The following is a 72089-nucleotide window of genomic DNA, read 5'->3' as shown; positions in this document are numbered from 1 at the left end:
TCTTTGCGGAAATGGAATCTAAGTCATGGCTAGAATCGGCTCTAGCTGCTTTAGATGATCTAATGATATCTTTTTCTTGGTGCCACTCATGTGAGTGGGAAGCAGTATTATCAATAATTTTGTAAGCATCAGTTTCGGTTTTCTTCATAATAGAACCACCAGCTGCTATATCTATGTCTTTCCTTGTAGTGATGTCGCATCCTTGGTAGAATATTTGTACTATTTGACAGGTGTCTAAACCATGTTGCGGACATCCTCTTAACAACTTTCCATATCTTGTCCACGCCTCATATAGAGTTTCATTTGGCTTCTGTGTGAACGTAACAATTTCTGCTTGAAGTCTTACGGCTTTAGATGCAGGAAAGAATTGTTTAAGAAATTTGTCAACTAAAACGTCCCATGTATCAATCGCCCCTTCAGGTAACAATTCCAACCAATCTTTGGCTTCTCCCTTTAAAGTCCAGGGAAATAACATGAGATATATCTGTTCATCCTCCACTTCTCGGATTTTAAATAGTGTGCAGATCCTATTAAAGGTACGTAGATGTTCATTTGGATCTTCCTTCGGCGCACCACTAAATTGGCATTGATTAGTCACCATGTGTAGAATTTGTCCTTTGATTTCATAATCTGGCGCATTAATGTCTGGATGAGTAATTGCGTGACCTTGGCCAGTGCGTTTAGCTCTCATTCGGTCTTCCATACTTAAAGGTTCCAGATTCTCCATAATTGAATTTGTTGAATCGGTATCACTAGATGATTCTGATTTAATGGTTCGTTCCTCAACAATCTCTGTTTGAATGATTGGTGGCTCCGGAGAAAAGTTTAGTGGTTCAGGATCTACGAACCGTTCCTGAATATTTTTCGGATTCTCAATTGTGATGTCGGGTTCAAAAAATGGATTATCGGAAATTTGAACTGAAGTACTTGGTCTACTGGATGACGATTCTAAAGAAAAATCAACGGCGGTTATATTTGCTAAATGTCTTGATCTAGTTACAGGTGGTGAACGTACAAAAGGTGGTGAACGTCTTGCTCGGTGCATTCACTGAATATCCTATTAGTTTTAAAAAGGAAAGAAAAATTATAATAAGTTATCCAATTAATAGACTTTTCTGATTTTGCCCACGTTTCGAATAGCCAAAAGATGCAGCAGAGGGGCAGGATTCGTTTGGTCTCAATATAATTGAGGACTGTTTGGCTCCAATAACCCGGTCCACGTACAAATCCAACTATTACTACGAACCAGAAAATTTTGATGTCTATTAATTTAACCACTTAAAATAAATTTTCGAAATTTTAAGAAATTTAGATAAGAAGTAGAATAAAAAAAATCTAAGTCCTAAAACTAGAATAGCGAGAAATAAGAAAGAAAAAGAGTTCGTCGAAAAAGGTCGAAAAAGAAAAAATGGTTGAAAAATAAAAGGTGACGGAAAAATAAAAGAAACTTATAAAAACTTAAAAATACTTGACTAACCTAACCTTATTACTACAACTAACTTAAAATTATAATCGCAAATTGAAATTACTAATTGGAATGATAATTGATACATAGTAAAAGGTCGTCTAAAAATATTAAAGCTTACAGGAAAAACTAAATCCCAAATGGAAATAACTTAAAAAGAAACTAAAACTTAAAAAGGCGTCGCAAAATTCTAAAGCACCTAAATCTTAGTCTAAAGAAAAAGCACTTAAGGAATTCTACGGCAAAGCCTAAAAATCTAGGAGTAAAAATAACTATAGCAAAAACTAAGTTTAAAATTAAATATGAGCTAAAAATACAAAAGTTATGCTACAACGATTAAAAAGGGACAAAATATAAAAATATATAAAAAGTTGTAAAAAGTACAATTTTTATAAAAATATTATTTTTATATTATTTATTTAATAAAACTACTAATTTTACAATTTAATAAAACTAATTAATACTAAATAAAACAAATTAAATAAAAAGTAAATCTTAAAATAAAACTAATAATAATAATAATAATAATTAGGGTTAAATAATAATAATAATTAATTAATACCCGTAATTAATGCTGGTTTAGGGTTTTTTGTCGCCTGTCAGAAAGTCTCCGCGAGTTGCGGTATTTATTGCATCAAACCCCGCGAGTCGCGGGGTTCCAGAATTCAGCTGACAGGTTTAAATATTCGACGCGTTTTTTCTTTATATTTTTTTTTTATTTTTTTGTTTTCTGTTTTTAAATAAATAAAAGATATTAAAATAAAACTTATATTTTTATAAACTAAAATAAAAATAAAGAAACTTATAAAACTTAAATATTTAAAAAAATCTTAAAAATACTTATATTTTTGTTTTTCTTTTTATATTTTTGAATAATTAAAACGTATTTTTACAAAAACGAATTTTAATAAAAGTTAACTAAATTTTTTTTTTTTCTTTTTTTTTTATTAGCGTTGCGCTTCCGGCTTTTAAGATAGATCCCCGGCAGCGGCGCCAAAAATACTTGATGTTATGCGAGGTGTATATAAAATAGCTTATATTTTACTAGGAAAAACTATTAAATACGATACAATTTTACACAAGATATTTATTTATTTATAGAACGGATATACTTAAACCTTGCTACAACACTTATAGGCAGTGTACCTAATCGTACAGTAGTGTAGTTTTTAGTAAGTCCGGTTCGTTCCACAGGGAAATCTTTAAACAAAGCTCAACGCTATATTAGTTTACTTTTATAAAAATACAAATATATATATAAGTAATATTATTTATAAAGGGGGGTTTTTACCGTTTAATGACCGGTTTGTCGATTTTAAAACTTTAGTCGCAGTTAAAACCAAATGTAAAATATTAAAAATAAATACAAGACTTAAATTAAAGCGTAAAGTAATTAACGATAATGAAATTGCGAATAATAAAAGTGCGATAAAATAAACTTGCGATAATTAAAGAGTACGATAATTAAAAGTGCAATTAAATAAAATAACAATAAAAATGCGATAATTAGAAGTGCAATTAAATATAAAATAAAGGAAATTAAATATGAAATAAAAGAATTATGCTTATTTAAACTTCCGTAATCATGATGTTTCACGTGTTGATTTTAGTTTTATGCCCATGGGTTAATTGTCCTTTGTCCTGGATTATTTAATATGTCCGTCTGGTTTTTGTCCATAACAGTCCATCAGTCATAAATATAAAGTGCGAGTGTCCTCATCAAATTATTCTTATACCCGAAGTTAAATATTCCAACTAATTGGGGATTCGAATTGTAACAAGGTTTTAATACTTTGTTTAATGAATACACCAGGTTATCGACTGCGTGTAAACCAAGGTTTTACTACTTTGTTAACAATTACACCAATTACCCTTGAATGTAATTTCACCCCTGTTTTAATTATTCTAGTGGCTATTAATCCATTCCCGTGTCCGGTTAAATGAACGATTATTCGTACATATAAATACCCCACCCATCGTGTCCGATCGAGTGTATATGGTAATTTATAGGGACGCCCAATTATAAATCTTTATATTAACATTAACAAACTTTCATTTAGTTAAACAAATATAAAGTCCATTAATAGCCCATAGTCTAATTTCCACAAGTGTCGTTCTTTTGTCCAAACCCCAATTATGGTACAAAGCCCAATTACCCAATTTTAGTAATTAGCCCAACATCATGATTACTTCGTTTTAAATAAGCATAATAATAACTTAGCTACGAGACATTAATATAAAAAGGTTGAACATAACTTACAATGATTAAAAATAGCGTAGCGTTACACGGACAGATTTTCGACTTACACCCTTACAATATTCGCTAACATACCCTAATTATTAGAATTATAATTAAAATTAAAATATAAATTATATATATATATATATATCGTTTACGTATGATAAGAGAAGAAAAAGATTATCAATTGCGATCAGAATTCGGTTGCTTTTATAGGAAAAGTTGATTTTTGGGGCTCCGCGACTCGCGGTGATTTTGGCCTTCAAACTCCGCGAGTCGCGGAGAATGAATTTACAGCTCAGTCCTTGGAGTCTTTCTCTGCCAACGGTTTTATTTATAAATATAATATATATATAATTAATATAATTAATTATATATTATATTATATTTATATGCATAGTTAACTTGTAATTTTTAGTCCGTTGCGTCGAGCGTTAAGAGTTGACTCTGGTCCCGGTTCCGGATTTTCGAACGTCCTCGCGTACAATTTTATATTTTGTACTTTGCGTTTTGAATCTTGTACTCTTGTAATTTCGAGACGTTTCTTATCAATAATTGGAACCTCTTTGATTGTCTTTTGTTCTTTTGAGCTTTTTGGTCGTTTGCGTCTTCAATTCGTCGAATCTGTCTTTTGTCTTCACCTTTTATTATTTAAACGAATATCACTTGTAAATACAACAATTGAAACTAAAAGCTTGTCTTTCTTGAGGAATAATGCTATGAAATATATGTACGTTTTTAGCATTATCAGCTGCTGTCCAGAAATTTTGGGTACAAAAAAAAGGGGTTTCAAGCTAGATTAACAAGGGTGTTAAGGTTATAAAGTCTAGTAAACTTAAGGGTGGTGTTGGAGGATCAAAGGCTTGAAGTTCTACACATTTGTTCATCATCTTATAAGCATTTGGACAGCCCTTAAACTTGTTTTAAAGAGGTATATATAACTCTCCCTTTCTTGTTAATTTGTAAGCTTGATTTCATAACTTGATCCTATTGGGATTTAACTTTAAATTGATTTAAAGATTAACAAGTTTAATTTGTAATTACACGCTTCCGTTTTGATTTTAATCTTAAATGGTTTTAAGAGTTTCAAACTTGTTAAATCCCAACAATTCTGTTAGTTTATTTAACGGCGATTATTTAAATTTTATGTGTTTACGTGTATTAAATACATACTTGATCTTCAGAGGGTTTCAATAATTAATATGGGTTGATATTAATTCAAATAAATATTTCGAATATTAATGAAATACGATAAAAACGATACGATTTTGATAATAGCTTTTTGAGCAGCGAAACGCTCGGGTTTATTTTAATAATTAATTTTATTAATTATTAGCTTTTTAAAATATTTAATTTATTGGGTTTTTAATAAATTAAATAATTGGTTGCGTTTAACGATCGGGTTAGCGTTCCGGGCCTTCGGTACGACTAAACGGCACTTAAAACGGACCACGATTACACGGAATTGCAAAACGAGAGCCCGTGAACCCATCCCAAGTGGGCCACGGCCGAACACCCCCTCCCCACCCCTTTTATGTCTACTTTTTGCAACTAGAGGGACCGAAGTGTTAATTTATTGAATTAGGGCTAGATATAAATTGTTGTGTTTAACCTAAATTAGTAAAACCCTCACAAACACATACACCAGCCGACTTTTTTTTGGCTCCTCCCTCCCTTCTTGGTCGTCGACCTCCAACACCACTACCACCATCAATTCTCAATTTTTAGAGCAAACCTTGAACACGAAAGTTGCAATTCTCGATCTCCTCTACGCGTTGGTGTATTTAATTTAGAGATCTAAGGTATAATTAAATAAACCCTAATTCTTAAAATCTGATTTTCATGAGAGTTTCATAGTTATGTTGTCAATTGCTCAAGTCTATACGCGTACGTGTTAATCGTTATCGTTATTTTGATTATTTGATGCGCTAGGGTTTAAAAACGAATTTGTATTTGCTTGATCAGAAAAAATAAATTTTTAAAATGTTAATTATTATGTTATATTCATATTCCTTGCAAAAAACTATTGAGTTTAGGCTTTGGATTCGCTTGATTTCGTTTCCGTATGATTAAGTTATGTCAATTAGAATTATCGTTGTGTTTTTGTTGCTTGATCAGAAATCTGGTATTGATATACAACGAATTGGTATGTGAGACTTATACCACTGGAAAGATAATTTAAAAACACTCAATTTAGACTAGGATATCTTGTTTTTTGCTCATGTATAGCCCGAGATATGCTTGAATTAGTGTAAAAGTAGTTTTATACAGCACTTGCATGAAAATAACTTTGTATGATAAAATGTGTTAACTTTTGTGATTAAAGCTTTGCATATTTGAAAATTAGACAAAAATTACTTCATCTTTCATGTGGATATCATAGGCTAATTGTATCTAGATCTTCGGATAATCGCGTACGAATGTGACTAATTAAATGAGAATCGAATATGTAAATTGCTCACGGATTTGTACTCTGTGGATTGTGTTTATTGATTGAGAATGTATACTTCTGGAAAATGAAACTTAACATTATATGTGACTTATTTTTAGTTTATGTCAATCTCTAAATCCTTATGCATTGGGCACAATAGGGCCATACTTTGTGTGAATTCTGATTTGAGCTGAAAACTGAATGTTCAACTTGCACGAATAAACTGTACAAATTGGCTAAACAAAAGTTGCTAGATTTTTTATATGTGTTACTTTGATTTGTCTTTGAACTATGGCCACTGGTATTGTATCAATTGAATGTACCTAGCTCCGGTTATAGCCAAAATGAAATCAGTGCGCGGTCAGAAACTGACTTGGCAAACCTCAAATGTATCCCTTCTGATTCCTGATTTTAATTGTTGTATGAGTCCCTGACTGGACTTTTTGGAATTGATTTTAAGTATATTTATGATCTGGAGTTTTTCATATTTACTTGAATTTTTTACCATGAGATAATGTGCTAAGTATGCTACGTATTCATGAACTTTGTGCATAACGATAAACTGAAATTGTGAAAATGATCATTCATGACCTAAAACGTATTGTTTAACTTAGGTTTGACCTGTTGACCAATATTTGAATGAACCTACTGATGTTGACTTTAGTTGACCACATTGACCAAGTTTGACTTTCGGTTTGACTTCGGTTGACTTTGTTTGACTTGCATGATATAGTTGACTTTTACTTTGAAACGCGTCGAGTCGAGCAATAAGACAACGTACACTATGAAACCATACTTATTTAAGATACATATATTGACCAACCTACATACGTATACTTAGGTTGCATTACTCGGCTATAAACCGTACAAGTTAATTGTTCACTTTTCAATCCGAGCTTTATTCAAAGGTGATTCTACAGTCCCGCTTTTTACATGTTTTCAGGGATGAGAATACACGCTGTTATATTTACATTTTCAAATGCTTTTGTATTGACATGAGTACTATATATGCATATTGAGTTTATTCAAAAAGCTTCTAGATTGAATACTTTTAATACCATCGGTGTAAGCACAATTTAGATGGACGGATCCGTTAGGTTGACAACCTCACCCGCTATAAAAACTGTGGTGCATTTACTTTGAACATTAAGTACATTTGAACAAGTGTATAACATTTTACGAGGTAAGGCGGGTATAGTGGCTTCTATACTCGTGTCATTGATAGTATTCAGGTGCTTAGATTATGCAGACATCTCGTGGTCAAGGAAACTAAACTATTTTTCTGATAACTATTTTTCAGATACTGTTACGTTACTTTAAACCTGTAGATTCACCAACATTATTTGTTGACCTGTTTTTGCATGTTGTTATTCTTAGGTCCTTAAGAGGTATGCTTCTGCTGTGTTTGCTGCATGACTGGCCGTGGAGTCAACATTTGATTTTAAAGAACATTATTTACTTTCACATTTAAAACTTTTATAACTGTTTAAATACTGTTGGCTTGTGGTTACGATCACAACAGTGTTTCTATTTTGGTATTATTGACTTATGTTTTTGAAAGTTAATTTTTTTTAAATAAAATTAAATGCGATTACTTTAAACGTCTCATATAGAGGGCGTAACTGTTAACTGTGGGACCTGAATTAACACGCCGTCAGATGGTAATTTGGCGGGGTGTTAAAGTTGGTATCAGAGCTAACGGTTCGTAGGGAAACTAGGACTTGCATTAGAGTGTCTGATTTAGTCATTAGGACACCTTGATGAGTCTAGACTACGACCAGGACTTAGTCATTACATGAGTACTTTGTGACTAACGTTATTTACTTGACTAATCTATTTCGTATCTGCTCTTGTACTATGAGTTAGATGTCACAGGACTCAGGAAACCGTGACAGCGACTCCAGTGTGGCTGAGATGAATGCTCCTGCCCCAGCACCAGCACCTGCTCCGCATCAGATACCTAATGAAAGGACCTGTCCTAATCCATCCGAACAAAGTCCGTATCGATTATAAACGATTCACAACAGTTGATTTCATCGCGAGGTACTTGACCTCTATATGATACATTTTACAAACATTGCATTCGTTTTGAAAAGACAATCTTTCATTACATCTAAAGTTGACAGACATGTATACCATTTCATAATATATCCAACTATAATTGACTTAATAATGATCTTGACAAACTCAATGACTCGAATGCAACGTCTTTTGAAATATGTCATGAATGACTTCAAGTAATATCTTTAAAATGATCAAATGCACAGCGGAAGATTTCTTTCATACCTGAGAATAAACATGATTTCAAGTGTCAACCAAAAGGTTGGTGAGTTCATTAGTTTAACATAAATAATCATTTCATAATTTTAATAGACCACAAGATTTCCATTTCTCATAAATATACGTCCCATGCATAGATACAAAAATATCATTCATATGGATTGAACACCTGGTAACCGACATTCACAATATACATATAAGAATATCCCCATCATTCCGGGATCCTCCTTCGGACATGATATAAATTTCGAAGTGATAAAGCATCCGGTACTTTGGATGGGGCTTGTTGGGCCCGATAGATCTATCTTTAGGATTCGCGTCAATTAGGGTGTCTGTTCCCTAATTCTTAGATTACCAGACTAAAAGGGGGCATATTCAGTTTCGATCATTCAACCATAGAACGTAATTTCAATTACTTGTGTCTATTTCGTAAAACAGTTATAAAAATAGTGTATGTATTCTCAGTCCCAAAAATGTAATAAGAAAAAGGAAATAAATAAACTCACCTAATGTATTTTGTAGTAAAAATACATATGACGATATTGAACAATGCAAGGTTGGTCTCGGATTCACGAACCTATATCATTTATATATATTAACACATATAATTGACATGTAATAATAATCAAACTAGTTTATACGTATTACTTATTTAATTTAGTAATATATTGGTTATATGTAAATGTCTATGTAAGTAAAATTATTATGTTGATAGTACTAATAATACTGTAATGCTAATAATATTAATGATAATAATAATGATAATATAAATAATAATATAAATCTTAATAACAATAATAGTTTTAAATGATACTTTTTCTATTACTAATAATTATAATGAAAATGAAAATTTTAATAAAAAAAAATAAATTTTAAAAAAAAAGGTTCTTTTAATAACAACAATAATAATAATAATATTAATAATAATAGTAATGATAGTCTTAAAATCATGTTAATAATAGTAATACTAATACTAGTAATAATAATAATACTATAATAATCATAATAATAATACTTAATAATAATACTAGTAATAACAATAATGATAATAATATTAATTAGATGACATTAATAATTATACTTCTAAAGGTTAGAAAATAATAACAATTTTCATAATAATAACAATAATTAGTAATAATAATAATTAAAATACCTTAATGCTTTAAAAAAAATGCTTATGCTCAAGCTCGAACCCACGACCTCGCGCTCACCCGCTATCACCCCAAACTGTACTTCTGTTTCCGTTTTTCTGACTCCCTAATTTATTAAACCCATGTTTTAGTGCTTCCTTAGAACCCATTTAACAAAACAGTCCATGGATAACTCGGCCCAACAAAGAGCTCTCGGCCCAAACTACTTCTCAAGTCCACTTAGAAATTGTAGTATTATTAATGGCCCGATACTAACAATTCTTGTGGGTTTAGGTTTGAAAATTAAATAAAAAGGGAAAGGGAATAATTAGTTCTGTTGTCTGTTTCAAACAGATCGAGAAAGGCAGCAGCAGATTGCAGAATAAATCCATAAGGCCTTCGATTCTTTAATCGATCGATCGATTACACAACAACTCGGGTATAACCGGTCATCAATTTATCATCATCATCATCGTTCAACGTCATCATCTGTCTTCATCATCAAAGTTAATCATCATCTTTCATCAATCGATTCATCAATTAATCAAGTGAGTAATTGTTTCATTGATACCTTTAATTTAGTTATATATTCTGTAAATGGATCGAATACATGTAGTAAATAATGGTATTTGACAGTAGAAAGACAGAAAGGATTGATCAGTACATAAGTAAGTTTGTTCGAGTGATGTTGTGATGTTTGATTATGTTGTTTCAATAATTATGTTGATCAGAATAGTAAACAGGAAAGTAAAAAAAATAATTTTGGTCATGGTGGTGATGATTTCGATTATTTATAGTGGAAGGATTATGGCAGCAACAACAATAAATAGCAGTAGCAGGGACGTGGCTGTTTTTTGGTGTCCTGTACGAGCAGCAACAAAACAGATTGCAGGTGGGTGGTTTACCGTATATGGTGTACTAATGTGATGGACGATTGCAGTAACAGGTTGGTAAACAATAGCAGAGATGCAGTGGGTAACGAAGGAGTTGTGGTGTGGTTCTTGGGTGGTATTGGTTTGATGATTTAGTTCAAATACAATACAGAAAACCTGCCTGAGGTTTTAACTGAAAACAAAACAATTATATTTGATGATGTTGATTTATCTTGGTAGTGATCTTGGTGTATATTGGTGGTGATCATCATGATGTGGTGGTTTTAGTGTATCAAAATTGGCGAAGGATGGTAATTAAATCTCTATAAAAATGACTGGTTGGTTTGAAAATGATGTTGTGATGGGTTGAACTAGTGGTGATGGCAAATGGCTTATGATGGTAGCGGTGTGGAGATGGTTGTGATGGTATGCATATATATATGTACCTATTTATTATCTAAAGAGAGGATATAGATTAGATAAAATATGGGTTGTTCTATTAAGAGAATAAGAAACCGAGCAAAGGATAGAAGATAGAGTGATTGATAAATGGGTTATGCAAGTGTTTTTAATATATGTAGAGTATAGGTAATTGTATATAAAGTTAAATAGATAGTGGGTTAGTTAAAACAAATCAAAAGAATACAAATTAGAAAAGTAGTATTGGATTCCATTTGGTTATGATTTGGTCGATGATTTCATTTGTGTAGGTGGGTTCTGTTTTCATCCACAAACCATAAGTATATGTATATTCATATTCATATATAGATAAAGAAAATAATTGATAGATGGTTAAGCAACAAACCCATCACATCTACATTAATCCTGTTCACTCACGGATGTAAAGAGAATTAGACAGGAAATGTAATTAGATAATGATGTATAACAACCTACAGCTCGTCATTTGCTTGTACATATATTATATTTAATAATTCTACACTTTTCAATTACGTAGTCTTTAGATGATTGTTTGATTGTGAAAAACAACATATAACCGAAAGCAGAAAAGAATCTCTAACAAGAAGAAAGAAAATAATAATAATAATAATACGGATAGTGATGGCTACAGACTCTTTATGACCTTATATTTGATTAATAAATATAAACATGTTATTTCCAAAAATAATAGTTTTAATATTATTAAGAATAATAAAAATACTAGTAATAATAATAGAATTAATAATAACATTAATAATTCTTATATCAAAATAATGTTAATAATAATAAGAATAGTGATAAAAGTAATGTTAATAATAATTTTAAATAAAATGTAAATTTTTTAATAATCATGTTAATAATGATATTGATAATAACAATAACATTAGTAATAATGATATTTATGTTTTAACTTGAAATTTATTATTTCAAATTAATATAAATACACTTATATTTATATTTATATATATTTATATATGTATATATTCATATTTATTTACACACAATTGTTCGTGAATTGTTAGGAGCAGTCGAAGGTCAATTGAATATATGAAATAGTTCAAAATTTTTGAGACTCAACTTAACAGGCTTTGCTTATCGTATCGAAATCAAATAAAATTTAGGTTTAAATTTGGTCGGAAATTCCAGGGTCATCACAGTACCTACCCGTTAAAGAAATTTCGTCCCGAAATTTGAGTGAGGTGGTCATGGCTAACAATAAAAATGTTTTCATGACAAATATGAGTTTATGAATGGACTAATATAGATAAAATGATTCGATTAGGTGAAGCGTATGAATGAAGCTGTCACAATAGATTTAGATAGAGATTTAAATTTTGACGTAGTCACGGTGGAATTTAGAAAATAAGGTGCGTCTTAGCTTTTGACGTTGTCTTGGTTGAATTCCGGAATTCAAGGGATTTATAGAAAATCTTCGAAATCAAAAAGATTTGATTCTTATAAGGAAATTAAGATCTCTCGAATTAAATGCGGTGATCTGCTTCGATTACTCTGTCTGATATTTCCATTATAAATTAAACTCTTCCGTTCCATTATTCTCACCATTCCTATACTTTCCTTCTTGTTTCATACAACCAAAAGATTCTGAAAATGCTTAATCCAGTTCTGATCCTTGTCCTCATCCTTATTATCGCAACAATCATTCTCCTTTTCCAACTTCCACCAGAGGAATCTGCTTTCTTCTACTTCGCCCTCGGGATTATAATGTTTTTAATTCTCCCGTGTCTTTATGTTGCGATAAACATTGATATACACGGTTTGTAATTTATGTGTTGTTATCGGGCTTTATATTTTCTCTTAAATTTCAGTGTCCCTGCTTCTGTCCCCTATAATCATTGTCATCTACAGTTAATGCTCTCTCTTATTTGCTGCGATTTATACCCCCTTTCAATTTCGGAGCTTCATGCTTTTGTTTTCTTTTCGCAAGTATTGGTCCAGAATTTGTAGGTATGGAGTTCCGAATGAACTTAATGTTCTAAGCAAGAAAGAACGTAATAGTACGATTTGATTTGTCAAATTACCAGAATCACTGAGAATAGAACTATCAAGAATATATTTTCTTGATATGTTCAGAAGTTAATTTGAATGAAAGAGTTATGTAACATGACACGTGATGATGATATGATCTTTGAATCATCACGTTCCATTAGAAACTCAGCATAACTTATTGTAATATAATCACGTTGATCAAATGTCATTATATTATACTAACCCATGCATCAGTTCCCAACATTACTTCAATAACATTCATATTTTAAGCTCGAAAGTTTACAGAATATAGAAACTAACAGTTTCTATATGATGTAACACTGATAACACGAAAAGATGAATGATTTCAGATAAGAATAGTTATGAAAATATCTTCAGAATATGGAGGATATTTGTAATGAAATATACGATAATATCTTTGAATATCTAAGATCAGAGGATGATGAAAACTATTATCCGCAAGGGTTTAGAGTAAGGAGCAAGATATTCGCAAAAGAATTCAGCAGGCATTGAATCATTTGGATTCTTTGAAGTCAAACTTATTCTTTGTCATTTGTCCACAGCTTCCTTCATAGTTTCGCATAATCCGCTTTTCGGTACTAAATTTTCTATTGAGTGTTTCCAATACTCCATTCTTTATCATCAAACTTTCGATGGTTAAGGTCATTTACGGTTGTCTACGGTTTCTGCTGCTTCATTCAGCTTCCTCAAAATTTGGAGTATTGATTCGTAGACTGGGTGCTTTTCAGAATTTCATAATGAAAGATCATAATTCTAAGAGATGAATGTTATACATATAACTGTTGATGTAGATATGCTGTGAGTTTTCAAAGTACTGATTGCTGATTCCCGGTAATTGGTATGTCAGTTCTCGTTACCAGATGCGGATGAGTATATGATAAGGTTTCAATGAATATAATCACTTTTCATAAAGTCAAAGATCAATGATGTTGCTGATAAGTTTACTGCTGATGTAGTGAGATATAAACGGTTTTCCAGTATCGATGACGAAAAGCAATTTATATACCAGGGTTATAATAAGCTAATCCGAGTGAAAAGTCGAAGTTGACTTGTTGGAGCTGTGACAAAATTGGCTAATTTGAAAAAGAACTGCAAAGTTATTTTGGATAATAATAACACTAAAGGAATTAGCACAGCTACATGTTAAACGTTTACTCAGGTTCCGAGTGTTTTCAGGTGCATATCTATATGCATAAATCTTTTCTTTCGTAGATGAAGCGCGGTTGGTTTATCCTCTTGATTGAGGTGTTTTCAAGAATTATGATAGGTTTGAACGCAGATTGTAATCGTCAAAATACAAATGAGGTTTAAGATGATATCAAGTGGCAAACTTGAAGAATTATTTAGTTTCATATATTATAATCAATATTTTAATTCATTTTAATTGTCCAATATCATTAGTCCACAGTCGATAATCCACAGTTAGCAATTCAATAATTCATATATAGTTAAATCTATAATATTCGAATTAATCAATATGTATCGTGACCCGTGTACATGTCTCAGACTCGATCACAACTCAAAGTATATATATTATTGTAGAATCAACCTCAACCCTGTATAGAGAACTCGATCATTACTACATATAGAGTGTCTATGGTGATTCCAAATAATATATATAGATGCGTCGATATGATATGTCAACACCGTGTATACGTGTCCCGATATTTAAAGTGCGTAAAATAAATAACAGAAATTAAATAACGATAAATAAAGTGCGTAAAGTAAATAACAGAAATTAAATGACAATAAATATAAATTGCGATAAAATAAATTGCGATAATTAAATTGCGATAAATAAAATATAATACGGAATTAACAGTTAGCAAGGAACAGTTAGCTAGGATTTTATTAGCGTGGTTTCTTAATAAAATTTAATATTGTTAATTAGTCTGTTTCTAATCAATTTTTATTGTGTCCATTATTTCTTCATTATGCCACTTGTTGGATTCTGATAGGTCAAAATCCAAATATGAAATTGAATTTGAATGAAAATAGTTATTCTTTGGTGAACGGATACGTATCTCGGTGGTTGTAAATAGGATAGTGAATAATTATTAAATCAGATTCGAAGAATATACAGTGTAACTTATTAATGTGAAATTTAAATATTCCTCGGGTATTACCTACCCGTTAAAATATTTTCACCATTAACAGTTTGTACAAAAGAATTTTTAATTACAATCTTTTTGAAAACATATATACATATATATTTTCTTCATATGTAATCATGGATTTAATGAGTCAATATGATATTAAACTCATTTGATTTATCGTTAGAACAAGAATATATAATCTCTAACATATTAGAGATTACATAATCACCATGTCGAACGAAGATAAATGATGTAGAACAATAATTATATTCGAGGTACAGAATGAGATGTCGAGGCATGGATTGTTGATGGTACTGGTGTTGTTATTGATGGTTCTGTCGATGTCGGTGATGTTGCTGAAGCTGGTAAGTTTTGCACCATGTTCTCCAAATTGATTACTCGAGCGCGAAGCTCGTTGACTTCTTCGATTACCCCGGGATGATTGTCGGTCGGAACGAGCGGATGAATAAGGTTTAGAATCTGAGTTATGATATAGTCGTGGCGAGATATTTGGGAAATGAGGGTGAATTGGTGTTACGAACAGGTTCGCCGGTAAGTGCTTCAGGTTCTTCACCAAAAGGTGAATTCGGTTAGTGGATGGGATCGCCTTCTGCGCGTCTCCATTGATTAAGTCGACTATGAATCCATCAGATGAATTGGGGATGGATGATTGGTTGATTCATTCTGGTGTCGTTGCTTCCGGAGCTTAGATGACTATCCATTCTGAATAACTGTCGGGATAACTATCGAAATAGCTGTCGGAATCCGAGGGACTCGATCTAGTTGAGGGATTCATCTCGTACGATCAGATGAAGGATTTTCGATAAGAAATAAATTATAGGATGTAGATTAGTATCCTGCAATACATAATTTACATATACATATATAATACTAAAATCCCATAAGTTATGGAGGAGTCTACGGAAGCTGTCAGGCAAAGTCTACAGTAACAGATATGCTAAGATATGAATTAGCAGATACGCTAAGATACGAATTTTGTCTATACACTATTCATGCAATCATTGCAGTAAGATGTGTCTAGACTAGGAATGATAAGCAGGTAATATCCTAAGGATGATAAGCAGATGATTTCCGACAAAAATGGTAAGCAAAACTTTTGACATGCAAACACGGTCGAAGTCCAGACTTACTAATGCATCCTAACGACTATCAGTTAGACATACTAATGCAAGACCTGGTTCACTAAGACCATCGCTCTGATACCAACTGAAAGGACCCGTCCTAATCCATCTGGACGAAGTCCATATCGATTATAAACGATTCACAACAGTTGATTTCATCGCGAGGTACTTGACCTCTATATGATACATTTTACAAATATTGCATTCGTTTTGAAAAGACAATCTTTCATTACATCTAAAGTTGACAGACATGTATACCATTTCATAATATATCCAACTATAATTGACTTAATAATGATCTTGATAAACTCAACGACTCGAATGCAACGTCTTTTGAAATATGTCATGAATGACTTCAAGTAATATCTTTAAAATGATCAAATGCACAGCGGAAGATTTCTTTCGTACCTGAGAATAAACATGCTTTCAAGTGTCAACCAAAAGGTTGGTGAGTTCATTAGTTTAACATAAATAATCATTTCATAATTTTAATAGACCACAAGATTTCCATTTCTCATAAATATACGTCCCATGCATAGAGACAAAAATATCATTCATATGGATTGAACACCTTGTAACATCCCGCGTTTTTCCGTTAAATTTATTTTAACACCGTCTTTTTTTTAAATAATATCTTTCGTATTTAAATTCGTCGACTCCGTTGACGAACGTTCATAATATTCTCGTTATTTAATTATAACATCTCTCGTTAACTTGCGTTTTAAAAATATTCGATCGGTTAAATCCCGCACCCGCTTCTAAACTCGAGGGACTAAAATTGACACGGGGCAAACTAGTTGACTAGGTCAACTAGTCCACCCCAATCACCACCATTCAACCATCTCCCTCTCTCTCTCTTTCTCTCTAGCAAGAACACACACACAAACCCCAACTTCATAAATCATCATCTAAATTCGATCTAGGAGACTTACAACAAAACAAATTACATATTTGGAATCCTTGCATCTTCCTCTTCGATTTCATACCAACCTCATCTCGTTTGGGTAACTTTCTAAAATCACTAATTTTATGTGTTCTTGAGATTTTTGAGTTATAAAGTTGTTAATTAGTGTCTATGGCTCATTGTGATGTCGTGTATGTAATTTGTATGCTCGATTCGTTATTTTTGGTGTAACTAGTTCAATATGAAATTACTTGCTAAATCCTTGATTTTGGATGAACAAATGTTGTTAGATTGTTAAAGTGCATGTTTTAAAAGTGTTACTAGTATCATTAGCTTCATTTTGATGTATAGGTTGATTAAGGAAACTCCAAAAATATGATTATTGATTTTGAGATGTTTGACTAGGGTTTGATAGTTCTTGACATGAATTTTTGGATGCTTGAATGCCATGGAATGTTAATTATTAGTGTTTAGTTGTAATGTATGTTTCATTACCTTCAAAACGGCATATTATATGTGTGAATTGGTTTCCCGAAACTCAAATTGCATTTGAAGAACTTGAAACCTTAAAAATGAACGTTTAATGATCACTTGATGAGTTTTCGGCTATTATAAATGATGTTTTTGTTTGGTGAAACATGTTTAGTTGTGTTCCTTGTCAAAAGAGCTTTCCAACGGTATAAGATACGTCTTCTAGTTGTTTACGGTTTGAGTTTTGCGTTTGTTTGAAAATTGACCAAGTCTTGAACAAGTGAAACAGGCCTGGGACCAGGCCACGGCCATTGTCGCGGCGCGACAGGCCTGGCCGCGGCGCGGCATAAGCCGTGCCCAGCTTCTGTCTCCAACGTCCATTTCACGTGAAATGTTTGCCATGTTTTAGACTTCCAATTCGCATGCAACTTGTTCTAACATGCTTATATATGAATAACTAGCATAGAAAATTTGTCCGAGACCCGACCCGAACATGTTGACTTTTTCGTTGACTTTGACCAAGTTTGACTTTTTGTCAAACTTAACCAATTAATTATGCAATCTTTCTAACATGATTCTATACTTGTATCTTGCATGAAACTTGACAATTTGACTCACATGCTTCATAATCGAGTCGTAACGAGCCATAGGACTAATTGAACATCTTTGACCGTTTGTGTTACCGTTATTGATATAACCTATATGTTTAGGTCAAGACTAGCCTTGTCCTTGCACACGGTTACTTGTTGAAGTACTTTATTAACTCTTGTACTCAAGGTGAGATCATAGTCCCACTTTTTCAATCACTTTTATTCTTTACATCGTGGGCTGAGAAACACATACATTTCATACTTATTTACTTTTCATGCTTTTACATTGTGAACAAATACGAATACAAAGATGCATACGAGTTTGAACAAAAGTCCTCAATCCAATTATCATTAGTTCCACTTGCAGGGTGTAAGTGTAAGCGTGTAATTATGTTGTGTGGCCATACGGGTTTAACAAACCCTCATTCAGACGGTTCGCTACCGTTAGTGAATGAAATATAATTTCAACAATGTATAGTGTAAGTTCTAACACTAAATTCAAAATTCAGAGGGAAGATTCGGTTAAGCCTTGATAATTGGGTGCTCGTGATACAAATACTATTTTGGAATGTGAATGATTCTGGTTGAGAAATTCTTAAAGAACCTTGTGGTTCAATACAATTTACTTACTAAACCTATGATTTCACCAACGTTTTTCGTTGACAGATTTCTATGTTTTTCTCAGGTCTTGCACGATATGTGATACATGCTTCCGCTCATTATTTGATACTTGCTTTGGATGTCGAGTATACATGTTTTTCATGGAGCGTCTTTTGACTTTACTTTAAACCGTGTCGCCTAGATTTCAATCGTACTTATAACGTTGTAACTTAACTTTTGGTTGAACAATTCTTGTAAACTTTGAAACAATCTTTATTTTGAAATGAAGGCGACATATTTTGGTCAAACGTTATCTTAAAGACTTATAATCAGGTAATGGGACCCACGTAGCCGACGCCGTCACTTGACGATTTGTCGGGGTCGCTACAGGTGGTATCAGAGCCTTGGTTGTAGGGATTTAGAGTTCATTTGTGTCCACCCCGAGTCATAGGGTACATAGGTGAATCTAGACTACAACCGGCATATAGACTGAAGTAGGAATTACTTGACTATTTGTGCATTTATACTCGAACTCTTCTATCATATCTAACTCGTATTCGATCTTGATCTTACGTTGATAAATTTTGTTGACGCGCCACCTTGACTTTATGAAGTAATGTTAAATGCACATGAGAATCAGGGTAATATAATTTCCGGGATTATATTACGGTGATTCATATGGACATTCCGACATTATGACATAAAGAATTTAAGGCGAGTCAAGGAAAATTTTCTCTACATCATCATTCCATATCATGATTAGTATTATTGAGAATACTAATCAAAGATATTCTTGTGTCTTGAAGGAACAATGCCTCCCCGTCGCGGGCCACGTAATGAAACTTCCGAACAAGCTTTTCAACGCATGATAGCCGCCGCCATAGGTGCGGCTATGGCTAGTACCTCCTCCGACATCAATAACAACCACAACCACAACAACCATGGAGCCGGAAATTCAAACGAGGGTTGCTCCTACAAAACTTTCATGGGGTGCAAACCTCACACCTTCGATGGGACCGGAGGACCGGTTGTGCTCACCCGATGGTTTGAGCAAACAGAAGCCGTTTTTAGCATAAGCGGTTGTCGGGACCAAGACAAAGTCAAATATTCCACCCACACTTTTGCCGGTATCGCCCTCACATGGTGGAATACATATGTGCTGTCGGTGGGTATCGATGAAGCCCACACACTCTCATGGGCCGACTTAAAGAAAAAGATGATCACCGAATACTTCCCGCGCGAAGAGACCCGTAAGCTCGAACACGAACTAAGAACTTTAAAAGCGGTCGGGAATGACCTTAAGGCCTATAATCAACGATTCTCCGAACTTGCTTTGATGTGCCCAAATCTTGTGAACCCCGAATCTTTAAGGGTTGAACTTTACATGGATGGTCTCCCCAAGAGCATCAAACAAGGAGTAATGTCATCCAAACCCGCTAACCACCAAGAGGCTTTGAATATGGCCCGCCAATTGATTGAAACAGTGGACGAGATTGAAGTGCCGGCACGTAAAGCCGAGGATAAGTCGGGTGACAACAAAAGAAAATGGGAAGCCCCCCAATCAAGCAATTACAACAACCCCGCCAAGAAGCCCTTCATCCCCAACGGCAAGAAAGGTTATACCGGACACCTACCATATTGTAACGAGTGCTACAAACATCATTTAGGTGAATGTGGCAAACCATTTTGCTTGAAGTGTCAAAGAAGTGGCCATGTAGCCCACGATTGTAGGAATACCGCTCCCGTCGCCCAAAAGGAGCACAATGCACCCAAGACGGGTGTTTGTTTTGAATGTGGCCAACCGGGTCATTTTAGGAGTGCGTGCCCAAACAAGAAAATCAACCCCAACGCACGCCGTTGAACTTTCAACATCGACACCTAGGATGCCCGAGATGACGATGGACTAGTCACGGGTACGTTTCTTCACAACAAACAGTATATTTCATACTTATTCGATTCGATTACCGCTAGATGTTTATTAACCAAGTCTTTGACTCGTGCTCTTTACATTCCACTTTTTTTCCCCTAGATATTACTTAGACGATTTAAGTGACCAACGGAAAATATTGTGTGCCTATAAATTTTATTGGAGGATATACGTTAAGACTTTTCACTTGACACCTATAGAACTAGGGAGCTCGGAACCTATTCGTTAAAAAAAAAAAAAAAAAAAAAATGTTTCCCCATCATCTTGTATAGATTATCGTGAACTGAGTAATTTTCGGTTGGAAACCGATACCCTCTCCCTCGCATCCATGACCTCATGATTTCTTGCATGAATCCCGTGTGTATTCCAAAACGACCTCCGTTCCGGTTATCATCAATTGGGGGTTAAGGGAGACGATGTCTCCTGAGTCTTTTCCGAACTCGCAACGTTAGTTGTAAATCCCTCTTAGTACCATTCGATTTATCCAAGGCTCGTCCGTATTCATGAACCTCCTAAACCACGTATGCAACTTATCTAGACAAATCTGTTATCACATTTATAGATGACATCTTAACTTATTCAAGTAAAGAAGGCAAACGAACAACATCATCATCTTACGCTCGAACTTTGAGAAAAGAGCAACTCTATACCAAATTCTCCGAGTGAGAATTTCTGTTAAACGAAGTCAAATTTTCTAGACCATGATGTTAATGGTCAAGGCATTACAATCAATCTCGAAATCAAGCCACACGTGATCATGAAACTCTCTCAACTCAGACTTGTATTCGTAAAATCTTAGAACTCGCCTGTTATCACCGAAGATTCATTTCTGACTTTTCTCGTGTTACCCGACTTTTAAACTCGTTAACTCACTAAGGGAAAACTTTAAACCTCTCCGTGTTCGAACCTTGAGCGTGATTCTTCACACCAACATTTCTAGTTAAAATCGTATAGCAACAGATGGAACTCAAACATGGAAATATTTCTACATGAACGCCGAAAGGCATACTCTCTCGACTCAAAAATTAACGTAACTAAAATTCGTTAGTTTGCACGAAGAAGTCGAATACTAAATTGTGGATCCGATCAATTTTCTCGTCATCACGTACCACACTACACACCTCTGATATTTCACCGTTACCGTCTGATATTACTGAAATTTAAGATAGCACACAATCCAACGATACTTCACTCTTCTTTGACTTAACGCCCTTGCGTTGCTGATAATCGTCCAACCATTATTCAACCCCGAACTATACAATTACGTGTACTATCTCGTTTCTCTTTCAGGCTTCATTTTTTTTTTACAACTAGAGGCACGTTATGGCAACCTCGAGATGTAAGCTCATCCTATTCAAAGTCCTCATTTCACTCCTATCCTCATCGCTCGCATTTCCGTTAAGGAAACTCCTTGTGACATTTCTTCATGGATAGAGAAACTCCTCATATTACATTAGTATTCACCACGAGGGTGAATAGTCCTAACGAACATTTTTCGAACCCTAACTGACTTGTTCAAACATATCTTAAGAAATTCTATTCCAACACGGTGTATCTTCGTCATTTATCCTGTATTGAAATACTCGTTTCACCTCTAGCGTTGCAAGAGACCTTGGGAACCCGCTTAGACATATGTACCGCGTATCTTCCACAACCGACGAACCGAGCAAACGTACGATTCAATCTTGGAAAGACATGTTACAGACTGGTATTGTCACCTTTAGTAGTTCCCCTTACTGCGACAGCTATCACTCGTATATTAATGCAGCACTTCCGAAACCCTATATGACCGCAAATGTCATACCCCTGTTCATTTAACCAAAGCATGCGGCAAGCAAATCGCCAAATCTGAACTCCATCAAGAAACAACAATTGAGATAATCCAAGTCCGAGAAGGGCTCGAGACGACCCGTAGTCGCCCAAAAGAGTCATACCAAACTTAGATGAAAACCTCACAAATCCCAGTGTGTAACCGCGTAATATTGAGAAACCGCACCTTGGAAGGGTGTAATCCAATTTGAGAAATCGAGAAAGGCTATATCCGCAATATCGAACCTTTTGAAACCTTGGGGCGTATTGGAACCGCTTCCTATCGTTTAGAACTTCCGACTCAATTAAGTTTCCGTTTACCTTACATTACGAGTAACAAACTTAGAAACGTGTCCTGCGGAACAGGAGCGTGCAATCCTGCTAGATACATCAACTATCGATGACAACTTCTCTTCATAGGGAAAAACCAGTTGAAACCGGAGATCGTAAAACCAAACCCAAATACAACGTAAAACCCTGACTATCCAACTCATGAGAACACTCAAGGACGTACTTTCACTTATTCATTGCATGGACAACGTAAAGTCTCGAGTAAGAGATATCGACTACTACTTCCAACTAAATTTCGGGACGAAATTTCTTTTGAGTTGTGGATAATGTAACATCCCGCGTTTTTCCGTTAAATTTATTTTAACACCGTCTTTTTTTTAAATAATATCTTTCGTATTTAAATTCGTCGACTCCGTTGACGAACGTTCATAATATTCTCGTTATTTAATTATAACATCTCTCGTTAACTTGCGTTTTAAAAATATTCGATCGGTTAAATCCCGCACCCGCTTCTAAACTCGAGGGACTAAAATTGACACGGGGCAAACTAGTTGACTAGGTCAACTAGTCCACCCCAATCACCACCATTCAACCATCTCCCTCTCTCTCTCTTTCTCTCTAGCAAGAACACACACACAAACCCCAACTTCATAAATCATCATCTAAATTCGATCTAGGAGACTTACAACAAAACAAATTACATATTTGGAATCCTTGCATCTTCCTCTTCGATTTCATACCAACCTCATCTCGTTTGGGTAACTTTCTAAAATCACTAATTTTATGTGTTCTTGAGATTTTTGAGTTATAAAGTTGTTAATTAGTGTCTATGGCTCATTGTGATGTCGTGTATGTAATTTGTATGCTCGATTCGTTATTTTTGGTGTAACTAGTTCAATATGAAATTACTTGCTAAATCCTTGATTTTGGATGAACAAATGTTGTTAGATTGTTAAAGTGCATGTTTTAAAAGTGTTACTAGTATCATTAGCTTCATTTTGATGTATAGGTTGATTAAGGAAACTCCAAAAATATGATTATTGATTTTGAGATGTTTGACTAGGGTTTGATAGTTCTTGACATGAATTTTTGGATGCTTGAATGCCATGGAATGTTAATTATTAGTGTTTAGTTGTAATGTATGTTTCATTACCTTCAAAACGGCATATTATATGTGTGAATTGGTTTCCCGAAACTCAAATTGCATTTGAAGAACTTGAAACCTTAAAAATGAACGTTTAATGATCACTTGATGAGTTTTCGGCTATTATAAATGATGTTTTTGTTTGGTGAAACATGTTTAGTTGTGTTCCTTGTCAAAAGAGCTTTCCAACGGTATAAGATACGTCTTCTAGTTGTTTACGGTTTGAGTTTTGCGTTTGTTTGAAAATTGACCAAGTCTTGAACAAGTGAAACAGGCCTGGGACCAGGCCACGGCCATTGTCGCGGCGCGACAGGCCTGGCCGCGGCGCGGCATAAGCCGTGCCCAGCTTCTGTCTCCAACGTCCATTTCACGTGAAATGTTTGCCATGTTTTAGACTTCCAATTCGCATGCAACTTGTTCTAACATGCTTATATATGAATAACTAGCATAGAAAATTTGTCCGAGACCCGACCCGAACATGTTGACTTTTTCGTTGACTTTGACCAAGTTTGACTTTTTGTCAAACTTAACCAATTAATTATGCAATCTTTCTAACATGATTCTATACTTGTATCTTGCATGAAACTTGACAATTTGACTCACATGCTTCATAATCGAGTCGTAACGAGCCATAGGACTAATTGAACATCTTTGACCGTTTGTGTTACCGTTATTGATATAACCTATATGTTTAGGTCAAGACTAGCCTTGTCCTTGCACACGGTTACTTGTTGAAGTACTTTATTAACTCTTGTACTCAAGGTGAGATCATAGTCCCACTTTTTCAATCACTTTTATTCTTTACATCGTGGGCTGAGAAACACATACATTTCATACTTATTTACTTTTCATGCTTTTACATTGTGAACAAATACGAATACAAAGATGCATACGAGTTTGAACAAAAGTCCTCAATCCAATTATCATTAGTTCCACTTGCAGGGTGTAAGTGTAAGCGTGTAATTATGTTGTGTGGCCATACGGGTTTAACAAACCCTCATTCAGACGGTTCGCTACCGTTAGTGAATGAAATATAATTTCAACAATGTATAGTGTAAGTTCTAACACTAAATTCAAAATTCAGAGGGAAGATTCGGTTAAGCCTTGATAATTGGGTGCTCGTGATACAAATACTATTTTGGAATGTGAATGATTCTGGTTGAGAAATTCTTAAAGAACCTTGTGGTTCAATACAATTTACTTACTAAACCTATGATTTCACCAACGTTTTTCGTTGACAGATTTCTATGTTTTTCTCAGGTCTTGCACGATATGTGATACATGCTTCCGCTCATTATTTGATACTTGCTTTGGATGTCGAGTATACATGTTTTTCATGGAGCGTCTTTTGACTTTACTTTAAACCGTGTCGCCTAGATTTCAATCGTACTTATAACGTTGTAACTTAACTTTTGGTTGAACAATTCTTGTAAACTTTGAAACAATCTTTATTTTGAAATGAAGGCGACATATTTTGGTCAAACGTTATCTTAAAGACTTATAATCAGGTAATGGGACCCACGTAGCCGACGCCGTCACTTGACGATTTGTCGGGGTCGCTACACACCTGGTAACCGACATTCACAATATACATATAAGAATATCCCCATCATTCCAGGATCCTCCTTCGGACATGATATAAATTTCGAAGTACTAAAGCATTCGGTACTTTGGATGGGGCTTGTTGGGCCCGATAGATCTATCTTTAGGATTCGCGTCAATTAGGGTGTCTGTTCCCTAATTCTTAGATTACCAGACTAAAAGGGGGCATATTCAGTTTCGATCATTCAACCATAGAACGTAATTTCAATTACTTGTGTCTATTTCGTAAAACAGTTATAAAAACAGTGTATGTATTCTCAGTCCCAAAAATGTAATAAGAAAAAGGGAATAAATAAACTCACCTAATGTATTTTGTAGTAAAAATACATATGACGATATTGAACAATGCAAGGTTGGTCTCGAATTCACGAACCTATATCATTTATATATATTAACACATATAATTGACATGTAATAATAATCAAACTAGTTTATACGTATTACTTATTTAATTTAGTAATATATTGGTTATATGTAAATGTCTATGTAAGTAAAATTATTATGTTGATAGTAATAATAATACTGTAATGCTAATAATATGAATGATAATAATAATGATAATATAAATAATAATATAAATCTTAATAACAATAATAGGTTTAAATGATACTTTTGCTATTACTAATAATTATAATGAAAATGAAAATTTTAATAAAAAAATAAATTTTAAAAAAAGGTTCTTTTAATAACAACAATAATAATAATAATATTAATAATAATAGTAATGATAGTCTTAAAATCATGTTAATAATAGTAATACTAATACTAGTAATAATAATAATACTATAATAATCATAATAATAATACTTAATAATAATACTAGTAATAACAATAATGATAATAATATTAATTAGATGATATTAATAATTATACTTCTAAAGGTTAGAAAATAATAACAATTTTCATAATAATAACAATAATTAGTAATAATAATAATTAAAACTACCTTAATGCTTTCAAAAAAAAAAATGCTTCTGCTCAAGCTCGAACCCACGACCTCGCGCTCACCCGCTATCACCCCAAACCGTACTTCTGTTTCCGTTTTTCTGACTCCCTAATTTATTTAACCCATGTTTTAGGGCTTCCTTAGAACCCATTTAACAAAACAGTCCATGGATAACTCGGCCCAACAAAGAGCCCTCGGCCCAAACTACTTCTCAAGTCCACTTAGAAATTGTAGTATTATTAATGGCCCGATACTAACAATTCTTGTGGGTTTAGGTTTGCAAATTAAATAAAAAGGGAAAGGGAATAATTAGTTATGTTGTCTGTTTCAAACAGATCGAGAAAGGCAGCAGCAGATCGCAGAATAAATCCATAAGGCCTTCGATTCTTTAATCGATCGATCGATTACACAACAACTCGGGTATAACCGGTCATCAATTTATCATCATCATCATCGTTCAACGTCATCATCTGTCTTCATCATCAAAGTTAATCATCATCTTCCATCAATCGATTCATCAATTAATCAAGTGAGTAATTGTTTCATTGATACCTTTAATTTAGTTATATATTCTGTAAATGGATCGAATACGTGTAGTAAATAATGGTATTTGACAGTAGAAAGACAGAAAGGATTGATCAGTACATAAGTAAGTTTGTTCGAGTGATGTTGTGATGTTTGATTATGTTGTTTCGATAATTATGTTGATCTGAATAGTAAACAGGAAAGTAAAAAAAATAATTTTGGTCATGGTGGTGATGATTTCGATTATTTATAGTGGAAGGATTATGGCAGCAGCAACAATAAATAGCAGTAGCAGGGACGTGGCTGTTTTTGGGTGTCCTGTACGAGCAGCAACAAAACATATTGCAGGTGGGTGGTTTGCCGTATGTGGTGTACTAATGTGATGGACGATTGCAGTAACAGGTTGGTAAACAATAGCAGAGATGCAGTGGGTAACGAAGGAGTTGTGGTGTGGTTCTTGGGTGGTATTGGTTTGATGATTTAGTTCAAATACAATACAGAAAACCTGCCTGAGGTTTTAACAGAAAACAAAACAATTATATTTGATGATGTTGATTTATCTTGGTAGTGATCTTGGTGTAGATTGGTGGTGATCATCATGATGTGGTGGTTTTAGTGTATCAAAATTGGCGAAGGATGGTAATTAAATCTCTATAAAAATGATTGCTTGGTTTGAAAATGATGTTGTGATGGGTTGAACTAGTGGTGATGGCAAATGGCTTATGATGGTAGCGGTGTGGAGATGGTTGTGATGGTATGCATATATATATGTACCTATTTATTATCTAAAGAGAGGATATAGATTAGATAAAATATGGGTTGTTATTTTAAGAGAATAAGAAACCGAGCAAAGGATAGAAGATAGAGTGATTGATAGATGGGTTATGCAAGTGTGTTTTTAATATATGTAGAGTATAGGTAATTGTATATAAAGTTAAATAGATAGTGGGTTAGTTAAAACAATTCAAAAGAATACAAATTAGAAAAGTAGTATTGGATTCCATTTGGTTATGATTTGGTCGATGATTTCATTTGTGTAGGTGGGTTCTGTTTTCATCCACAAACCATAAGTATATGTATATTCATATTCATATATAGATAAAGAAAATAATTGATAGATGGTTAAGCAACAAACCCATCACATCTACATTAATCCTGTTCACTCACGGATGTAAAGAGAATTAGACAGGAAATGTAATTAGATAATGATGTATAACAACCTACAGCTCGTCATTTGCTTGTACATATATTATATTTAATAATTCTACACTTTTCAATTACGTAGTCTTTAGATGATTGTTTGATTGTGAAAAACGACATATAATCGAAAGCAAAAAAGAATCTCTAACAAGAAGAAAGAAAAAAATAATAATAATAATACGGATAGTGATGGCTACAGACTCTTTATGACCTTATATTTGATTAATAAATATAAACATGTTATTAACAAAAATAATAGTTTTAATATTATTAAGAATAATAAAAATACTAGTAATAATAATAGAATTAATAATAACATTAATAATTCTTATATCAAAATAATGTTAATAATAATAAGAATATTGATAAAAGTAATGATAATAATAATTTTAAATAAAATGTAATTTTTTTAATAATCATGTTAATAATGATATTGATAATAACAATAACATTAGTAATAATGATATTTATGTTTTAACTTGAAATTTATTATTTCAAATTAATATAAATACACTTATATTTATATTTATATATATTTATATATGTATATATTCATATTTATTTACACACAATTGTTCGTGAATTGTTAGGAGCAGTCGAAGGTCAATTGAATATATGAAATAGTTCAAAATTTTTGAGACTCAACTTAACAGGCTTTGCTTATCGTATCGAAATCAAATAAGATTTAGGTTTAAATTTGGTCGGAAATTCCCGGGTCATCACACCTAACCACCCCGTGAACCTTTATGCAATGGATTTGGTTCATACTAACCGTAACAGGGATGTTGTTAATCATGTTAACGCTTTGAGCGATATTGCTAGGACATATCCGCACCTCGATGATCTTGATAGGTTGGAGTAAAGGGTCACAGGTATAAATATTTATACGTATGAGGCTGAAGCGAGGTTCGTTGATATGGCGGGATTGATAGCAGCCTTGACTGCCAGGGTTGCTGCGTTGGAAGCAGAATGTAATAGGCCGAGGAATGATGGACCTGCCTCCCGTACCCGACAGAAGAGGAAGTGAAGGGGCGTTGACCATGAGCTTCTTTTCCTTTTTCATCCGCCATACTTTCTTTAATTGATTATATAAGACTTACCGGGTGTTATAAACCGAGCAACTAACACATTATGTTTATTGTTTGGATTACTACTTTGGAATTTGGTTTATCACTTTCAAATTTCATTTATATTAATGGTGGATTATGCTATTAGTAACTATTATCTTTTATTGCATGCTTTAATACTCTATATTTAGTAACTTTGTATGATCATAATACTTGTGTTATGTTATACTACTACTATTGCCATTAATGTTACTACTTAGTGCTACCGCTACTACTACCACTACTATCACTACATAACACTAGTACCACTACTACTACCACTAGTGTTACTACTATCACTACCATAACTACTTACACTACTTCTCACTACTAACGAATCTTTTCCTACTATTATTATTTACTAGTCTTCAACACTCATTGCTAGTATATTTTTAATAACTCTGTTTTTCATTGATCTTACTTCGATGTATCGTTTGTGTAGAAGGAGACCATGTTTACTTCAGAAATGCTCGAGGCTCAAGTTGAAGAACTCGTTAACCAACGTGTGACGGAAGCTCTTATAGCTACAGGTTTTGATTGCACGATTGAGAAATACTGTCCCAGACGAGAGCGGATAAGGTGGGAAAATGAACTTCTGAACTTAAGGGTCATTGGAACTGACATTGCTAGTTACACTAACCGATTTCGGGAGCTATCATTACTTTGCCCACATTTGGTCCCATCAGCAGAAAGAGCAATCGAGAGGTACATGTCGGGATTGCCGATGGAAGTGTTTGGTTTTGTCCTTTCCCACCAACCAAAGACAATACTCGGAGTCATCAACATGGCAATAAACAGGATGAAGCAAGTTAGCTGATCAGAAGGAAAAGAGATGCCTGTTACAGGAAATGAAGTTAATGGGAAAAGGAAATGAAGTGAGAATACTGTTGGAAGTCTCACACAGAACCGAGGTGAGAGGCAAGGGATGCCCCGTAACTTCGAGAAAGGATCTTCATCCAACACGAATTACAAGGGAAAACTACCATTGTGCGGAAAATGTGGAAGGCACCACCATAGGGGATGCAAAATGCTGGTTTGCATCAAGTGTCAAAAGAAGGGTCACCTGGCCCTAGATTGTAAGGTCAACATCAATAAAAATAGGTGCTTTACGTATGGCGAAGCAGGCCATTACGCGAAGGACTGCCCGAGGAAGAAGAAAGATGGACCCACTCAGGGAACTGCAACCACTCAATATCCCGGTGGGACATACAATGGCATTAACTCAGTTAAAGGTACATTTTTCGCCCAGCCATCATAATGTTTATGTTTTGTTTGATACTGGCACCGATAGAAGTTTTATATCAAAGGATATATGTCACCATGTTAAGAATCCTGTTTCTTCCTTAGATAACGTGTATTCCATAGAACTAAGAAATGGTAACTTGATGAGAGCTTATAAGATTTATCGTGATTGTACTTTGACATTAGAAAGTAAGCCTTTTAGCATTGATGTGATACCTATTAAAATGGGAAGTTTTGATCTTGTGGTTGGAATGAACTGGTTAGCTGATAACAAACCGAGGTGGTTTGTGACCTAAAGGCTATTCGTATTCCTATTGCTGACGGTGAACCTATGATGATTTATGGTGAAAAGAATGGTTCACAATTACATCTCATTAACTGCTTGAAAGTCCAGAGGTATGTGAGAAAGGGATGTATCGCGTTCTTAGCTCATGTAAGCCAAATTGTACCAGAAGAAAGGAGACCCGAAGATGTTTCTATAGTTAAGGAATTTCTTGAAGTTTTTCCAGAGGAATTACCTGGTCTCCCACCGCACTGAGAAATTGAGTTTCAGATAGACTTAGTGCCAGGAGCGGCACCGGTGGCTCGTGCACCATACAGACTCGCACCCCCAGAGCTTCAAGAGTTGTCTAGTCAATTGCAAGAGTTATTAGACAAGGGATTTATTCGACCGAGTTCTTCGCCTTGGGGAGCTCCAGTCTTGTTTGTTAAAAAGAAATATGGGCCGATGAGATTGTGTATCGACTATAGAGAATTGAACAAGTTGACAATCAAGAATCGGTACCCGTTACCGAGGATTGATGACTTATTTGATCAGCTGCAAGGATCCAGTTGTTATTCGAAGATTGATTTGAGATCTAGGTATCACCAATTGAGAGTCAAAGAAGCTGATGTCCCGAAGACAGCGTTTAGAACACCTTATGGACATTATGAGTTTACAGTGATGTCGTTTGGTTTGACGAACGCACCAGCAGTGTTCATGGACCTCATGAACCGTGTGTGTAAGCCTTACCTAGATAAATTCGTCATTGTGTTTATTGATGATATATTGGTGTACTCCAAGAACAGAGAAGAGCACGAGCACCATCTACGTTCGATATTGACTATGCTTAGAGAAGAGCAGTTGTATGCAAAGTTCTCTAAGTGTGACTTTTGGTTACCAGAAGTACAATTTCTTGGCCATGTTGTAGGGGCCAATGGAATACAGGTCGATCCAGCAAAGATTGAGTCGGTTAAGAATTAGGAAACTCCAAAGACGCCAACGCAGATTAGGCAATTTTTGGGTCTAGCTGGTTACTACAGGAGATTCATTGAAGGATTCTCTAAGATCGCCCGACCATTAACCGCATTGACTCATAAGGGCAAGAAGTTTGAGTGGTCAGAACCGCAAGAAACTGCATTTCAGTTGTTGAAAGAGAAGTTAACAACTGCACCAGTATTATCTCTACCCGAGGGAGGTGAAGATTTTGTTGTTTATTGTGATGCCTCACGTTAAGGAATGGGTTGCGTCCTTATGCAACAAAACAAGGTTATCGCTTATGGATCGCGTCAGTTAAAGATTCACGAGCAGAACTACACTACGCACGACCTTGAGTTAGGAGCTGTTGTCTTTGCACTTAAAATGTGGAGACACTACCTGTTTGGAACCAAGTTCACTATCTTCACTGACCATAAGAGTTTACAGCACATATTCGATCAGAAACAGCTCAACATGAGACAACGACGTTGGATGGAACTACTTAACGATTATAACTGTGAACTTCAATACCATCCGGGCAAGGCGAATGTTGTGGCGGATGCCTTAAGCAGAAAGGAGCGAGAGAAACCTCTTAGGGTTAAAGCTCTTAACATAGTTGTCCGTACGAATCTCACATCACAAATCCACGAAGCACAACAGGAAGTCATGAAACAAGAAAATGTCGATGTTGAATTTCTCAGAGGAATGGATAAGAAATTTGACATCAAAGAGGACGGAACACGGTACTTTGCTAACCGAATTTGGATACCAAAATTTGGTGGATTGAGAGAACTAGTGTTGGAGGAAGCACACAAGTCAAGGTACTCAATTCATCCAGGATTAGATAAAATGTACCAGGATTTGAAAGCATTTTATTGGTGGCCAAATTTGAAAGCTGACATTGCTACCTATGTCGGGAAGTGCTTGACTTGCGCTAAAGTCAAGGCTGAGCATCAGAAGCCATCAGGATTATTAACTCAACCAGAGATTCCCCAGTGGAAGTGGGAAGGTATTTCCATGGACTTCATTACGAAACTACCAAGAACGGCGGGAGGTCACGATACTATTTGGGTTATCGTGGATCATCTCACTAAGTCCGCTCACTTCTTACCGATAAGGGAGACTGATAAAATGGAGAAGTTGGCTCAGATCTACATTAAGGAAGTCGTCTCTAGGCATGGAGTGCCTATATCCATTATATCCGACCGCGGCAGCAGATTTACTTCCAGGTTTTGGCAATCATTACAGAAAGCAATGGGGACCCGTTTAGATATGAGTACCGCATATCACCCCCAGACGGATGGCCAGAGCGAACGAACTATTCAGACTTTTGAGGACATGTTGAGAGCGTGTGTCATTGATTTTAGAAACGGATGGGATAAGTATTTACCAGTAGCTGAGTTCTCATACAATAACAGCTACCATACGAGCATTAAAGCTGCACCTTTTGAAGCATTGTATGGAAGGAAGTGTAGATCTCCCGTTTGTTGGAGCGAATTGGGGGATAGTCAGTTGACAGGTCCTGAGATTATTCAGGAGACAACCGAGAAAGTTCTACAGATTCAGGAATGATTAAGAACAGCTCGAAGTCGTCAAAAGAGTTACGTCAATGTTAGACGGAAGGACATAGAGTTCCAAGTTGGTGACAAGGTTATGCTTAAGGTATCTCCTTGGAAGGGCGTTGTACGATTTAGGAAACGAGGTAAACTGAGTCCTAGATATGTTGGACCGTTTGAGATAACTGAAAGAGTTGGACCGATAGCTTACAGATTGGAACTGCCACAAGCACTCAACGGTATTCATGACGTTTTCCATGTATTCAATCTAAAGAAGTGCCTAGCCGATGATAATTTGATTATTCCTTTAGAGGAACTACGCATCGACGACAAACTTCATTTCATTGAGGAACCTTTTGAAATCTTGGGCCGTGAGGTCAAACAGTTGAAGCAAAGCAGAATCCCTATCGTAAAAGTTTGGTGGAACGCGAGAAGAGGACCAGAGTTCACGTGGGAGCGTGAAGACCAGATGAGGTTGAAGTATCCGCAATTGTTTCCCGAGGAAACTACTTCAGCAGACGATCACTAAAATTTCGGGACGAAATTTTCAATAACAGGTGGGTAATGTAACAACCCTGATTTTTCCGTTACTTCCGTTAACCTTCCGTTAGTTTATTTAACGGCGATTATTTAACTTTTATGCGTTTACGTGTATTAAATACATACTTGATCTTCGGAGGGTTTCAATAATTAATATGGGTTGATATTAATTCAAATAAATATTTCGGATAATGAAATACGATAAAAACGATACGATTTTGATAATAGCTTTTTGAGCAGCGAAACGCTCAGGTTTATTTTAATAATTAATTTTATTAATTATTACCTTTGTAAAATATTTAATTTATTGGGTTTTTAATAAATTAAACAATTGGTTGCGTTTAACGATCGGGTTAGCATTCCGGGCCTTCGGTACGACTAAACGGCACTTAAAATGGACCACGATTACACGAAATTGCAAAACGAGAGCCCGGGACCCATCCCAAGTGGGCCACGGCCGAACACCCCCTCCCCACCCCACCCCTTTTATGTCTATTTTTTGCAACTAGAGGGACCTAAGTGCTAATTTATTGAATTAGGACTAGATATAAATAGTTGTGTTTAACCTAAATTAGTAAAACCCTCACAAACACATACACCAGTCGACTTTTTTTTGGCTCCTCCCTCCCTTCTTGGCCGTCAACCTCCATCACCACTACTGTAGCGACCCGACCAAATCGTCATTGACGGCGCCGTCTACTTAGGTCCCGTTACGTGGTCATAAGCCTTTAAAACAACGTTTGACCAAAAGATATGTCGCATTCATTTCAAATGTAAAGGTTGTTCAAGTTTACAAGAATAGTTCCACCACAAGTTACGATACATAGTTTTAAGTACAAATGAAACTTATGCGACACAATTTAAAAGTATCCAAAAGACGCTCCATGTATGCATATATACTCGACATCCAATGCAAGTATCAAAATAATGAGCGGAAGCATGTATCATGTATCGTTCAAGGACCTGAGAAAAACATAGAAATCTGTCAACGAAAACGTTGGTGAAATCATAGGTTTAAGTAAGTAAGTACAAGTGAACCACAAGATTTGCATCAATGAAATAATAGTAATACATTCCAAAAGTTTGTTTCACGAGCACCCAATTATCAATGCTTAACATTTCCTTCCATTGAACCCCATCACTTAGTGCTAGAACATACACTGTTTCTCGAAAATATATTTCATTCGTAAACGGTAGCGAACCGTTTGAATGAGGGTTTGTCAAACCCATATGGATCCATACAACATAAGTTCTCGCTTACACCCGGCAAGTGTAACTAATGATAATCGAATTGAGGATTTTGTTCTAAACTCGTATGTAGAATGTTTGTTTTCCTGTACTTGTGTTCACTTAGTAAAAGAAATGTTTATGTTTTCTCATCCCAAATGTAAGTTCAAAAAGAGTAAAAGTGGGACTATGATCTCACCTTGAGTGCACGAGTAGTAAAGTACTTCAACAAGTAAACGTGTGCAAAGAACAATGCTAGTCTTGACCTAAACAATAGGTTTGTATCAATAACGGTAAACACGATAGGTCAAAGATGTTCAATTAGTCCTATGGCTCGTTAAGACTCGATCATAATAGCATGTGAATCAAATTGTCATGTTTCATGCAAGGTACAAGTATAAAAACATGTTAGAACGATTGCACAAATATTTGGTTAAGTTTGATTAAAAGTCAAACTTTGGTCGGTCAAAGTCAACGAAAGTCAACACGTTCGGGTCGGGTTCCGAACTATTTTTCTGAGGTTTTTAATCATATATGAACATGTTAGAACAAGTTTCATGTGAATCGGAGGTCCGTAGTATGCCAAACATTTTCCATAAAATGGACACCGGAGACAGAAGCTGGGCACGGCTTATGCCGCGCCGCGGCACCCTTCTGTCGTGCCGCGACAATAGGCGGGTGCTGGTGCCTGGTCTGTTTCACTTGTCCAACTTGATCCAAACTTCAAATAAGCATAAAACGCAAACCACAAACACTTAGGACTCGCACCTTATATCGTTGGAAAGCTCTTTTGACATAGAATGCAACTAAACACAATTTAACAATCAAAAACCTCATTTGTAACAACCGAGTTTTCCAACCAAGTGATCATTCAATGCCCACATTAATGCTTCAAACTCACCAATGCACATTTAATGATTTGGGCATTCAATGCATACATGTGACATGCCATTTTGTAGGTAATGGAGCATACAATACAACTAACAACTTACTAACAACAATTCATGGCAATCAACGCATCAAATAATCACTTCAAGTTCTTCAAACCCTAACTCAATTCCACCAAAAATCAATAATCAAGCTCATGAAGTTTTCTAAGGCAACCTACACATCAAATTGAAGCTAGTGATGCTAGTAACACAATTAAAACATCAACTTTCAACATCTAACAACATATGATCATCCAAAAATTCAAGAACAACACACCAAAATTCAAGTTCATGCTAGTTACACTAAAACAACGAGATCGAGCATATAAATCATATATTCATGTTAGACTTGAGCCATAGACACTAATTAACACTTTTATAAGTTAAAAACATCAAGAACACAAAATCTAGTGATTTTAGAAAGTTACCCAAATGAGATGAAGTTGGTACCAAAATGAAGAGGATGAAGAGAGGATCACGAATATGTAATTTATTTGGTTGCTAGCTCCCTAATCCGGATTTAGATGATGAATGTATGAGAAAGGAAATTGGGTGTGTTCTTGCTAGAGAGAAAGAGAGAGAGATAGGGAGATGGTAATGAATGGGTGAAAGGGGTTTGACCCTTTGACCTAGTCAAGGGTTTGATCCCTTGTCAAGTTTAGTCCCTCAACTTTCGTTCGGGTGCGGGAATTACCTAAACGAGATAATTTAAAACGCGTATCAACGGGAGATGTTATAAACATATAACGGAGTTTAAATTAGTATAACGGAAAAGTAAATGGAAAAAGGCGGGATGTTACAACTACCACCATCAATTTTCAATTTTTAGAGCAAACCTTGAACACGAAACTTGCAATTCTCGATCTCCTCTACGCGTTGGTGTATTTAATTTAGCGATCTAAGGTACAATTACATAAACCCTAATTCTTAAAATCTGATTTTAATGAGAGTTTCATAGTTATGTTGTGAATTGCTCAAGTCTATACGCGTACGTGTTAATCGTTATCGTTATTTTGATTGTTTGATGTGCTAGGGTTTAAAAACGAATTTGTTTTTGCTTGATAAGAAAAATTAAGTTTTTAAAATGTTAATTATTATGTTATATTCAGATTCCTTGCAAAAAACTATTGAGTTTAGGCTTTGGATTCGCTTGATTTCGTTTCCGTATGATTAAGTTATGTCAATTTGAATTATTGTTGTGTTTTTGTTACTTGATCAGAAATCTGATATTGATAGACAACGAATTGGCATGTGAGACTTATACCATTGGAAATATAATTTAAAAAAACTCAATTTAGACTAGGATATCATGTCGTTTGCTCATGTATAGCCCGAGATATGCTTGAATTAGTGTAAAAGTAGTTTTATACAGCACTTGAATGAAAATAACTTTGTATGATAAAATGTGTTAATTTATGTGATGAAAGCTTTGTATATTTTAAAATTAGACAAAAATTACTTCATCTTTCATGTGGATATCATAGGCTAATTGTATCTAGATCTTCGGATAATCGTGTGCGAATGTGACTAATTAAATGAGAATCGAATCTGTAAATTGCTCACGGATTTGTACTCTGTGGATTGTGTTTATTGATTGAGCATGTATGCTTCTGGAAAATGAAACTTAACATTATATGTGACTTATTGTTAGTTTATGTCAATCTCTGGAACCTTATGCATTGGGCACAATAGAGCCATACTTTATGTGAATTCTGATTTGAGCTAAAAACTGAATGTTCAACTTGCACGAATAAACTGTACAAATTGGCTAAACAAAAGTTGCTAGATTTTTGATATGTGTTACTTTGATTTGTCTTTGAACTATGGCCACTGGTATTGTATCAATTGCATGTTCCTAACTCTTGTTATAGCCAAAATGAAATCAGTGCGCGGTCAGAAACTGACTTGGCAAACCCCAAATGATACATGGAAGGTAGGATGAACGGAGTTCAATTGAGGCGGAAGATCTAAACGATAAGCAACGGTTCCAATACGCTCCAAGATTTCGAAAGGACCAATATACCGCGGATTTAGCCTCCCGCGTTTCCCAAAACGGATTACACCCTTCCAAGGTGCGACTTTTAACATTACTCGGTCACCGACTTGAAATTCAAGATCGTTGCGTCGTTTGTCGGTATAGCTCTTTTGACGACTTCGGGCCGTCCTAAGCCTATCTCGGATTTGAACGATTTTCTCGGTGGTTTCGTGAATGAGTTCGGGTCCGGTGATTTGCACGTCGCCTACCTCGGCCCAACAAAGAGGTGAACGACATTTGCGGCCATATAGCGCTTCAAAAGGTGCGGCTTTAATACTCGCGTGATAACTATTGTTGTAAGAGAACTCGGCGAGAGGTAAGTGCTTGTCCCAAGCTTTTCCGAAATCAACCACGCAAGCTCGTAACATGTCCTCTAAGGTTTGAATTGTACGTTCGGTTTGTCCATCGGTTTGAGGATGATATGCGGTGCTCATGTCTAAACGCGTTCCCAACGCTTCTTGCAATGTACGCCAAAATCTAGAAACGAAACGGCCATCTCGGTCGGAGATAATCGATAAAGGTACACCGTGTCGGGCTATGATCTCCTTAATGTAAAGTTGTGCAAGTTTCTCCATTTTGTCCGTTTCTTTCATGGCCAGGAAGTGTGCGGATTTGGTGAGACGGTCAACAATAACCCAAATGGTATCATAACCGCCCGTCGTTTTTGGTAGTTTGGTGATAAAATCCATCGTTATCCCTTCCCACTTCCATTGCGGGATCTCGGGTTGTCGAAGTAGTCCGGACGGTCTTTGGTGTTCGGCTTTGACTTTGGAACATGTCAAACACTTGGAAACATAAGTAGCTACGTCCCTTTTGATGTTCGGCCACCAATATAGCTGTTTAAGGTCGTGGTACATCTTATTGGCACCGGGGTGAATCGAGTATCGTGACTTATGGGCTTCATCTAAAATAAGGCTTCGTAGATCCCCATAACTAGGCACCCAAATTCTTCCGGCGAAATATCGGAGTCCGGTTTCTTTAACTTCGAATCGAGAGGTGAGGACGTTCAAGTGTTCGAGAGAGATGTTTTCATCCTTGAGAGCCTCATCTTGGGCTACCCGAATTTGGCTATTAAGGTTTGTGTGGATGGTGATGTTTAAGGCTCGGACACGAAGAGGCACCACCCTTTCTTTTCGACTTAAGGCATCGGCTACTACGTTTGCCTTCCCGGGATGGTAACGAAGCTCGCAATTGTAATCGTTTAAGGTTTCAATCCACCTTCGTTGTCTCATGTTTAGTTGCTTTTGATCGAAAATGTGTTGGAGACTTTTGTGGTCGGTAAAGATAGTACTCTTGGTTCCATAAAGATAGTGTCTCCACATTTTAAGTGCAAAGACAACGGCTCCGAGTTCGAGATCATGTGTCGTATAGTTTCGTTCATGAATTTTGAGTTGTCGAGAAGCATAAGCAATGACTTTCGTTCGTTGCATCAATACACACCCAAAACCATGTTTTGAGGCATCGCAATATACAACAAAGTCATCATTGCCTTCGGGAAGTGACAAGATAGGAGCGGTGGTTAGCTTCGTTTTCAAGATTTGGAATGCGGATTCATGTTCGGTCGCCCAAATGAATTTCTTTCCCTTGTGAGTCAATGCGGTTAGAGGACGTGCAACCAAAGAGAAATTTTCGATGAATCTACGATAGTACCCGGCGAGACCCAAAAATTGACGAATGTGAGTAGGAGTAGTAGGAGTCTCCCATTTGCTAATGGCTTCGATTTTCGTTGGATCGACTTTAATACCTTGGTCACTTACAACATGACCAAGAAATTGAACTTCCTTTAACCAAAATTCACACTTGGAGAATTTGGCATAGAGTTGTTCTTGTCTTAAAAGTTCAAGCACAAGTCGGAGGTGTCCCTCGTGTTCTTCTTCGCTTTTTGAATAGACTAAAATATCATCGATGAACATGATAACGAATTTGTCAAGATACGGTTTGCACACGCGGTTCATAAGATCCATGAACACCGCCGGTGCGTTAGTGAGACCAAATGGCATTACAAGAAATTCATAACTACCATAACGAGTTCGGAAAGCGGTTTTGGAGACATCTTCCCCCTTAACCCTTAATTGATGATAACCCGAGCGGAGATCGATTTTCGAATATACACAAGACCCTTGTAGTTGATCAAAGAGGTCATCGATGCGAGGAAGAGGATATCGGTTCTTAACCGTCAATTTATTTAGTTCACGATAATCAATGCACATTCGTAGGGATCCGTCTTTCTTTTTAACAAACAAAATCGGAGCGCCCCAAGGTGAATGGCTAGGTTGGATAAAACCACGGTCAAGTAGTTCTTGGATTTGACTTTGCAATTCTTGCATTTTAGATGGAGCGAGTCTATATGGTGCACGTGCTACGGGTGCGGCTCCCGGAATAAGATCGATTTGGAATTCAACCGGTCGATGAGGCGGAAGACCCGGCAATTCGTCGGGAAATACATCGGAATAGTCACTAACAATTGGCACATCATCGATGTGCTTCTCATCGGACTCGACTTTCTTAACGTGAGCAAGGATCGCAAAACAACCCTTACGGAGTAGTTTTCTAACTTTAACACACGAAACGAGGTTGAGTCCGGTGCAACTCTTATCGCCATAGACGATCAAAGGTTCACCATCCTCGATAGGAATTCGGATTGCGTTAAGATCGCAAAGAATGTGAGATTTCGTTTTGACTAACCAATTCATACCGATTATTACATCAAAGCTTCCTAGTTCCATGGGTATCAAATCAATTTCAAATTCCTTACCCAAAATGTTTATCGTACACCCCCGATAATATGTGTCGGCACTTAATAGTTTCCCGTTAGCCACTTCAATGGTATAAGTGGTATCTAATGGAAGAGGTGGAGTGCTAAAAGAATGAGTCAAAGTCTTGGATACGAAGCATTTATCGGCACCTGAATCGAATAAGCAAGAGACATAAGAATTGTTGAGAAGAAACATACCCGTGACTAGTTCAGTGTCATCCCGGGCTTCCTCGGTGTTTATGTTGAAAGCTCGGCCGCGCGTATTGGGGTTATCTTTCCTCTTCGGGCATGCATTTCTATAATGGCCCGTTTGGCCACATTCATAACAAGTGCCCGTCTTTGGTGCATTGGGCCACTTTCGAGCGACGGGAGTGGCACTTTTACAATCGTTGGCCTTATGACCAACTCCTTGGCACCGGTGGCAAATTAACTTACTACATTCGCCAAAGTGATGTTTGTTGCATTTGTTGCAAAGAGGTAGGTTCCCGGCATAACCTTTCTTGCCGTCGGAGGTGTAAGGCTTCTTAGCAAAGTTGTTGTTGCTTGATTGGGAGGGTTCCCACTTTCTTTTGTTGCCGCCCGATTTATCCTCGGCCTTAGGTGCCGGAACTACGATTTCGTCAACCGTTTCAATTAGTTGGCGAGCCATGTTCATAGCGGCTTGATGAGTAGTGGGTTTGGATGACATCACCCCTTGTTTGATGCTTTTTGGGAGACCGAGCATGTAGAGCTCAATCCTTTGAGATTCGGGGTTAACAAGATTAGGACACATCAAGGATAGTTCGGCGAAGCGTTGATTATAAGCTTTAAGATCGTTTCCGACCGCTTTCAAAGCTCTTAGTTCTTCCTCAAGCTTTCGGGTTTCTTCGCGCGGAAAATATTCAACAATCATCTTTTCCTTTAGATCGGCCCAAGAGAGGGCATGAGCTTCATCGGTACCCACCGATTGAACATAGGTGTTCCACCATGTTAGAGCAATTCCGGAGAAAGTGTGAGTGGAGTATTTGACCTTGTCTTGGTCCCGACAACCGCTTATGCTAAAGACGGCTTCCGTTTGCTCAAACCATCTGGTGAGCACGACCGGTCCCCCGGTTCCATCAAAAGTGTGAGGTTTGCACCCCATGAAAGCTTTATAGGAGCATCCCTCGTTTGAGTTTCCGGCTCCATTGTTGTTGTTGTTGTTGTTGTTGTTGTTGTGGTTGTTATTATTATTGTTGTTGGATGAGTGACCGGCCATGGCCGCATCTACGGCGGTAGCTATCATCCGTTCGAGAGCTTGTTCGGGAGTTTCATTGCGGCGTACACGACGAGGAGCCATTGTTCCTTCAAGACACAAGAATATCATTGATTAGTATTCTCAATAATACTAACCGTGATATAGAATAAAGATAAAGAGAAGTTTTTCCTCGACTCGCCTTAAATTCTTTATGCCATAATGTCGGAATGTTCATATGAGTCACCGTAATATAATCCCGGAAATTATATTACCCTGATTCATATGTGCATTCGACATTATTCTATAAAGTCAAGGTGGCGTGTCAATCAAATTAAACAACGTGAGATTAAGATGAACTAAGAGTAGATATGAGTAGAAACGTTCGAGTATAAATGCACAAGTAGTCAAGTAATTCCTACTTCAAGTCTATATGCCGGTTGTAGTCTAGACTCATCAATGTACCCTATGACTCGGGGTTGACACTAATGAACTCTAAATCCCTACAACCAACGCTCTGATACCATCTGTAGCGACCCGACCAAATCGTCATTGACGGCGCCGTCTACTTAGGTCCCGTTACGTGGTCATAAGCCTTTAAAACAACGTTTGACCAAAAGATATGTCGCATTCATTTCAAATGTAAAGGTTGTTCAAGTTTACAAGAATAGTTCCACCACAAGTTACGATACATAGTTTTAAGTACAAATGAAACTTATGCGACACAATTTAAAAGTATCCAAAAGACGCTCCATGTATGCATATATACTCGACATCCAATGCAAGTATCAAAATAATGAGCGGAAGCATGTATCATGTATCGTTCAAGGACCTGAGAAAAACATAGAAATCTGTCAACGAAAACGTTGGTGAAATCATAGGTTTAAGTAAGTAAGTACAAGTGAACCACAAGATTTGCATCAATGAAATAATAGTAATACATTCCAAAAGTTTGTTTCACGAGCACCCAATTATCAATGCTTAACATTTCCTTCCATTGAACCCCATCACTTAGTGCTAGAACATACACTGTTTCTCGAAAATATATTTCATTCGTAAACGGTAGCGAACCGTTTGAATGAGGGTTTGTCAAACCCATATGGATCCATACAACATAAGTTCTCGCTTACACCCGGCAAGTGTAACTAATGATAATCGAATTGAGGATTTTGTTCTAAACTCGTATGTAGAATGTTTGTTTTCCTGTACTTGTGTTCACTTAGTAAAAGAAATGTTTATGTTTTCTCATCCCAAATGTAAGTTCAAAAAGAGTAAAAGTGGGACTATGATCTCACCTTGAGTGCACGAGTAGTAAAGTACTTCAACAAGTAAACGTGTGCAAAGAACAATGCTAGTCTTGACCTAAACAATAGGTTTGTATCAATAACGGTAAACACGATAGGTCAAAGATGTTCAATTAGTCCTATGGCTCGTTAAGACTCGATCATAATAGCATGTGAATCAAATTGTCATGTTTCATGCAAGGTACAAGTATAAAAACATGTTAGAACGATTGCACAAATATTTGGTTAAGTTTGATTAAAAGTCAAACTTTGGTCGGTCAAAGTCAACGAAAGTCAACACGTTCGGGTCGGGTTCCGAACTATTTTTCTGAGGTTTTTAATCATATATGAACATGTTAGAACAAGTTTCATGTGAATCGGAGGTCCGTAGTATGCCAAACATTTTCCATAAAATGGACACCGGAGACAGAAGCTGGGCACGGCTTATGCCGCGCCGCGGCACCCTTCTGTCGCGCCGCGACAATAGGCGGGTGCTGGTGCCTGGTCTGTTTCACTTGTCCAACTTGATCCAAACTTCAAATAAGCATAAAACGCAAACCACAAACACTTAGGACTCGCACCTTATATCGTTGGAAAGCTCTTTTGACATAGAATGCAACTAAACACAATTTAACAATCAAAAACCTCATTTGTAACAACCGAGTTTTCCAACCAAGTGATCATTCAATGCCCACATTAATGCTTCAAACTCACCAATGCACATTTAATGATTTGGGCATTCAATGCATACATGTGACATGCCATTTTGTAGGTAATGGAGCATACAATACAACTAACAACTTACTAACAACAATTCATGGCAATCAACGCATCAAATAATCACTTCAAGTTCTTCAAACCCTAACTCAATTCCACCAAAAATCAATAATCAAGCTCATGAAGTTTTCTAAGGCAACCTACACATCAAATTGAAGCTAGTGATGCTAGTAACACAATTAAAACATCAACTTTCAACATCTAACAACATATGATCATCCAAAAATTCAAGAACAACACACCAAAATTCAAGTTCATGCTAGTTACACTAAAACAACGAGATCGAGCATATAAATCATATATTCATGTTAGACTTGAGCCATAGACACTAATTAACACTTTTATAAGTTAAAAACATCAAGAACACAAAATCTAGTGATTTTAGAAAGTTACCCAAATGAGATGAAGTTGGTACCAAAATGAAGAGGATGAAGAGAGGATCACGAATATGTAATTTATTTGGTTGCTAGCTCCCTAATCCGGATTTAGATGATGAATGTATGAGAAAGGAAATTGGGTGTGTTCTTGCTAGAGAGAAAGAGAGAGAGATAGGGAGATGGTAATGAATGGGTGAAAGGGGTTTGACCCTTTGACCTAGTCAAGGGTTTGATCCCTTGTCAAGTTTAGTCCCTCAACTTTCGTTCGGGTGCGGGAATTACCTAAACGAGATAATTTAAAACGCGTATCAACGGGAGATGTTATAAACATATAACGGAGTTTAAATTAGTATAACGGAAAAGTAAATGGAAAAAGGCGGGATGTTACAACTACCACCATCAATTTTCAATTTTTAGAGCAAACCTTGAACACGAAACTTGCAATTCTCGATCTCCTCTACGCGTTGGTGTATTTAATTTAGCGATCTAAGGTACAATTACATAAACCCTAATTCTTAAAATCTGATTTTAATGAGAGTTTCATAGTTATGTTGTGAATTGCTCAAGTCTATACGCGTACGTGTTAATCGTTATCGTTATTTTGATTGTTTGATGTGCTAGGGTTTAAAAACGAATTTGTTTTTGCTTGATAAGAAAAATTAAGTTTTTAAAATGTTAATTATTATGTTATATTCAGATTCCTTGCAAAAAACTATTGAGTTTAGGCTTTGGATTCGCTTGATTTCGTTTCCGTATGATTAAGTTATGTCAATTTGAATTATTGTTGTGTTTTTGTTGCTTGATCAGAAATCTGATATTGATAGACAACGAATTGGCATGTGAGACTTATACCATTGGAAATATAATTTAAAAAAACTCAATTTAGACTAGGATATCATGTCGTTTGCTCATGTATAGCCCGAGATATGCTTGAATTAGTGTAAAAGTAGTTTTATACAGCACTTGAATGAAAATAACTTTGTATGATAAAATGTGTTAATTTATGTGATGAAAGCTTTGTATATTTTAAAATTAGACAAAAATTACTTCATCTTTCATGTGGATATCATAGGCTAATTGTATCTAGATCTTCGGATAATCGTGTGCGAATGTGACTAATTAAATGAGAATCGAATCTGTAAATTGCTCACGGATTTGTACTCTGTGGATTGTGTTTATTGATTGAGCATGTATGCTTCTGGAAAATGAAACTTAACATTATATGTGACTTATTGTTAGTTTATGTCAATCTCTGAAACCTTATGCATTGGGCACAATAGAGCCATACTTTATGTGAATTCTGATTTGAGCTAAAAACTGAATGTTCAACTTGCACGAATAAACTGTACAAATTGGCTAAACAAAAGTTGCTAGATTTTTGATATGTGTTACTTTGATTTGTCTTTGAACTATGGCCACTGGTATTGTATCAATTGCATGTTCCTAACTCTTGTTATAGCCAAAATGAAATCAGTGCGCGGTCAGAAACTGACTTGGCAAACCCCAAATGTATCCCTTCTAATTCCTGACTTTTAATTGTCATATGAGTCCCTGGCCGGACTTTTTGGAATCAATTTTAAGTATATTTATGATCTGTAGTTTGTCATATTTACTTGAATTTTGTACCATGAGATAATGTGCTAAGTATGCTACGTGTTCATGAACTTTGTGCATAACGATAAACTGAAATTGTGAAAATGATCATTCATGACCTAAAACGTATTGTTTAACTTAGGTTTGACATGTTGACCAATATTTGACATGAACCTACTGATGTTGACTTTAGTTGACCACATTGACCAATTTTGACTTTCGGTTTGACTTCGGTTGACTTTGTTTGACTTGCATTATATAGTTGACTTTTACTTTGAAACGCATTGAGTCGAGCAATAAGACAACGTACACTATGAAACCATACTTATTTAAGATACATATATTAACCAACCTATATACGTATACTTAGGTTGCATTACTCGGCTATAAACCGTACAAGTTAATTGTTCACTTTTCAATCCGAGCTTTATTCAAAGGTGAGTCTACAGTCCCGCTTTTTACATGTTTTCAGGGATGAGAATACACGTTGTTATATTTACATTTTCAAATGCTTTTGTATTGACATGAGTACTATATATGCATATTGAGTTTGTTCAAAAAGCCTCTAGCTTGAATACTTTTAATACCATCGGTGTAAGCACAATTTAGATGGACGAATCCGTTAGGTTGACAACCTCACCCGCTATAAAAACTGTGGTGCATTTACTTTGAACATTAAGTACATTTGAACAAGTGTATAACATTTTACGAGGTAAGGCGGGTATAATGGCTTCTATATTCGGTTCATTGCTAGTATTCAAGTGCTCAGATTATGCAGACATCTCGTGGTCAAAGAAACTAAACTATTTTTCTGATAACTGTTTTTCAGATACTGTTACGTTACTTTAAACCTGTAGATTCACCAATATTATTTGTTGACCTGTTTTTACGTGTTGTTATTCTCAGGTCCTTAAGAGGTATGCTTCCGCTGTGTTTGCTGCATGACTGGCCGTGGAGTCAGCATTTGATTTTAAAGAACATTATTTACTTTCGCAGTTAAAACTTTTATAACTGTTTAAATACTCTTGGCTTGTGGTTACGATCACAACAGTGTTTCTATTTTGGTATTATTGACTTATGTTTTTGAAAGTTAATTTTTTTTAAATAAAATTTAATGCGATTGCTTTAAACGTCTCATATAGAGGGCGTAACTGTTAATTGTGGGACCTGCATTAACGCGCCGTCATATGGTAATTTGGTGGGGTGTTAAATGTCACTACTTTTCTATTTTGTTGTTGGTCTGGTGAGTTCCCGCAGCGGGTTCCGGTGAGATCTTGTGTCTCCGGCGAACTCCGGTGGGTCTCGCTGTGAGAGACCGATGGATGGTTTGTGGATCTCTTTACTTCTCTTTTTTCCTCGATTCTGCTACTGTTCTTTATCTGCGGTGGTGTGTTGGTGGTGGTTGTACTCTTGGCCAGGTTTGTCTTTTTTGTACCGGTGGCGTGTTGGCCAGAATTCGCCTGGAGTGGGCTGCCGTTGCGGGCTGTCGCAGTTTGCTCGTTCCTTTTGCTTTGTTTATTTTTCGTGGCTCTGCTCGTTCCATCTTCTCGTCGTTGGGTTCGGTGCGGACCAACCTTGTGTTGTTGCTGCCTTAGCGGCTTCTGTAGTTAAGCGCCAAAAAATTGGGGTGCTGGGGTATCTCTCGGTTGTTTGTTCAATGTTCGTAGGTTGGGTTTCAACTGACTCGGGTTTCTAGGTAGTTCATTTTGGGTCTACTTGGAGGTGCTGGCTAACGAGGGTTACTTTCGGTTTTCTGGTTGCGGTCTCGAGGCGGGTGTTCTTGGGTTGCCCGGCGGACAGTTCTATGTTTGGTTTGCGAAGTAGAGGGGGTGCGTTTTGCAGAGGGGTGTGTAGGTTGAGGTTTTTTAGATTTGTTGTTTGGATGAGTGTTTGCAGGTTGTATGCTGTCATTTGTAACTTTTGTAATCATGTTGTTGTTGGACTCGATTTGTGTTGACCGAGTCGTTAGAGGTTTTCATTAGGGGACATGTGTTTGTTTTATGTCCTTTGTCATTGGTGACGATCATTAGATTATCGTACTGGTTAAATCAGTCCGCATGGACTGCACACTTTGTACCTCATCCGATCACCAGATCGTTATATATATATATATATATATATATATATATATATATATATATATATATATATATATATATATATATATATATATATATATACACATACGTACATATACTATATTATACATATAAGGCACTTTGACTTACATTTAGCATGCAATAAGATTTCTCGTCCTTTAAAGTTTAGCATTCATTCCTATGCTAAGCTTATTCACTAAGTGTCTTTTATGATCATTTTGAGAATGTGCAACTTTTAAGGTTGATTATCTAAAGGGACACATTCACTAGTGTACTCAAGCACCATTGAGTTTTAGATATGCTATTCAATCTCCTTCTTGTTTAATCATACCTTTTAAGAAAATCTTTTATTAGTTTAGAAAAGTTTTGACAAGATTATCATTACGTGCATTATGATCATTGATTCTCATTTATCCTTAAATTACCCAACCCTCGATTTATCCCTTTCATTGAATTATTATTTCTAGATTGATTTAACTTTCCCAAGTCTTCGATTTTCCTAATGATTGACATTGAGCTTAGAGTACTTGTTTTGTAGGTACTAGAGTCATGACATGATTCCAAATCAATTTTTTTCTTGATGATTTAGAATTTTTTTGACCTTTAAAGACCTTTTTAGATCATTGTTTTCATCAATTAAAACTTTGTTAAGTTGATTGACTTTTTGTAATTCATTTTCTAATAATTTTACTTTGTCACGACTTCTAGTATATACAAATTTTATTATTTCGTACTCATCTAGCAATTCATCATATTTAGTAGGATAGATTACATGTACCTCATTGCATTAAAATATTGGGTTCTCCCCTTCTTCTTGGAAGCAAGATTCAACTTCATCTTCACTATGATCATCTTGAATAGGAGAGTTCCTTGAAGCCGTGAGACAAAGATCTTGTACCCCCTGTAGACAACACATCTAATCTTTATATCCCTTCAAAAGATTACTTATAACTTAGATCTACTTGTCTTCACCTTGTACAAGTATTAATTTCCAATGAAATTAATAAACCTCATAGTTCCCTTTAAGGAAGATGATCCCTAAGCTACCTTTTGCTTCTATTACAAAGTATAAGATTCACTCTTCTAGTGATGATATTCCTAAGACAATTAAAAGAATAATATATCACTATGTAAACTCACAAATATAGTAATTTGAAAGTAAGTTTATGTCAATTCTACAATCTATGAGATTATAGAATATCTCACTTGTTAATCACAAACATATATGAATGAAGGTCTTGTGATTCTATGATGTATTTAGAGTTAAATCATGCAAGAGAGTCCCCATTTGAATCTCTCCAAGTCTTGCTATCTATAATGAGAGACAAAAAAAACTAGCCGTTGCCACGGCTCAGGCCATGATCGATCGTGGGTTGACCGCACACTGTCAGGTCATTTTCACCTATCAGTTGTATAGTTGTTTGAATATATTCAAACCTGATTCTTTTGGCCTATTTGCTTCATTTAATGCATGCAAAAGATACCCAACATCCTATACAAGTACTATATGCATTAGGTGCTTGATTCCTCTTGGATGTATTACCTTGATAGTGACTTGCCATACCCAAAAAGGCAAGTCTACATTTCTTGGATACATTTCTTGATAATCATTTGAGGTAATCTCATATTTATCATAGTCATTTGTTTGTATTTAACACACATGTTTATTGGTTAGTCATTTGTTTGTATTCAACACACATGCTTAAGTGCTATTGGCTAGTCAACATGTCATTAATAATATTCTTCTAATTAATCACTAAGCATGTTATAATTCATCTTTAAGCTCGCACATAGATTAATTAGGTGTGTTTGTTATATCTTACTAAGTGAAACATGTAAGTTCAATTAAGCTCAATATAAGCAAGACATCATATTAATCAAGACTAACTCACACTTAGACATATTGCTAGACTTAAGCATGTTTCTTGTGATATTTCAATGTGTGTGTTAATAATATTTTAAGCATACAAGACCATTTGATTGTGAACCTTCAATTGTTATCAACCAAGTTACACTAATGCATTGAAGTAGGCTAAGCATACATTTGTGATTTTCTAACTTATAACATATAATAAGACAAAGATCATATTATCATTCATACATGTTAAATGAGTATAAGCAAGTAGACATGTAGCACACAGTGAAGTAATACTCATGTAATTATAGCAAGATTTCACTAGTGATCTATCTAGAATCAAATACATAGTGATGACACACCAATACACTAAGGCTATGTAAGTATACTTACAATATATCATATTGCAAGATTTATGTATAAGTATACATTAATGTCCAACACGTATACAAGGGAAGAGAAACTCTTGGTTAGGACTTGATGACCATCCTAAGTATGTCTAGATACATTTTAGAAGCACAAGTTGTTTTGTAACACTTATGTGTTATCCTTAATCAAGGCTAAAATGTCATTAATATGTCATTAGGTGTGATTAACCAAGATTAGCGTTCTAGTGACCAAAAATATTTTTGATATGAAAGGGGCAACTATTCTAAGTATGTTGAAAAAGGTTTCATGAATTATAGATACCCTGAAGTGGTCAAACATTATATGAGCAAGAGTTTTAGAAAGAACAACTGCGGTCGAACCACGGCTGACCGTGGTGTCGACCGTGTAGCTGGTTTCTGAGAAACCGTGGTAGAGAACACCCCACGGTCTGACCCGCAGTCGACTGTGGATCCAAACCGTGCACTGCCTGAGTTTTTTATTCTTATTATTTTCCTAATGTTTTCACTCTAAGCTCCATTTGGTTTGGTCATTTGCTAGAGTAAGTGTGGATTAGTGAACTTTTATATTTATGTCGAGATGTCTATCATCACTTTTGGTTATGTGTGTATGTCATTATCAAAACACTTATTATCGTTGGTTAAGATTGATATTACCGTTAAGCATAAACCAACACTCTGCCCCAACATGGTGTTTTTGCATAACTATGTCTCTAGGGTTTTTTTCCTATTTATTTGTGCCTTGGTGGTCTTCCATCTGCTTGTTGCTTTTTTCTCTTGAGTTTGATCCATATGTCTGAAACACCATTTGTATATGATGCGTCGAGCTTACATGTTTTAGCTACTTGACACAATGGTTAGTTTGTTGTCTTCGGAACAGGGTGTTTATCATTTTCTCGTGTCTAAGCGTTTGGTGGGTAAGACGTTCTAGAGGGCGATTGAAGTCTCGTAGTTTTAGGGTCGGATTTGGTTTCTTTAGAATACAAGTGCTCACCATCAATTGTTTAATTTTTCGGACGTTTAAGTTTTTTAATGTTTCTCTTAGGTCAAATCACATCATGTCCCGGGGTTGGTAGTTTCAGTATTTATTGTTTGTCTGTACTTTTTTTATACGGTTCTTAGTGTTACAAAATAATGGTTAATTTATATTAGTTTATATTAGTTTAATGTATGTTGGTTCACGTAGACCGTGGAATGTATTCAAATTATTATTAGAATTTATTTATCACTTGTAACTCAAATTAAATATTTGAATATGTTATATACTGCTCCGTCTTATTAAAAGTGTTCATTATTAACTTTTAAGGTTTTCTTTTGCAACTTTAAATTTAAGTATCATTATTTGTGTTATATAATACTTGATGAAAGTTATATCAAATGAACACGCATTTAAAACTAACTCAATCTATTTATATAATTATATAATTATATAATTATCATAAAATATTATGAAAAATATTTAAAGTTAAAGTTGCAAAAAGAAACTTTTAGGGATTGAGTGAGTAAATTTTTTTTTTTTTTTTCACGAAGGGTAAAAGTAGTCATCTTAGAAAACTTATGCATTATACTTGTAAAAGTAGGGTTTTTCAGTGTCACTTTATTAAAGTGTTCGACTTGAATATTTCCAATTCTTCTTTCGCCTTTGTAACGATTACATCACATATATCATCATCAACGGCCCTCGTTTAAACCACCACCTTCTGCCGCCGCCGCCGCCGCCGTTGTCATCAATTAAAGCAGCAAGAAACAATAAAAAAATAAGATAAATGGGGAGTGTTGTTGAGGAAACAAAAACAGGGGAAGAAGATAAGCTCCAGACTAATAATACGGCGCCGTTTGATCTCAATGATTACACAATTATCAAAGAAGGTGAAGCTGAGATTTTAATGCACAAGAAAAATGAAGTCTTTTACAATAAAGCCCAGGTCAATCTCTTTTTTAATTCGTCTATTTTATGGTTAAAGTTTCATGCTTTTGTTGTTATACCTAAAATTGAGAAGGGTTTATTGAAATTTATATAAATGGTAGTTCATATGTTTGATTTCAAGAATAATGATGATATATTTTGATGTTACAAGATTTGGTGAATTTGAATTTGGTACATTTGTTGTTGTTTATTGTCCTTTTGAAAGATACAGCCTTTTCAATGTCAAATTATATTCGAATAGTCGAATTAGTGGTTGGTTAAAAGTTAGGGAGATATGTAAGGTACTTTTGGCATTTTTAACAATTTCTTGCTTTTTCAAGCTTGGAAGAGTAAGACTCATAATCACTTTAATCGAAATGTTGGAAAGTGATTAATATGCTTTAATATACATCCAAACATCACAATTAGTCCAAGTATGTTTTAAGTCTGCAGTCAAATGGATGCTTATATTTGGTTAAAAATGTTACTTGATGAGTTATAATTGAGGAAGATATAAATCTTGAGAATGAGTAAGGACTTGTTCTATACATATATTATAGTTTGTCCACCTCATGAGAGTTGCATTTTTTTTTTTTTTTTTGGAGTTATTTATGATATTTTTACCAAGTTTTACATGTAATAAGTATGATTTGAGGTTAACATTATCTATATGGCTATTTGTCCGATATAGATGGTCTTTACTTGAGTGTACCAGCTTTTTTGTTTTTCGTTATCAAGGATATGCCTAATGCTTGACAAGTAGTTCGAGTTTCACTACGTTTCACTTAAATTATATGCAAATCCAAAAGCCGCGATTTGCATGAAATATATGAAGAATTTTTCACTAAATCATGACTATTCTTTTATACGTTGGATATTTCTGCAATAACATACTTTATTCTGGATTATTTTGGTATGATATTAAATACCTAAATACTTAGGTTATGCTACTTTATTCTTTAGCAAGCTGTTTTCTCCCTTTCGTATTTAACGCACACTCTCACATGTGCACATATGTGCTACATACAAATTTTAGTGGTTTCCAAAATGCTGAATATAGGCCAAAGGTCTTCTGGCCTGGCGGTATCAAGGAAACTCATCAACCTTGAGGTTGTGAGTTCGAGTCCCGTCGTGGACAAAAAGGGTGTGGTTCTTTTCTGTTAAAAAAATGGTGAATATGGAAACTTTTTTCTTTCTCCTCAGTCACTAGCATTGTACGTTACAAATATTGTTCACTAACTTAAGGCTCACATTTTTCGTTTGTGTTATTTATTGTAAAGCTCAACGTGGTCGAGTTGTTAATTAAATTCTGCAAGTTTTTGTGAATTTTGTAAGTTTATGTGAAGTTCTTGTTTAGGGATCTTAAGAGTCATAGCAAATATAAAGATTATGTGTTGGCTAAACAGTTGTAACGGAAAATTTTTTTACGAATACCAGGTTAACAACAGAGATATGTCAATTGCTGTACTGAGGACGTTCATTTCAAAACGAAAAGAAGAACACGAAGCACTTTTGTCTAAAAGAGCAAAAAAAGCATCAGAAAAACATGTTTCTGAATCAGAAGCACCGGTCAAGCTTACTAATGGAAGCTCCAATGGTGCAAGTGAACCGTCCAAAACGATACCTGACGGTGAACCATGTAGCAACGGTGATGAATCGGAGAAACTATTTGAGGGAAAAGCCCGAGGAGAACTCAAACCACCAAGAGTTCTTGAGGTTTTCATCTAAATTTTTTTTATCTTTACATATATTTTTTGATGTTTTTTTCTTTTTTTAATTATGCTCGTATATAAACTCTGCTTTGGTAAGTGACGAGAATTGTATCAGCTTATTTATCTTTTTTTTAATCATCTAACTTAAATATTTCGGTGACTTAAATAGGCTTTGTCAGCTAGTGGATTAAGAGCTCTTAGATATGCACGAGAAATAGAAGGGATTGGACAAGTTGTGGCACTCGACAATGATAAAGGTGGGTCATGCCATTTGTTATTTATATCAACTAGTGTTGTATAACTCGAAATTTCTCGGTGAGTACTTGTTTGTTGCAACTCGGGGACTACTCAGTCAAACTCTGTCAATCTTGGCCAAAATTCGGGATTACTCAGAAAATCGGCCAAAACTCGGGATTACTCTGTTCAAAAAAGTCGGTCAAGTCAAACTTGGTCAACATCCGAGTACTCGCCGAGTTGCCGAGTACTCGCTAAGCTGCCGAAAAAATTCCTGACCGAGTACTCCTCGACTATCGATTATTACAACCTTGATATCAACATTCACACATCGATAAAATCTGAGTGGAAGCATTTTTAGTTCAAATGAGTATTATACAATATACATTTCTAGAATATGTTAATTGTTATTGCTTTGGGAGTAGCATTGCAAATCTTGCTAGTCCCTCCAACCAAATTTGGATAAATCTTTGCGTTTTATATCTGAATAATTAAGCTGTCACAACTTCCAAAATTGATAGCTAAAATGATGATTAATAATAATTATTAGTTACCCTATTCTATAAAAAGAGACAGGTAAGTAAATATTAAGCAAGTGAAATATTAATTTACTGAATATGGTTCTGGTTTTTAAATAACGTTTGAACTCCAATCTTAGGGTATTTGTGTGTGTGTTTTTATGTTGTATATACAAAACACATAAAAAATATGAAACAGTGATGTAGCGGAGTAGGAGTCTTAAGTCTTAACCTATTCGGTATATCATACCTTATGTCTTCATTTTTTGGGCGTTTGGACGTTATTTTATAAGCACGTTGCTCAAATATAGGGATGGTAAGGACAATTCCTTACTTGCTTCTCCAAAACGATTATTGTAAACCATAAAATAGTAAAATCAGGATTATAATCTCTCTTAAACTGATTATTGCAACTCAAATCACAATACTCAGTTTTCATACACTTTTAAACAGCTATGCAAATCACTGCCTGCTTCATATAACTACTACATACCTTCTCCATTAATAATTAATATTTTTTTTGTGTTGTATTGTGATATTTAATGTGGGTTTTGTGCAGCATCTGTTGAAGCTTGCCGTAGAAACATAAAATTTAATGGTTCAGTTGCGAGTGAAAAGGTGGAATCAAATCTTGTTGATGCTCGAGTCTATATGCTTACTCATCCCAAAGAATTTGATGTGGTATGATTATTTTTTTTCGGAGTAATACATAATGTTATTATCACTTTTGAACCGCACCTGCAAACATATGTTTGTCAATATATAAATGACTTAAGAGCATATTATAACTACTTTCAGGTTGATCTTGATCCGTATGGTTCACCGTCCGTTTTTCTGGACTCTGCGGTTCAATCAATTGCTGATGGTGGGTTGCTGATGTGTACAGCAACTGATATGGCCGTTCTTTGCGGAAGCAGCGGTGAAGTCTGCTATTCGAAGTAAGATTCTATATATATTTCTTTTGCTTTTTTTGAAAAATTATTGCTTTACAAATTTACCTCAACAAAATCTTATACGACGTCCTCATTTATCCTAAAATATGATTTAGATATGGTTCGTATCCTTTGAGAGGAAAATATTGTCACGAAATGGCTTTGCGGATTGTCCTTGCATGCATTGAGGTACTCTTCGAAACTCTTTTTTTTTTAATAATATATAAATATAATATAATATATTGTGTATAATTAGTATATCATTTAGATCGGTATGGTACGGTTCGGTATCCGTACCAGTCTCATCCCTAGTTTGTTGTTAAGTATCTAAAAGTTGTTGATACTTTCTATAACTACAGAGTCATGCAAATCGGTACAAGCGCTATATTGTCCCTGTGTTATCTGTTCAGATGGACTTTTATGTTCGCATATTCGTTCGTGTTTACACGTGAGTATCCTTTCTAATATTAGCTTGTCGATTTCTCTGACTATTTTAGCAGTTTTACCGAGTTATGAGATAAATGCAGGTCAGCCAGTGCAATGAAGAATACTCCTCTTAAACTTTCGTATGTATATCAATGTGTTGGTTGTGATTCCTTCCATCTTCAGCCAATCGGTAGGACCGTTTCTAAGGTCCGCATTTTCAACCTGATGAGTTTAACATATAATTTTGACATTTACTTTTTTAATAATGATTTTTTTTTTTTTTTTTTTTTTTTGAAGAATGCGAGTGTAAGATATCTTCCTGGATTTGGCCCGTTGGTCCCACAAGAGTGCAGTGATTGTGGCAAGAAATATAATATGGGCGGACCGATTTGGTCCGCTCCGATTCATGATCAAGATTGGGTGGCATCTATATTAGCCGATGTGTATGCTACGAAAAATGGGTATCCTGCCTTTGGTCGGATTTCTGCTATTCTGACAACGATCTCAGAGGTAGAGTTGTGACCTTGGTTCTAAATTTTGAAAGAGTAGTATTATTTTTGTAGATAATGGATTTAGAATCATATGAAGCTTAATTAATTAATATAATAATACTAAGTTCGTTATAGCTAGGGTTAGTTATCTAGTAATCACTGTGTAAAAGTCGGCCGAGTTGACCGACACGTTGGTGTGGGGACTAGTCTGTCCCGACTCGCCTAAAAACGCCTTAAAAGTCGGTTAACACTAAAAAGTCGGGTCAAAATCGGGCCGAGTCGGATGAGTTGGGTCTGATTTGGTCAATGTCGGTCAAAGTCAAAGTTAGGTCAATAGTTTTGTACTCCCTCCGTCCCAACCTATTGTCTCTAGACAACAACACACAATGTCAAAGAAAAAGTACATGTCACGTGTACTTTTTTGTTAACTTTCAAAGTCTTACCCCCTTACTTTTCACATATCTTTTGTTTTACATGAATAAAGTAGGGGCATAAAATATTTTTATCACATTATTTGTATCCATTTATGGATGTGGACAATTAATTGGGATATCTCAAAATGGAATAGTGGACAATAGATTTTGGACGGAGGGAGTAATTGTTTAAAAGGATTTATCTAAATATAGCATCAATTTGTACTTTATTCATTACCCTCCCCTCATTTGAAAAAACTTCTCATAACTAAATGTACAACTTTTTAATGCTAAAATTAACCCTTAAGCATAGCCCTAAGGGTTATGTCAGAAAAATCATTTTTAAAATTAGATTTACTACCATGTATTCACGTTTAAAATATTTATGTTTTATGTTTGATATATTTATGTGTAATATATATCTTAATTTATCAGTTACTAAACGTTAACGTTGGTCAACTCATCCCGGACTTGACCGACTCGTCCCTCCAATGTCCCAACTGACCCGTCCCCGACTTGCGACCTTTACAACCTTGGTAATAATAAGTTTGTATTAATTATGACAAACTTGATGGCAATTTGGCAATGTTAATTTATGTACTCTATATTAGAATCGATATATTTTAATTTCTATTTACACAATTGCTTAATCGTCTCAGGAATTGCCCGATGTTCCTCTTTTTTTGAGTTTGCACAATCTATGTGGGACCCTTAAGTGTACATCTCCGTCTGCAGTAATATTCAGGTCTGCCGTAATTAATGCTGGATATCGTATCTCTGGGACTCACGTAAACCCGTTGGGATTAAAATCTGATGCTCCTATGGACGTCATATGGGATATCATGCGTTGTTGGGTAAGTACTTTTTTATTTTATCCAACTTAATTGCAGTAGAATGCATTTCGACACCAATTAATTATTTTTTAATTATTAAATATTAAGGTTAAAAATCATCCGGTGAAAGAGCAATCTTCTGATCAGTCAGGAAGTGTGATCCTTGCCAAAGAACCTGTTCTTCAGGTATTGTTAACCTTATGTTGAATTTTATTCTTTTATGTAATTTGTCTTTATTTATCATTTTTTATAATTTTTGTATGATTTTTCATTTGGGCCCCTCCAACAGGCTAATTTCGCACGAGCAGTTGCATCACTTAGCAAGGCTCAAGCCAAGAAAGTTGCACGGTTTCTACCAAACCCTGAAAGACACTGGGGCCCAAAACTTAGGGCAGGTCGCACAATAACCAGCAAACATGTCTCGTTATTGGGTGCAGATGCAGTCAACGAGCATCTTAACAATGATGAAGAAGCTGAAGAGCCTCAAGCAAAGCGTAAAAAGACAGAAGACTAGTCTTCCGTTAATGGGCGAGTAAAACCTTTGTATCGGAGCATAAAAATCTTGAAGTTTTGTTAGTTATATTTCTATTTTGTTTTAGCGTTTAACGATTGGACCCGTGCATCGTGTTTTTTCTCAAAAGTCAAAAACTTCACAGTATTACAAACACTAATGTCAGAAGTTCGACGCGACCACACAGGTCCTGATTGATACAACTTGGTCAAAGAAACAAAAACATAAATATAAACCATCTTTTTTATTACATGCACCTGTCCAAGATGATGTTATATGTTCCTTGTATAGTTGTGTCTCTTTACTTTGCAATAGTTGCCTTAGCCGGTGGGTTGAGCTCGTCCCAAGCATCGATCCATGTAACCATAGCGTCAGCAAGCTTAACAAAGTACGGGTCAATTTTCCCGAGCTTATCTTTCACTTGTTTCGCCAATTCTTTGTAACAAGATTGTACTGTGGTGCACTCTTTTGGAAGAATTGCATCTTGAAAAAATGGGATCATCTCTTCTTGCCAAAATATGCCTTTGTATTCCTTTTTAAGGTTCACGAACGGGTTGCTCGCTTTACTATGCCAAATATATGGCAATCCGGTTTTGATCCCGAGCCCTAAGTGGTCACATATCACCTACACAACAATCACACATTTAGGGATTTAGGGTTGTTTGGATTTCCGTTTTGAAATTGATTGTGTGTTTTAGATGATTATAATCAAATAATCAGCCGTAGCAAAAACATGGGAGCACCTTGACACACCAGCCAGCCCACATGTCGTCGTAGCGTCCAATGGGTTGACCGTCACCCATGAGGCCGAAATACATAGCTGGACCAATGAGTGTTCGATCGAACGCCAAGTTCATTCCACACATCGGGAACAAAACGCCCTTTGGAAGCGTCATGACTGCATCAACATACCTAACAAGATCCCAAACCAACATCGTACACCATAAATACGTGTCATTCGAACATAATGGGTATTTCGATTCAGCAATGTACCTTGTGTTTCTCTCTCGAGGCTTGACTAGTTGTGTTGGTGCATCGTAGTCCGGGATATTAAGCCAAAGACCATGAGACACGGCGGTTGGAACACCCTCACGGAGACTAAAAGGGTAGCCACGGACAAAATCTGCACCTTCGGAGAAAGGGTCATAGAGTGTGTTGAAGAAATAAGGTGTCGCAGGGTGAAGGAGGTTATTGATGTGCTGTCGAAGTGCGTCTATGTCCTTCCCTGTTGGGTCCTTGGCAACCTATCAACATTATCAAATACAGATTGATTTTTATATGAACTCAAACTTGTAACTAAAAGGTAGAGAGTTCCCAATAGATATACAAAGAAAATGCATCTTTTAATTTAGAAAATCACATTTTACATCTTAACAATAAGAAAGTTTATTACTTTTTGTCATTTAAAGAATTCCAAGAAACTTAAGCTTCTCTGGATGCAGGGTATCCTTACAAATGTACAATGAGCATTATCTTGGATCTTCTAATCAATGAAAGTGAAATGCATGTTAATTTTTCATTTTCTTTACCTTTTTATAGCATAATCAGAAGATGGTTTCTTTAAGAATATGGGTATATATCCTTAGGAAATAGTGAAATTGGATTTTTAAATCAAGACAAAAAGAAAAGAAAGCTTACAAAGCAATCATCATCAATTGTGAAGATATATTTCTTCTTGGAAACCATGTAACCAAAGCAACGGCAAGCGGAATCCTTGAACGAAATACAAGAAGCTTTCGGACCTAGAATTTTATTAATATCGTTACGATTATAAAGCTCGTAATCAAATCCATCAGGGACCTTAATTGTCTTAGATGGATCACCATCTTGAACAATGATTAGATGATATGGTTGAAAAAATGGCCTCCACATTTCAAGAAAATCGAGGTTTCGAATCGTGGGTATAACGATATCGAGTTCATCTTTCAAAGGGAATGATGAAGCAGCCATATTGTATGCTTCAAAGGAATGAAAGATAAAGGTTAATGATTTGTGATAATGTATGAGATTGTGTTATATTAGAAAATGGAAGCGAAGGTAATGTGAGATAACAATGAATTCGGAGGATGCATTGGCTAGGATTTGTTCAATGCAAATGTCTATTCGATCTATTTTGTTGCTTTGCCTTGCATTTTCATAATAGTAAATTGTACTATATTATTTGTAATTTATAATCATCATAGCCTGATATCATGAAGTCTCTAGTTATTCAAATCTCGATAGCAATATATTTTGAAGTGATAAGGAAATATAGCTAAAAAGATCACGGAATAATTCGAATTCGTACATCTGTGTAAAAATATTCAAATAATCCGAATATTGGAAATTCTTTTTGTCATTTACTAAATTATTTGTTAAGTGGGTATTATACTAAATAAGTATTTGTATAGTATTTGTGCATTTGTTTTCTTCTTTTTTTAAAGGTAAAGTCTCAAAATGTAGCTACTCCGTATTATTTTATATATAAGCTTGCATATATGAATGATCATTCAAAGTGGATATGAGCTCGATAATGAATACAAGAAAGTTCAGCTTGCATATAGGAATGATCATTCAAAGAGTATATCAGTCTCCTTTAGTGTTAGTCGATCTATTTTATTTTGTTAAACGAACTATTACTTGTAATGTATAATGTGACTATAGAGATGTTTCTCTGTTTAGCAGGGCTATCCCGTTAATTTTGAAGGCCCTGCTCGATAAACAAAAATGGACCTCCAAAACGTTAAATCTTTTTATTACATATAGACTAATATTTTTAAACTCATGATTTGTGAAAATCAAAACTTTTATCTGTAGGATTAATGTGCAAGGTACAACAACTATATGGCCAACTTCATTTGAGCATTCGGGTCACACACATATACACCGAGACGTCAAATAAAATATATATATGATGTATATATATTACTCAAGTAACAAAATAGTAAATCGAAATTAATTCATTTACTATTCATATGAATAGTAAATGAAACGAAATTAATTAATTTACTATTCACATAAAAGCGACATGATAGAAATTAATTATAACTAACATAACATACCCCTAAAGTATTTGAGAAATACGAATTTTTAAAACCAAATCAAACGAAATATGATATTACAGACAAAGAAATCGAAAACAAGATATTCTTTTGATTTGCTTTTTGCTACCAAACAAACGGAGTATATCATATATATATATATATATATATATATATATATATATATATATATATATATATATATATATATATATATATATATATATATAGGGGCAGGATCAATGGGGAAGTAACCAATCGGGGGGAAGCAAAAAATTTTATTTTTTTTCCTTTTTTTAAATTTTTTTTTTCCGGCATCAAGATCACACAAAAATATGAACATTTAGAAGAGACACTTCGTGATGAATGTTATTATTTAGGCGGGAAAACGATCGACAAAAATAACATTCAAGATAATATTGTTCGTGAAGAATGTGAACGTTTTTTTTCTTTCATGTTTTGTGAAGTAAAATTTAGCCCGATTTAGAGTTTAGGGTTTAGGGTTTAGGGTTTGGTGTTTTGGGTTTATTCCATAAACCCAAAACACCAAACCCTAAACCCTAAACCCTAAACCCTAAACTCTAAACCGTTCGTGTTAAAAACTCAATCTAAATCCTAAATCTAAACCCTAAACCCTAAATTTCTAAACCCTAATATCTAAACCCTATAAACCCTAATATCTAAACCCTAATATCTAAACCCCAATAGCTAAAATCTCAAAATACGCTCGAAAAATACGATAATTGTTATATATTACTTCTTCGAGCATTTTCCCGCCAAAATAAAAACATTTATCACAAAGTGTCTCTACTAAATGTTCATATTTTCATCTCATCTATAATGTTCGTGAACAAAGTTTTTTCAAAAAACGAAAAAAAAAGTTTTTGCTTCCCCCCGAACGGTTACTTCCCTCTTGATCCTACCACTATATATATATATATATATATATATATATATATATATATATATATATATATATATATATATATATATATATATATATATATATATATATATATATATATATATGTTCTTTGGGTTATGAGATGTGCAAGAAAAACATAACACCAAAAATTGCTATTGATTTTATTATTTTGCCTTGCAAACTGAAACACACATTCTTTTGTTTTCTTTGATGATAAAAACAAAATGTGTTACGGAGTATTATTAATATTAATGTAATTTGATTATATTAATATTAGTATGTTATTTGAGTTTGGACTAGCATCCATTGAGGGTTGTTTGAAGTGTAGTGTGGACTATCCTAAGAGACAGTCATATTTTTGATCGTAGGTTTCTCTCTTTCAATCAATTTCTTCAAGAAAGTGTGGACTATCCTAAGAGACAGTCATATTTTTGATCGTAGGTTTCTCTCCTTCAATCAGTTTCTTCAAGAAAGGTATATCGTTTACTCACTTTGTGAATTACATATTTTGACAATTATTAGTGGTGTAACTGGATCTTTGGGATCGTTAATCATGTGCATGTTTTATTAAATTTAAATATATTAATATTTAATTTTTAAATGGTTTACAAAATAATAATTGATTATTATTTTAACTATCCGCTGCGTTAATCTGATTTAAAAGTACACACGGTTTTCCAACAGTGGTATCCGAGCAACTTTTACACCATCTTAATTGTCGCGTGATTTTTTTTAGATTTATCTTTGTGGTGAATTGGTAAGAGTCAAAACCTTTATGGTTTTGAAAGTCAACTTTGTTGATTACCTCATGACGCACGAATAAGATTTGAAAAAAATCACTGTTATAAATTTTGAATTTATTTATTATGGCTTGAATAATTGTTGTTTATTTCATTCCATGGTTGTACACATGCATTGTAACTATGGACAAGCCATATGTAGGTTTTAACAATGTAGTTATTAAAATCATGATTGCACACATAGTCCATAATGCCCCGACCTATGTATGATTGTTGTGATTGTTGATTACGGCAATATTAAGTCATATTGATTATTTATTTTTATAAGAAAATCCATTTTGAAGCAAAGTTGTATTATATTTATTTTTCATTTTCATAGTATTGTATTTAAGTTTAATCTAAATTGTAAAAGTATTAGATTAGTTGTATTTTTTAATTTTAAATAAATGTAATAAGATGGAGATTAAAGATAAAGATGCAACGTGGAGTTTGACTTAGAAGATGACGAACAGGTCAATTTGACAATAATGACGTTTTTCAAGTTTTTACTTGATTCTTGAATTAAGTGAGAGCTACGATATTACCCTTAGTTTGACCTCTTGATCCCATGTCAGCTCATGGGATCAATCATAGGATTTTTGGGCTAGGCTATGTGTGTGTGATGCATGATATGGTTGTGTTTTATTTTACGCATTTATATTTAATTGTTAATTATAATATATGCTAATATTTTTGATGAAAACATCAAATAAAACTAGTAACGAGTTTCAAAGATTAAAATAGATAATTTTAAAAGGTTAAACTCTAACGAGTTTAAAGTTAAATATTTTTTGAAACTCAAATAATATATATGGGCGACATCTTTTAAAACTGTTTTAAAACGATAAACAATGTGTATTTGTTATTTTTATATATAAAATAAAATAACAAACTCGACGCATAAACACGATTGACATATATATAATTGGTTAAAATGTTTTATAACAAAATGTGTAACGAATCTTGTGTGCATGCATTATTCGTTAACACAAACATTTTCAAAATACCCGTCAAATTTAAGTCATGCCATCCAATGAGCTTGCAAACACTCCTCGTTATTTTTTGATTACGGTGAGACCTAATCGAATTATAGCCACGAGGTGGATTTTCAGTTACGAGTGAGACTAGGCTGAATTTCCACAGTTTCCAAATCGGACGACTTAATCGTATTCATGATGAAACCTGAGTTCGAGGCAAGGATGAGACAAACATGTCAATTAAGATAATAGTGGTTTGTTGGACTACACATATTTCTAGGTCCCATAAAGATCTAAGAGTTGCATCTGTGATGCAATTGGTACTCGCTACCTACCAGTAGACTCTATAACTGCTAGCTGATCAACAGATGTAGTTATGGAACCTCTATGTGGATCTTAGGCTTTCGTAAATTATTTGTTTTTAAATATATTAAAACTTGGGTAATTAATTTACTAAAGTATTATATCAAAAATACTAAAATTGAACCTTGTTCGTTTGTAGATGTCAAACAATCAAAACGTAAACCAAAACACCCTCCGTTCTTTGTTGGAGAAGGAGAAACTCAATGGTTCAAACTTCCTCGATTGGTACCGCAACCTGAGAATTGTTCTCAAATATGAAGGGAAGTTGAACAAAATTGAAGAACCCTTACCCGATTCTCCTGCTGAGACAGCTACTGCTGCTCCAAAGAATGCTTATTAGAAGTTGTTTGATGAGCAAGAGAAGACAGCTTTAATCATGCTTGCTAGTATGACTTCTGACCTCCAAAAGGAAATGGAAGATAGTACAACATATGATATGATGACTGAGCTGAAAAATATGTTTCAGAAACAGTTTAGTCAAGAGTTATATGAAACTTATAAGCTTCTTCAAACATGCAAAATGGAGGAGGGTCAATCAGCGAGCTCTCATGTCTTAAAAATGAAAAGCTACATTGACCGATTGGAAAAACTTGGAACTACCTTGCCGCCTAACTTGACTGTGAACACGGTTTTGGTTTCACTACCAAAATTGTATCACCAATTTGTGATGAATTACAATATGCAAGGTTGGGAGAAATCTCTGGCAGAGGTGCACTTGATGCTCAAAACTGCTGAACAGAATATTCCATATAAGGTTTCCAATCCAAGTGTCCTGATGATTAGGGATGGTAACGTGAAAAAGAATAAGCCGAAAACTTGAGAAAAAGGAAAAGGCAAGTCCATTGCTAAGAAGAAAATTCCACCACCTCCCAAGAAATAAAACCCAGCGAAAGATGCCGAATATTTTCACTGTAGAAAAGTTGGCCACTGGAGGAGGAACTGTCCTTCCTACCTATCTGAGTTGAGAAAAGGCAAAGCTGGTCAGACCAGCAAATCAGGTATATTTCATATACAGTTATATACTTTTTCTAGTAATTTCTGAATTTTTGATACTAGTTGTGGTACTCACATCTGTAACAATATGCAGGGAATGAGAAGAAGTAAGAGACTGAAGAAAGACACACTAGACTTAAGAGTGGGCAATGAGGCTCGAGCTGCTATTGAAGCTATTGGCACCTATGAGCTTACTCTACCTAGTGGTCTTATTGTTTTGTTGGAACAATGTCATTATGCTCCAAGTATAACGAGCAATGTAATTTCAGTGTCTCTTTTGAAAAATGTTGATTTTGAACTTACATTTACGTACTTTGGTATTTCAGTTTTTAAGAATAATGTATTTTATTTTAATGCTATTCCACGTGATGGTATTTTTGAAATTGATATGCATGGTGTGATTTCAAATAATAATTTTGTATATACCTATACTGCCAAACGATTCAAGCAAGACTTGAACAAGACCTATCTATGGCATTGTCGTCTTGGTCATATAAATAAACAACGCATTTCAAAACTCCAATTGGATGGGCTTTTGGAATTAACTGGCTCTGAGTCATTTGATTTATGCGAGTCATGTTTATGTGGAAAGATGACAAAGGCTCATTTATCCATTTTAGGTGAGAGAGCTGAAGATCTTTTAGGACTAATACATACTGATGTATGTGGCCCTTTTAGAACTATGTCTAGAAATGGTGAATCATACTTCGTTACATTTACTGATGATTATAGTAGATATTGTTATGTTTACTTGCTGAAACATAAACATGAAGTTTTTGAAACATTCAAAATCTTCTAAAATGAAGTAGAGAATCAACTTGGAAAGACCATTAAAGCCCTTCGCTCTAATCGGGGAGGGGAATATATGAGTCAAGAGTTTTTGGACCACCTGAAGAATTGTGGTATGGTTCGATCTATGATGAGTCTAACTACTCTACCGATATCTTTTTGGGGTTATGCATTAGAGTCTGCTACACGCATACTCAATATGGTTCTAACCAAGAAGGTAGAAAAGATACCATATGAGTTATGGCATGGAAAGAGTCCTAAGTTGTCTTATTTGAAAGTCTGGGGTTGTGAAGCGTATGTGAAACGTGACACATTAAACAAGTTAGAACCCAGAGGTATCAAATATCACTTTGTGGGATACCCAAAGGAAACAATGGGTTACTACTTTTACTACCAAGCTGAAAATAAAGTGTTTACTGCTCGGTTTGCTGAATTCTTTGAAAGAGATCTTCTCTTACAAGAAGTCAGTGGGAGTAAAGTAGATCTTGAGGAAATTCGAGAATCACAAAGTAACACACCTTCTGAAGGCACTAGCCAACCGCACGTTGAAGTTGAACACACTGTTGGTGAGCCCGAACGTGTTGCACCTATACTTCGTAGATCTAATAGAACCCCTCATCAACCTGAGAGGTTAAATCTTCTGATTAATGCAGATGAACCTCATCTAGGGGATTATGATGAACCCTCTAGCTACAGTGAAGCCATGTCAGATCAAGAATCTGAAAAATGGCGAGATGCTATGAAGGCAGAGATGCAGTCCATGAAAGATAATCAAGTATGGGACTTGATTGATCTTTCACCCAATTGCAAAATAGTGGGGAGTAAATGGGTCTTCAAGAAGAAGGCTGACATGGACGGTAATGTAAACACTTTTAAGGCTCGGTTGATGGCAAAAGGTTATACTCAAACTCAAGGAATTGATTATGAGGAAACTTTTCACCAGTCGCGAGCATTAAATCAATTAGGATACTTATTGCCATAGCTGCTTTTCGTGATTATGAAATATGGCAAATGGATGTCAAAACTGCTTTTCTAAATGGCGACCTAAGCCAGGACGTATATATTGTGACGACCCGGAAATTTCCGACCAAATTTACACTTAATATTTATATGATTTCAACACGATAAGCAAAGTCTGTAATGTTGAGTCTCAAAATTTTTGAACTATTTTACTGGATTCAGTTAACCTTTAACTATACCCGACGATTCACGAACAAATATGTGTAAATATATATATATATATATATATATATATATATATATATATATATATATATATATATATATATATATATATATATATATATATATATATATATATATATATATATATATATATATATATATATAATAAAAAGATTAAGTGTATATATTAATTTAAATTAATATAATACCATTTAATCATTTGAATTAAATATGTAGAGTAATATACAAAATAAATAGAGGTTATTAAAAATATATATATGAATTCGGTACACAATTAATATTACAATATATAATATGAACTTTGATATATTTAGTTTATTATAATTAATAATATCATTGTTATCATTATTAATATCATAATTAGAAGTAAAATTATAATTTTAAGATATTATCATAATTATGAATATTAAAAACTATTTTAAAATTATTAATAACATTAATAATTTTTATTACTTTTATCATTATTCATATTATAATCATTATTATTTTGATATTATTGTCATTATTAACATTATTATTAATTATTATTATTATCATTATTATTAATACTATCATTATTATTATAAATTATAAATTATTATTATTGTTGTTATAAATAAAAATATTATTATATATGAGTTTATATTTAATAATAAATGATGATAACAGATAAATATACATATATATCGTGAATTTGTTTAACATCACAATCATACTATATCAAATTTTGATATTGTTAAACGTCGAATTCAAATCACAAACACAGAAATCAAAATCATATATAATAATTCAGTAAGATACAAAGATTGTTAGATATTAATCAAATACAATCCAAATCAGTTAAACATCGTGATCAGCTTTATACATTTTTATATTTTTCCCTTGATTTCTTCTTCTACTCAAGATTCTTGTTGATTTAATATCTTCACTACAAAACAACCATATCATATAAAAATCCTTCTGCAATTCAATAAGGAAAGAAAATAATCAGATATATGCAAAATTTATTAGCTGTCAATAACATTTAAAGCGTACGAATCTGTTTCAAGTCACTATCTATTTCTATTTTCTCATTACCTTCTTCCTACTCGAGATTCTCTGTCGACCATAGCTGCACTACAAACCAAATCAATCGTACCATTATGGAATATCTAATCTGCTTTTAAATTGTTTATTAATTAAAAATCTTCTGATCGAATATCGTCTGTCGACCCAGTCTTAACTATAAAACAAATTGGAATAGAAATCAATAACAGAGAAATGTACGAATTTTGTTACAAGTCGATATCATCACCACTACCATAAAAATTCAATCAATTAGTGATTAGTGATATATTATAATACAACAACTAGTAGTATATATATGGCAACTTATCTTAAATACTCACACAATATGCATCTTGACCACCAAATCTCCATTTGTTTCTTACATTTTTCTTGTTTCGGTCTAAACCAAAAATAACCACCCTGCACCCATGAATGTCGCCACCATCAACTCCGTATATCACCCTCACATTAAATCGTTTTATTTCTTTTCTGCTTCATTACTAACTTAGAATCAAATACCACCTTCTCCTTATTCTTCCTTGTCGATTGAGGCCATCCTAAACCACCAAACCTTGTGCCACCACTTTAACCACCATCTGTCAACCATCATTTCCACCATAACAACACCAACCATAAACCGCCACCTCTAACTCGATATTTTTTTTCTCCTGTTGTGAATTTAACCTGCAACAGCTTGCTACAACCTTTTGCTGTTTTCTGTCCTTCTATTCGGTGTATTAAAACAAGAAAGGAAGGTGATTGTCATTTGAGTTTTGAGCGTATATATAAAAAAAAATATGCCTCATGTTTCAATATTAAATGTGGAACAAATGAAGAAAGTTGTAGACAATCTTTAATCATAAAGCATTCCACTTACAATATATTATACACGCGATTCTTTTTCTTTTACTTTGGCCGACAACCCCACTTCATCATGTAATTATATGGAAGTTCATTATAAATTGCATTATATAAAGAAAAGGAAACGGGACACAAGTTATGCAAGTGGGACAAGCCACACATCATGGTCAACCATAATGGTGATTGCTAAGTATTAATTTTTATTTTAGGTTGATAAAGGTGATAGCAACAAGGAGATGGCCACATGTATAAAAGAAGATGATGAAGTGGTTTGTATAAGGTTGCTGAACTTTCGTTGTTTCTTTTATTTTTTTTTATCGATTTCCTTTTTTTTTTTTTACTTAAGCTAGAGGATTAATTGGTGGATCCAATGAATCAAACAAGTGGGTTCTAGCTCTATAGCTTTTCTTTTCCTCTTTTTGCCGTTCAAATCATGAGATATCCAACAAAATGATTATCCTTAATTTGTTTAAACAACTTGGCCGAGGGAAATTGGCTTGCTATAACATTGGATTCTTTTATTTAATTCATGGATTAAAAGAGTCGGGCTAAGACCCGTTCAAATGTCTCGGTTGAAAACATAATGAAGGATGAAGTTGAATACGTAATCGTAATGATATATGATAAGGTGGATGTTACATGAAATAATAAACGCGAATGTAATTTTGATGAGGGAAGATGTTGAATGATAAAATGATGTTAATGATACGGTGCTATGCGAGGAAGATGAGTAAGTTAGATATAATTATGATAATGGATGATGGTTGGTGTTGTATGTATATGAAGGAGAAGAAACAGGTTAAGACGGTTTATATGGATATAGATTAGGAATTTAATCAGGAAGCACAATTGGAGGAATGGTTTGAGGAGTTTTCGGGTTAGCGGGACGTCGCGGGTTCAAATCCGGACTTGGGCATTTTTTTTTGGGTTACTGTTTGAGGTAGTATTATTATTATTATTATTATTATTATTATTATTATTATTATTATTATTATTATTATTATTACCATTATTATTATTATTATTATTATTATTATTATTATTATTATTATTATTATTATTATTATTATTATTATTATTATTATTATTATTATTATTATTATTATTATTATTATTATCATTATCATTATTATTTTTATTATTATCATTATAGACATTAAAATAAATATTAGTACTATTATTATTTGTAAAATCATTATTTTTATAGTTATTATTATTAGTAGTATTATTATCATTATAATCAAAAACAACTTTTATTACTATTATTGATATTATTTTACCAAATAAATATTTCGTATATAAAAATATACTTTTAGTAATATTACATATAAGTAGGTATTAATCACATTAACATTTTTATATAGATATTCATATATAACAAATTAAGTATTTTTAATATAATATTAATCAAAAATATATTAATATAACTATATAAATATTAGTCATTATAAAAGTAAATCCACAAATTAAATATATATAATATATAAAATAAGTTGTAATATATGAAATTGTTCAATTACGATTATAGGTATTAATATATATATAAATGATATAGGTTCATGAATCCGAGGCCAACCCTGCATTGTTCAGTTCAGTCGTATGCATATTTTTACTACAAAATATCGTATCGTGAGTTCATTTGCTCCCTTTTACTCTTTACATTTTTAGGACTGAGAATACATGCGATGTTTTTACAACTGCTTTATTAAATGGCTTTGAAATCTATAATTTTGGACTGAGATGCTTTTATAAATGTTTGACGAGATAGACACAGGCAAAACATTCCTCGAATGAATTATTATACAGACAGAAGTTCTGTTGATTATTATTGAATTAGGTGGACGTGATAATTGCCACCAATTGATGAATATATTTTCCCCTGATTATTATTGCTTGGTAACCTAAGAATTAGAATCGGGTATGGCCCTAATTCATGCGAATTGTAAAGGTAGCTACCGGGTTTAACACCCCCACCCAGAATGTTCACTAGACGGAAGAGCTAGTGGGCGTGGTGTTTAGTACTTCGAAGTTTATATATTATACAGACGATATGTTTTGTTTTGGGGATATTATTGATGCGCATTATATGTTAAGGTCGGTTACCAAGCCAAGCTATGAAAGCAAATTGAATGTTATGTATCGAGAGAATGATTTTTATACACAGGTTATGTGTATGTTATTTTTGTGCACGAGATATGTGTACGGTTATTAAAAATCGCGAGGCAACCTACGGGGGAGAAAAGGATATGAACCTACTCTGCTAAGCATTATGAAAAATGGTTTTGTACACGAGATAGGTGTACTGTATTTAAATCTTGTGGTCTATCAAAATGATGAATTTTATTGCTTATGATAAACCTATGAACTCACCAACCTTTTGGTTGACACTTGAAAGCATGTTTATTCTCAGGTATGAAAGAAATCTTCCGCTGTGCATTTGCTCATTTAGAGATATTACTTGAAGTCATTAATGACTTATTTCAAAAGACGTTGCATTCGAGTCATTGAGTTCATCAAGAATATTATTAAGTCATTTATAGTTGGATATATTATGAAAATGATATGCATGCCGTCAACTTTCGATGTGATGAAAGTTTGTCTTTTAAAAATGAATGCAATGTTTGTAAAATGTATCATTTAGAGGTCAAATACCTTGCAATGAAATCAACTATTGTGAACCGTTTATAATCAGTATGAACGGGTCCCTTCAGTTGGTATCAGAGCGGTGGTCTTAGCGAACCAGGTCTTACATTAGTGTGTCTAACTGATAGTTGTTTAGATGCATTAGTGGGTCTGGACTTCGACCGTGTCTGCATGTCAAAAGTTTTGCTTAT

The 72089-nt window shown here is 34.6% G+C and overlaps 2 protein-coding genes across 3 annotated transcripts; one reads left to right on the top strand and one right to left on the bottom strand.

Annotated features, from left to right (window-relative positions):
- Window positions 1-51071: 51071 nt before the first annotated feature.
- Window positions 51072-60266, bottom strand: LOC139867642 (UDP-arabinopyranose mutase 1-like). 2 transcript variants are annotated; one of them, XM_071856007.1, is made up of 5 exons: window positions 59955-60266; window positions 59310-59560; window positions 59060-59228; window positions 58642-58941; window positions 51072-51116 (listed from the first exon to the last, which is right to left on the bottom strand). In XM_071856007.1, exons 1-5 carry the CDS (start codon window positions 60264-60266, stop codon window positions 51072-51074), a joined length of 1077 nt encoding a protein of 358 aa, XP_071712108.1. The 2 variants fall into 2 exon arrangements, with proteins under 2 accessions (XP_071712108.1, XP_071712107.1); XM_071856006.1 differs by lacking the exon at window positions 51072-51116 and having other exon boundaries at window positions 58526-58941.
- On the top strand, window positions 51960-58566 carry LOC139867641 (tRNA (guanine(26)-N(2))-dimethyltransferase 1-like). The gene is made up of 12 exons (XM_071856005.1): window positions 51960-52265; window positions 53684-53962; window positions 54128-54215; window positions 55270-55391; window positions 55509-55648; window positions 55759-55831; window positions 56002-56090; window positions 56170-56275; window positions 56366-56578; window positions 57632-57826; window positions 57914-57991; window positions 58095-58566. The coding sequence occupies exons 1-12, from the start codon at window positions 52107-52109 to the stop codon at window positions 58317-58319; spliced, it is 1767 nt and encodes a 588-aa protein (XP_071712106.1). The 5' UTR covers window positions 51960-52106; the 3' UTR covers window positions 58320-58566.
- Window positions 60267-72089: the final 11823 nt, after the last annotated feature.

The sequence above is a fragment of the Rutidosis leptorrhynchoides genome, chromosome 9 (assembly GCF_046630445.1).
Source record: "Rutidosis leptorrhynchoides isolate AG116_Rl617_1_P2 chromosome 9, CSIRO_AGI_Rlap_v1, whole genome shotgun sequence".
Taxonomy (NCBI): domain Eukaryota; kingdom Viridiplantae; phylum Streptophyta; class Magnoliopsida; order Asterales; family Asteraceae; genus Rutidosis; species Rutidosis leptorrhynchoides.
Note: the sequence above shows the minus strand (reverse complement) of the source record. Positions and strands in the feature narration are given on the sequence as shown.

What these genes read in the sequence shown, in the direction of transcription:
- LOC139867641 (XM_071856005.1), top strand. Translation starts at nt 52,107, where the DNA reads ATGGGGAGTGTTGTTGAGGAAACAAAAACAGGGGAAGAAGATAAGCTC. An exon ending in ATCCCAAAGAATTTGATGTG is followed by an intron (nt 55,392 to 55,508) that starts GTATGATTATTT and finishes AACTACTTTCAG; the next exon opens with GTTGATCTTGATCCGTATGG. An exon ending in TTCTGACAACGATCTCAGAG is followed by an intron (nt 56,579 to 57,631) that starts GTAGAGTTGTGA and finishes TAATCGTCTCAG; the next exon opens with GAATTGCCCGATGTTCCTCT.
- LOC139867642 (XM_071856007.1), bottom strand. Translation starts at nt 60,266, where the DNA reads ATGGCTGCTTCATCATTCCCTTTGAAAGATGAACTCGATATCGTTATA. An exon ending in CCTCGAGAGAGAAACACAAG is followed by an intron (nt 59,229 to 59,309) that starts GTACATTGCTGA and finishes GGATCTTGTTAG; the next exon opens with GTATGTTGATGCAGTCATGA. An exon ending in GGGACGAGCTCAACCCACCG is followed by an intron (nt 51,117 to 58,641) that starts GCTAAGGCAACT and finishes ATCAAACTCAAG; the next exon opens with AGAAAAAAGCAACAAGCAGA.